This window comes from Equus caballus, chromosome 21 (genome assembly GCF_041296265.1).
Source record: "Equus caballus isolate H_3958 breed thoroughbred chromosome 21, TB-T2T, whole genome shotgun sequence".
Lineage (NCBI taxonomy): Eukaryota > Metazoa > Chordata > Mammalia > Perissodactyla > Equidae > Equus > Equus caballus.
Genome location: NC_091704.1, coordinates 64,645,558 through 64,717,646, shown reverse-complemented (window position 1 = coordinate 64,717,646; position 72,089 = coordinate 64,645,558). Strand labels below are relative to the sequence as shown.

General features: G+C 43.3%; 2 long non-coding RNA genes across 3 annotated transcripts; one reads left to right on the top strand and one right to left on the bottom strand.

Annotated features, from left to right (window-relative positions):
* Positions 1-47,005: 47,005 nt before the first annotated feature.
* On the bottom strand, positions 47,006-55,050 carry LOC106782373 (uncharacterized). Of its 2 annotated transcripts, none has more exons than XR_011430271.1 (6): positions 54,809-55,050; positions 54,201-54,295; positions 50,260-50,512; positions 48,962-49,176; positions 48,666-48,780; positions 47,006-47,211 (listed from the first exon to the last, which is right to left on the bottom strand). It is a non-coding gene; the product is annotated as an uncharacterized lncRNA (long non-coding RNA). The 2 variants fall into 2 exon arrangements; XR_011430270.1 differs by having other exon boundaries at positions 50,326-50,512; positions 54,809-55,033.
* Positions 55,051-55,128: 78 nt separating this feature from the next.
* On the top strand, positions 55,129-60,309 carry LOC106782372 (uncharacterized). The gene is made up of 4 exons (XR_011430269.1): positions 55,129-55,222; positions 55,580-55,654; positions 57,677-57,752; positions 57,836-60,309. It is a non-coding gene; the product is annotated as an uncharacterized lncRNA (long non-coding RNA).
* The last annotated feature ends 11,780 nt before the right edge of the window (positions 60,310-72,089 follow it).

Here is a 72,089-nt window from a genome sequence, read left to right as displayed (position 1 = left end):
CACTATCTGCCGAGGAAGGTCTGACCCCAAAGCCTCCCACCCCGGAGCGTCCCACCTCACCAGCTCTGGCTTCCCCAGGACCCGGAGCGCTGCCTGACCCTCATGGTCCACCCCAGGTTCTGTCCTGGTTGTTATATATTTGGAGCATCACCACCCCATCAGAATCCATGTGGTCCCAACACACATCCCCTTCTCTACCCTCTCTCTCAATCTGTCTCCCCACAATCCTCTGATCGGAAAGGGGCAGATTTCAGGATTTTTCTTCCTCTACTTCATCTCATCTTCCTACTCTAGCGCAGCTAGCCTCTTGGCATAGATTTCAAAGCAGAAGGGCCATCTTACCAGCAGGCCGTGGAAGGCATTCTGATCTGAGGGCACCAGGCTCCGTCTTTGAAATGCTAAATGAGTTACCAATGTGCCGAAGGCTCTAAGGACTCTGCTCCCCACACCACGGCCCAGTAACGTTACCGCTTGTTTCTCAAGCTTTGAAGAACTCTTCCCTGCAACACTTCCCGGGCATCGCCATGTTTTTCCCCCCATTCTGTCCTTTCCATTTACACCATTAATAGGCCAGCAGTTCTTAGTCTTTGCCACATATTAGAGTCATGCGGGGAACTTCAGAAAATCTTGGTGCCTGGGCCGAGCCCCGTACCACACAGGACGACCTCAGGGAGAGAGCTGCCCAGAACAAGCCCCCTACCTCACATGACAACCTCGGGGAGAGACTCAGGCATCAGTAGTGTTTAAAGCTCCCCAGAGATGCCGATATACAGACGAGACTGAGAACCAGTGGTCCAGGCTAGATATTTAGTCCCTGTCTTCTCCGTGATTCCCACACTTGGCAGCCCACCACCCCATGTGTAGAATTGCCTGGGGAAAAGCACCTTCTCTGCCCTTTCTTTCTATAGGAACCTCCCCCCTCGGCTGGCTGGGCTAGCGGAAGCAGGCGTTGGGCCAGGTATGAGGATCTTCCACTAGAAATGACAGCCTTTCTCCAGAATACTAAGGCCAGTTTCTATTTCCTTATCTCTTTGCTGATAAAGAATGGCTAACCAAGGAACTCACTCAAATAACACTCTTCTAAAGACAAGTTTGGGAGAAGAAAACAGGAGCCTTGCATTCATTAGTCACCTGGTAACTCCCAAGAGTGTGCAGGGCAGAACTGACCATTGATTGTACAACCACGTGCCCCACTTCTGAACCACCTGGGCAGCTTTTAGAAACTGCTGACGCCTGCATTTCTGCCAGAGCAAGTCCTTCAGGCTCTCTGGAATAGGGCCCAGGAGAAGGATTTCTTTTTCTTTTCTTTTTTTTTTTTTTTTGAGGAAAATTAGCCCTGAGCTAACATCTGCTGCCAATCCTTCTCTTTTTGCTGAGGAAGATGGGCTCTGAGCTAACATCTGTGCCCTTCTTCCTCTATTTTATATGTGGGATGCCTGCCACGGCATGGCTTGACAAGCAGTGCGTAGGTCAGCACCCTGGATCCAAACTGGCGCACCCTGGGCTATGGAAGTGGAGCGCACAGATTGACTGCTACCCCCCCAGGCCGGCCCCTCAGGAGCAGTATTTTTAATGTTCCCCAGATAATTCCATATGCAGCCAGAGGTAAGAACCACCCAGCCTGGTGGCTCAGGACGTCTTGGCAGGTCCCACCTCCTGCCTTCCTCTACAAACATCTGGGTGATGCTTTGTTTGGCCCAGCTTTCCATTTTGTGTTTCCCCCGCCCATCATCTCACAGGTCACCCAAGGTACCTGTGCTTCTGTCTGTGAGTCTGTCCATCTGTTCTGCCTCACTCTGAAGCTCAGCTGAGACCCCATCCAAGCACCTGAGCTCAGCTGGGTATTAATCTTAAACTATAAGTTCTTAGAGCCCAAGTTCATTCAACTGTGGTTTTCCAATGGGACTGGGCAAAAGAGTCACTTGGAAAAATGTCTTTATTTTAAGTTAACAAATACACTTTTATTTAAAAAGTTATACATGAACATAACAAGAAATCCAAACAGCATAAAAGTAACAATGATACAAGTCTCTCCCCACAGTAGTTCCCGAGCCCCGTTCCCAGACGGAAGGACCTCTAATCAAACGCACATTCGTATTTGTACATCTACCCATGAGAGGTTTTCCTGTTAGGTAAACCGATATAGATTCCTAAGACCTGTCTACCGCATAGGACTCTGAGAGGAGGAGGGGGGGGGGTCCACGAGTCTGCACCTTTAAAAGTTGCTCAGGGGTCAAAGATCAGATGGGTATGAGAACTGCCGCTGACATATAGCACCTGACACCATCTTGAGGTGCTTAGGGAAGTTTGGAGTATGAGAAAAAGTGACAGATGGTTCCTAACAGTTGGAAAGGAGTGGGGATGGTCATCGTTAATATCTGTAGGAAAGTTAAGTGCTATGGGCTGTATTGTGTCCCCCAAAAATTCATATGTTGAAGTCCCAACCCCCAGCACCTCTGAATGTGACTGTATTTGGAGAGAAGGTCTTTAGTGTGGGCCCTAATACAATCTGATTGGTGTCCTTATGAGAAGAGGAAATATGAACACACAAAAAGAAACAAAAGGGATGCACACACCAAAGGCCATATGAGGACACAGCAAGAAGGCAGCCATCTGCAAGCCAAGGAGAGAGGCCTCAGAAGAAACCAACCCTACTGACACCTTGGTCTTGGACTTCCAACCTCCAGAACTGTGAGAAAATAAATGTCTGTTGTTTAAGTCACCCAGTCTGTGATATTTTGTTATGGTGGCCTGAGCAAACCAGTACAAGTAAGTTAATTCTACTCTGGTCACCTAGAGATGTTAAGGCAGGCTAGAAACAGTTACCAGACCCTGGAGATTCCTAAAATGATGTTGTCGCCTCCAGGCCAGAAGGCTCCCTTGTAGGTAAAACCACAGTAGGTTTCTTGTGGGGTTTCAGTTAGTAAATTTTGGGCCAAGACACAAGGCAAAGTTGCCTTATACCGCCTTCCACCCAACAGAGTGAAAATAAGGTTTTCTGGATTGCTGCATGGGGTTTGACATTTTTCTAAAGTTTAAAGCACAAATGTTAGAAAGTGGTCGACATAAACAGCTAATATACACAGATAAGGCCATATGCTGGTAGCGATATTTCTTGATGAGCAGAAGTAAGGCTAAGACTGACGAAGAATGTTCTAAGCAGCCCAGGGCAACAAGTTCAGCTCACTTTGCACCTTTAGACCAAAGCCCTTTGCTTTCTCATGCCTGAGCATGATGGACTGCACCGGGGAGTGAGGAGGTGGATGTAAATGCCCGGTGCCTCATATAGAAGAGCCAGGACTGCAAAACCAGTGCCTTCTGGTGGAAAACTAACCCACAAGGAAGGGGCGCATGGTTTCCTCCCTGCCTCGAAAGCGGACCTGGCTTTGATCAATAAGCTATTATAAATATGAGGCACAGTTGCAAGAGCAAATAACTTCAGTTTCAGAGGAAATGGCACCAATGAAGGCGCCGCCATCGCCTTTGACGTCAATACCCTCTGCAGTGATGAAGCGGCTGCAGCCCTTGCATGCATGATTGCGGGTGAGTGGGGCAGTAGGCAGTCTGGCTTATTACTGGAATAGCGCTGCCTCAAACAGCCTGCGGAAGGCAAAGCTTTCTTTGGAATCAGTGCAATCATTGGTCGACTTAGTTTTTTCTTTTTTGCCAAAACTCTAGGAGGTGAATAATAGCTATTACAGATCTGTTCTCTTGCAAATTCAATATATACAGTCTGCCCTTCCAGGCATTCTATAACAGGTCAGCCCCAGCCCACCAGCCTCTTATAACACTGTCTGGAATGTTCCTAAACATATTTCATCAGAGATAGTGTGTATTGTGAATATGCCAATTTATTTAAATCTCAACTCTAGAGGCGTCACTTGCCCTAATGAAAAACAGAGTCCAGTGGCGGCCTGATGGAGTTCCAGGAGGAAGCCAGCACTCCAGTAGGACTGCTTCCAAGGTGTCTGTTGCCTGGATCTCAATCACCTACCTGGACTGCATATATTAGCCTACTCAGTGTCGAGGATGGATCTTGATTGGTGAAAATGATGGCCTCTAAAACTTCCATGGTAAACGCCAGAAATATGTTCTCTTTGACAAAATTAAAGGTATTCAAGACGTGCACTAGCAAAAATATTTCAGACAACCCCATTCTTACACAGGATATATGAATCCCGAGAGGCTATAGTCATCGCCCTTAGGAACAGCATGAAGGCTGGACCCTCAGCATCCTGGCTTTAGCCACCAGGATAGGAGGTTTCTGGTTGTTAGGGGCGACCGCAGAGATGGAGCCTTCCTCTGAAAGGTTCTTCTCTCTTTATCTAGTAACACCTAAGGCACAGAGAACCAAGACTTCATCGATCTTACAGAACAGGTTGGATCTCTTGTGTCTTTTTGCAAATAGACATTTGTTTAGTAAATATCCACACAAGATCTTTACACATGCACACAGGAGCATCTGGTTTGAGACTTACATTCATTAGAACTTGGCACTGAGGTTATAAGAGAATAGCTAACTTTCAGCCATCATTAACTTTTTGAAGGTTACCTTACCTAACAAAAAGAACCTAATTGGCTTAGGTCAGTTTACAACTTATTCATCATTATTCTCCAAACTGGTTGGACCTCTCCAGGCCCTGTTGATGTTACCAGCCCTCCCTTCTCTAAATACCAGTTCAAATCTAGACTTCCCTTCAGACACCTCCTTCTACAGAAAGTCTTCCACATCTAAGATCTTACTTTGCACCCAGAAAACAAGGACTAAAGACATCATGCTAGACTCTTGTCATCTTGCCGTGAACATTTTGGTAATGTTTTCTAGGTCTAAGTATTTCATGTCAATATTCTAAGTGCTCTGAAGGCAAGGACCTCATTGTCCACACTTGCCAATTATTTTGTATCTGCTTAAGCAATGATCTCAATCCCACGAACACACAAATGCTTGGAAGATGCATCCACTGCCTCGGCGCCTCCTGTGTGCATAACTCAGAGCTAAGAAGGGAGACCACAGCTTGGCACTGATCCCCAAGAAATGATCCAGAAAAAAAGCATGGACTCCAAGGTTCAAAAAGACAGGTCTGTCAGGGAACCTTCGCATTCGTGCATTTTGCAGTGAAAACATTTGCACTATTGAATTTCTGGGATACCAGGAGAGGCGGCTATTTCTCCAAAGGCTGCGGATGATGAGCTTTTCCCTTGGTTAATTCTTTAGAGGGAAGCAGTGTGGTGTTTTCTAAAGAAAACCAGGTTTGCAATTGTTGGGTTCAAGTTAACAATCCACTACTGTGTATGTAATGTTAGGAAAATTATTTAATTTCTTTGAGCCTCCAGACACTCATACATAAAATGGAAATACTGTTTATCCAACAGGGTCATTGTGAGGATCAAATAAGTAAAATGTCCTGTATATTCTAAAACGCTATACAGGTGTAAGTGTTTGTTATTTTCAAGGATTCACTTCTTTTGACACCAAGATAATCTTGAAAATACTCATTTCAGTCAGAAAAGTCCATTGAACTTACCCAAATAACCTATTAGAACTTTTAAATAAGAAGAAAGATACTATGAAAAATTCCTTCTTGAGTTAAAAATGCTGCATTTCCAAAAGACTTCTGTTTTGTTTATTAAAATAGTGAATACAGAATTTCTCACAGACTTGCTATTTTCTTTCTGGCACCTCTTCATTTCTTTTCAAAGGAGCAATAGAGGGAGTAAATTAGAATGAACCAAGGCAGTAACTTCCGTTGGCAGTCCGGGTAATTCTGGGCGAGCTGCGTGAAGTTCTAAAGCGACAGTGTTGACCTCCGCTGGCTTCAAGCAGACCTACCTGTGCCCGTTTTGTCTTGAGGACGCAAACTGCACTTCCACACCCAGATCTCCAAGAGTTCTTGGTTGTTTTCAACTGCACTGGCTTCCTTGGAATGACAAAGTGGGCATGTCTTGTATCTTTGCCTAAAGACAAGTTTTCTAAGATCATATGTTCCCATTCTTAAGAGAGTTCATTTTTTACTGAATTAACATTAAGAAGAAGTCAGTGGGATTTATTAAGCATGTTTCTCCCACTTTAGTAGACTAAGCAGTTCAAAATGTGCCAGGAAGATGATGAAAGCAATGAAAAAATTTATCTGAAGGGAAAGAAAGATAAAATCGCTAACAGCCCACAGATTAAAGAACTCATTTTCTGTTTTAGATTGATATATAAACACAACACTTGGAGACAAGTGACGTATCTTCAATGTGCTCCCTCGAATTTTAACTTTAATTAATTCTCTGGATTTCATAACAATGTGTTTTCTAATTACACAGGGACTTGCTTCAGAATTCGGAGGAAGACTGTTACCATGCACAAGTCATCCTTGGGTTTCTAATGACTAAGTTTTAAACTATTAATACACATCTCATCTTAGGTTAATTAAATAGGCTAATTTTCCTTGCCTAACAATTGTTCATAATTGATTTTTTTAACTCCAAAATAACCATCTATGAAAAATATACATTCTCAACTTAACGTTATCTGTATTAGCATAGTCCAGAGAAACAGAACTAATAGGGTACATATAGACACATATAAGAGGAGATTTATTATAGCAATTGGCTCATGCAGTTATGGAGGCCGAGTAGTCCCTCAATTGGCCGTCTACAACTAGAGGACCAGGAAAGCTGGTGGTATAATTCAGCCCGAGTGCAAAGGCCTGAGAACTCAGGAGCCACTGGTGTAAGTCCTGGAGCCCAAAGGCCTGAGAACTAGGACCCCCAATGTCCAAGGGCGGGTGAAGACGGAGGTCTCAGCTCAAGAAGAGAGAGAATTCGCCTGCCCTCCTCCGCATTTTCATTCTGTTCAGGCTTTCAGCAGATTAAATGATGGCCACCAGCTTTGGAGAGGGTGATTTTCTTTACTCAGTTTACTGCTTCAGATGCTAATCTCTTCTGGAAACAACTTCACAAATATATCCAGAAATAATGTCTTACCAGCTTTCTGGGCATCCTTAGCTCAGTCAAGTTGACACATAAAATTAACCATCACAGTATCTTATTATTGCTGATGGGAAAAATATGAGAGTAAATTACTGAATAAGACATTCAGAATTCTCAGACCCAGAGCGTCCTGGATTTCAAAGTACCTCCCATTTTGTGACACAGTAATCTAATCTTACCCTCAGCCCTTGGCTTTGGGCTAAGAGAGAGCTCTTTAAGTGGGAGGAGCAAGGTAGAAACTGTATGACTGAGTGGTTTTGACAACCCTCCTAAGCTAAGCTTGCTCTTGCCAGTAGATGTTGGTGGCCTCTGGAGATGAGAAAGAGCAAAAGGACCCCTTCCACACAGCCTTGCCACTACCAGGTGGCACGTCTCCATGAAAGCAGACACAATTTTGCCACATACCTTAACATTTCTTGGCAAGCAAGCATGAAAAATTCTGTGCCTGGAAGCTCTGTGGAGTCCCCGCTCTCAACCACTTAGGCCCTCCTCAAATACCTTGCATGATCTGGACACAGAATTCTCAATTAAGAGGCAGGAAGGGAAATGCAGCAGAGCCCTAGGCCAAGGACAATACTCCAAAGGAGCACACACAGCCTGCTGAGCCCTCCAAATTCCTGCACTCCTGTCCATGGAAGGGCAGAGGGGCCTGGGCAGGGTTTAACCTACCCACATATTCCAATTATTACGAGCACCACTCATTTCTGTCAAGAAGAGTTATCTCCAATAACCCTTACAGTAATTAACAATTCTCCCATGCAAACATTTGCAGATGAAGATGGTTGAAGATTTGGGGCAGAGGATGCTGAGCGCTGAACTCTTATGTAGCAACTTTAAAATGTTAACTGTGTCTGCCATTGGAGTGTGCATTCCTCTTTAGGACACTACGAATGTTAACTAACCACCCCTAAGAGAGAGAGTCAAACTAACTAGCCCACATGTAGACATATTTTACACTAAGCTAAAATATTTTAAAGGAAAATTACTGGGTGTTTGACCAATGGCACTCAGGATGTACAATCAACGGAAGTGGTCAGAGGGACAAGCGGGCAAGTGTCCACTCTCTTAACATCTCTATTCCATCCCCTTTCACACAGCCAAACCTTTCTGGACTAGGGCATCAGGAGGGGTATTTTCCCCTTTCAGCTCCAGCACAAGGCAGCAAAATAGCTAGAAGGTGAAAATTTTAAATAAGCAGCCCCCTCACAAAAGTTGAAAACTGGAGTCTAAGTAAATAGTTATGAAAACAATGTGCGTTGTAAGTGCTTTTATCTGATAAATGTTCTAGAAAAGATTCACCTCATTGCCTTACAATCTTATGGGGCTTCTATTTGAGCAACAGTCAAAGTTTAGATGTGCCCAGGGAGCCCAGTGGTCAGGACATCATGGGACAGTGGTCCCCAGCCCAGAGGTCGGTCCCCTGATAGGTCAGGGATTTCACTCTGCTTCAATATCAGATGTAACATCACATCCCAGCTTCTCCCAGGGCAGGGTACAGTTGATGTACACAGATGAAGATATATGTTTCATTCTGTATAAGTTATCACTCTATATTTTAGGATACACTTGCTCAAAGGGATTTAACTTGTGTCGGAAAGAAAATGCTGGCTGCGTTCAGCATCAACAGAACTGTTTATCAGGGACAGACCCTGTTTGAGGAGCATTTCTCTCCTTGAAACTCAGTTTTCCTCCTTGGAGGGCATGATACCTTGACTCAGATTCACTGCTGCTTTGATTTGTACCATTTATTCATTCATAAAATATTTACCCAGAGCCTCCTACATGCAGCACTGGGGCAGACCCTGAGAAGACTACAAAGAAGGATAGGCCATGGTTCCAGCTCTCAAGGATCTTTGATTCTGAACTTGATTTAAAAATCAGAACAAATGGCTGTGAAAGGTGGTGAATGATTCAGTACAAATGAATGCCACAGTCCGGAAACGATATAGGAGCTGAAAAAGGAGACTGTATAAGAAAAACACTCTTGTGTTTCTCCTTCGCTTTCACGCTTTACTTTCCACACTTCGCTTCTGACACCAGATGTGTGGGTTTCCACACATCCAGCAATTCTCTGACACCAGCTGGGTGTCCTACCATTCAATTCAATTCTGACACAAACTGGAGTCAGCGTGGACCACACAGGTTAAGGGCTCAGTCCCGCAAGACTGCCCCCCACTTCAGACACCAATGGCATGTAGTGGGTCCCCAGGTTACCCACAACTTCAGTCCAACTTGGCTACAGATTGGAGGTTCTCACAACCCCCTCCTTGAAATCAGTCATTTACTAGAACAGCTCACAGAACTCAAGGAAACAATTAGGTTTACCAGTTTGTTATATAATAAAAGATGTGGTAAAGGAGATAGATGAACAACCAGATAGAGAGATGCATAGGTCCGGGAGGATCCTGAGTACAGGAGCTTCTGTCCGTGTGGAGCTGGGGTACCTCGCCTACCCAGTAGGCGGATGTGTCCACCAACCTGGAAGTTCCTGAACCCCATACAATTGGGATTTTGTGGAGACTTCATCACATAGGCATGACCAATTATTAACTCTATCTCTAGTCCCTCTACCCTCTTAGAGAATGGAGAGGGAGCCGAAAGTTCCAAGCTGCTAATTGTGACTTGGTCTTTCTGGTGAGCAGCCCCCATCCAGGAGCCCACTAACAGTCACCTCATTAGACTCAAAGACATTCCATCTCCCAGGAAATTCCAAGGGATTTAGGAACTCAGTGTCAGACCCTCCTACCACTCAGGAAATTACAAAGATCTTTGAAGCTCTGTGCCAGGAACCAGCACCAAAGACTAAATATTAGGAAAACAGCATCTCCCAGTATCTCTATTTACGAGGGTTTTAGGAGCACTGTGTCAAGAACAGGGGCAGAGACCAACATGTACGCATATTTCTTATTATTTCACAGAGACACTGGGGATTGAAGTAGTCAAAAAATAAAATAAGCTTCTTACAGAAGGTGATTCTGGCAAGGCATGAAGCCAGCACAGAATTTGATGGGCTGAGAGGAAAGTATCCACCCAAATAAAGAGAGGGCATGGGCAAAGACAGATATAGACATAGAAAAGGGCATTTGCTCTCCTGGAAAAAAATATGGCCAGAAGTGAAGATAGGTGCCGGCAAATAGTTAGGAAAAATTATTGACAAGGTTGCAGTCTAAACACAGAAGATCTAGAATACCGGGTGAAGTTTACACTTTGTCCTGTATGTGATGGGGATCCTTGAAAGCTTTCAAAAAGGAGTGTTTTTTAAAAAGGGAAATAAATGGGTGTTTTAGGAAGTAAATCTTCCTGCAGTAAGAATGAATTAGAAGAGAGAAAGACAGAAAGCATGGCAACCCATGGGAAAACAATTTCGGTGATGCAAGCGTGAAGTGATGAGGGTCGAGAGCAGCATAGGGCAGTGAGACTGGAAATCAAATTGCTCTATTCATTTTCCAGAGGGGAAAAAATGTACAACTACCCTGGAAAAACAGCTTTGGCAGATGCCCCATGTAATAGATTGCCCTTCACTTATTTCACCTGTGTGTTTGGGGTTTTTTTTTGCTTTAACTGACCACCGAATAATTGCTCCTGCACCGGCCTATTTATCATCCACTCAAGTCTAGCCCAGCAGACCTGAACTGAATGAAAGGATTTCAGAACTGGTGGGCTCACTGGACTGCAAGATCTCATTCCTGTTAATCTTCCATTACTCTTTGGTGTTACCTCTGTCTCCCAGATACCACCAGCAAAGTATGCCAAGACATTACAGCTGACACCTGGGGTAAGCCAGGTTTTTACCCCCAACATTGTTGTATAGCTCGTAAACTCAATGTGTCATTGAATACCATGCTCTGCTATTTAGCCTTACCAAGGAACTTTGAGGTTGTGAAATCTTTATTATGTATTTCTTAGTCATAAATATATTATGTAACTGGATGCTACCTAGACGTATATGAACTGAGCATGGCAACTGTTGTCCTGTGGACATGTACTAGACATGTTACTGTGATTTTGAATTCACCCAAAATCCAAAAGCATAGCTTCCAGCTCCCCAGGATCTTAGAAGCCGGAGCCCTAAATAGCACACAACACCCACAAAGTTACCCCAGATATGGCTGCTGCTTCGCTGGCCAGCAACCGGTGAGACTCTCATAAAATTTCAACTTCTAGTTTCCATTCCAGCATGTAAGGAGCTTGGAAGTCACCACTCCATCCCAATAACAAGTGAAAAGTTGAACAAACTGGAAAATCAAGCACATTCAAGGCCATTAAACACACCTTAACAAATTTAAAAGAGTAGAAATTAAACAATGCCCTCTCTCAGATCATCATAGAGTTAAACTAAAAATCACTAATAGAAAAATAGCTGGAAAATCCTAAAACACTTAGAGGTTAAGCAACACACTACTACATAGCATATGAGTGAAAGAAGAAATCTCAACAGAAATTTAAAAATATTTTGAACTAAATGAAAATAAAAATACAGCTTATCAAAATCTGTAGGGTACAGTGAAAACAGTGCTTAGCAGAAAATTTGTAGCATTGAAAATATATGCTAGAAAAGAGGAGAGATCTAAAATCAGCAATCTAAACTTCCACCTTAGGAAACCAGAAAAAGAAAAGCAAAGTAAATCTAATGTAAATAAAAGAAAAGAAATAAGAAAAAATCTAGCAGAAATCAATGAAATTGAAAACAGTAAATCAACAGAGAAAATCAATGAAACCAACTGATTCTTTGAAAAGATTAATAAAATTGATAAGGCTCTAGCCAGGCTGACTAAGAAAAAAATAGAGAAGACACAAATTACTAATAGCAGAAATGAAAGAGAGGATGTAACTACAGATTGCATGGACATTAAAAGGATAGTAAAGGAACACTATGATCAACTCTATGCCCCAAAATTTGAAACTTATGTGAAATGGACCAATTTCTTGAAAGACACAATCTTCCAAAACCCACACAAGAAGAGATAGACAATCTGAATAGGACTTTATCTATTAAAGAAATTGAATCAATAATTAAATAACCTTCCAAATGAAAGCACCAGGCCCAGATTGGTTCACTGGTGAGTTCTACCAAACATTTAAGAAAGAAATTATACCAATTCTCTACAATCTCTTTCAAAAGTTAGAAGCAGAGGAAATACTTCCTAACTCATTCTACAAAGCCAGCATTACCCTAATACTAGAACCAGACAAAGACTTTATAAGAAAACTAAAGGCAATATCTCTCTTGAACACAGATGCAAAAATCCTCCACAAAATATTAGCAAATTAAATCCAATGATTTATAAAAAGAAGTATACGCTATGACAAGGATTTATCCCAGGTTTACCTGGCTGGCTTAACATTCGGAAATCAATTAATGTAATCCATCATATCAAAAGACTAAAGAAAAAAATCACAATTATATCAATACATGCAGAAAAAGCATTGACAAAATCCAACACCCATTCACAATCAAAACTCTCAGCAAACTGGGAATAGAGGCGAGCCAGCCCTGATGGCCTAGTGGTTCAGGTTTGGTGCCCTCACTGCTTCAGTGACCCAGGTTTGTTTCCTGGTCATGGAATCACACCATTTGTCTGTCAGTAGCCGTGCTGTGATGGCAACTCACGTAGAAGAACTAGGAGGACTTACAACTAAGATAAGCAACCATACACTGGGGCTTTGGGAAGGGAAAAAAACTGGGAATGGAGAGGAAATTCCTCTACTGGAAGAAGAACATCTGCAGAAGACCTACAGCTAACATGATGCTGGTGAGAAACTAGCTTTTCCACCAAGATCGTAACCAGGGCGAGGATGTCCCCTCTCACCATTGCTTTTCAACATCAGACTGCAAGTTCTAATTAATGCAATAAGGCAATAAAAGGTATACAGATGGTGAAGGAAGAAATAAAACGGTTTGTTTGCAGATGACATGATTGTCTACGTAGAAAACCAAAAACATCAACAGCAAAACTCCTAGAATTAATAAGTGATTATAGCAAGGTTGTGGGATAAAAGATTAATATAATAAAATCCATCACTTTCCTATATGCCAGCAATGAACAAATGGAATCTGAAATTAAAAACAAAATACCGTTTACATTAGAACCCCCAAAAATGAAATACTTAGGTATAAATCTAACAAAATGTGTAAAAGATCTATATGAGAAAAACTATAAAACTCTCATAAAAGAAATCAAAGAAGAACTAAATAAATGGGGGAATTTTCCAGATTCATGGATAGGAAGACTCAATATTGTTCAGATGTCAATTTTTCCCGACTTGATCTATAGATTCAATATAATCCCCATTAAAACTTATTTCGTGGTTATCAACAAACTTATTCTAAAGTTTCCATGGAGAGTCGAAAAGCCCAGAATAGTCAAAACGACACCCATGGAGAACAAGGTCAGAGGAGTGACAATATCCAACTTCAAGACTTACTATAAAGCTACAGTAATCATGACAGTGTTTTATTGGTGAAAGAATAGACAGATCAATGGAACAGAACAGAGAGACCAGAAATAGACTCACATAAATATAGTCAATTCATCTTTGATAAAGGAGCACAAGCAATATAATAGAGAAAAGATAGTCTTTTTTAATAAAGGGAGCATAGGCAATATTATAGAGAAAAAATAGTCTTTTCAACAAACTGGACATCCACTTGCAAAAAAATGAATCTAGACACAGAACTTACACCCTTCACAAAAATTAACTCAGAGTGGATCATAAATCTAAATAGAAAATGCAAAACCAAAAATTCCTAGAAGATAACAAGACAAAATCTAGGTGACCTTAGGCTTGGTGATGACTTTTTAAATACAACACCAAAGATGTGATCCATGAAAGAAAGAATTGATAAGCCAGACTTAACTAAAATTTAAAACTTCTACTCTATTAAAGCCACAGACAAGAAAATGAGAAGAAAAGCTACAGACCAGGAGAAAATATTTGCAAAAGACATATCTGATAAAGGACTGTTATTCAAAATATGCCAAGAACTTTTAAAACTCAACAATAAGAAAATGAACAACCAGATTTTAAAATGGGCAAAAAACCTGGACACCTCACCAAAGATAAACAGATTGTTTATTTGGGATTTTTCTTGTTTGTTGAGATAGACCTAAATTTCTATGAACTTCCCTCTTAGAACTGCTTTTGCTGTACCCCATAGATTTTGGCATGTCGTATTTCCATTTTCATTTGTCTCCAGGTGTTTTTTGATTTTTCCTTTGATTACTTCATTGACCCAGATATACAGGTTTCAAATAAGCTTATGAAAAGGTCTTCCATACCATATGTCTTTAAGGAATTTAAAATTGCAACAACAATGAGATGACCACTCACCTAATTAAATGGCCAAAATCCAGAACACTGACAACACCAAATGCTGGTGAGGATGTGGAGCAACAGGAACTCTCATTCATTGCTGGTGGGAATGCAAAATGGCACAGCCACTTGGGAAGGCAGTTTGGCAGTTTCTTGAAAAACTAAACATCCTTTTATCATATAATCCAACAATCACACTCCTTGGTATTTACCCAAATGAGTTGAAAACTTGTGTCCACACTTACATGCATATGGGTGTTTACAGCCTCTTTATTCATAACTGCTAAAACTTTGGAGCAACAGCAATCCAGATGCCTTCAGCAGATGAACTGATAAATGGTGGTCCATCCAGACAATAGAGTATTATTCAGCACTTAAAAGAAAATGAGCCATCAAACCATAAAAAGACATAGAGGAACCTTAAATGAACATTACTAAGTGAAAAAAGCCAATCTGAAAAGGCTACATACTACATGATTCCAGCTCTATGACATTCTGGGAAAAGGTAAAACTATGGAGACAGTAAAAAGGTCAGTGTTTTCTTGGGGTTCGGTGGGGAGAGAAGGATGAATAGGAGAAACACGGAGGCTTCTAGGGCCGTGAAAATACTCTGTATGATACTATAATGGTAAATACAGGTCATTATACACCTGTCAAACCCATAGAATGTACAACACCAAGAGTGAACCTTAATGCAAACTATGGACTTTAGATGATAGTGATATATCAACGTAGGTTCATCAATTGTAACAATTGTATCACTCTGCTGTGGGATATTAATGGTAGGGGAGGCTGTGCATTTGAATGGAAAGGGTATATATGGGAACTCTCTGTACTTTCCGCTCAATTTTGCTGTGAACCTAAAACTGCTCTAAAAAATAAAGTCCATTTAAAATGGAAAAAAAAATTGGAACTGAGACAGAATGTAGTTAGAGCCAGCAGTATGTGCCTGAGCTAACAGGTGAGAGTCATCAGTACTGAGCAGCCATATAGATCCAAGTACAAAACATTAGAAGATGCTGAAAACAGAGATTTCAGCACAACAAATCACCACAAATTTAGTGGCTTAAAACAACGCACATTTGTTATCTCACTCAAGGGGAGGGGATTACACAAGGATGTGAACATGAGGAGGCAGGGGTCATAGGGACCACAGTAGACTCAAGCCACCAGAGAAGCCATGATGGAGAGAATCAGAGAAGAAAGAAAATATACAGCCCTGAGAGATGGGGAGTGAATGTACCTTCATTTCTGATTTTCCAGTTCCTCCGTAGACTCAGCTAGCCCCTGTGATATTTCCTTCTTTGGGTTTCATGAGATTTTCCCTGAGACTCTCAGTAAAGCAGAAGAAAACCCAACACCATTCTTTCAGATGAGCCAGGGTGGCCTTCCCTGTCTTAGAACCCAGAGAGCCATAACTAGAACTGATGGAAACTTCTTCCTGTAGGTACAACTTTCCCGGTCTCTTTTGAAGTTAACTAGAAAGTATTCATTTCTCATATAGGATGTATCACAAGGCAAATGATTTGGAATGCATGCAAACTTAGTTTTAGACCTTGATTCCACAACTTCCAAAGGATGTGAACTTGAGCACTTCATGTAGAATAAGTCTCAAGGGGTTTTTTCTGTAAAATTAGACTTAAGTACCTGCCTTGCAGTAGATACTTTTTCATATGACATGTGCTATAAAAGTAGTTTCTTATTTTATTCTGTTCTTTCATTCATTTTTTTCCTACTTTCTTCCTTTCTTTCTTCCTCCCCATAAAATATTGTATTAGTTTTCTAGGGCTGTCACAACAAAGAACCAGACTGGGTGGCTGAACAATAGAAATGTATTGTCTCACAGTTCTGGAGGCTGGAAAGTCCAATATCAACATGTCGGCGGGGCTGGTTCCTTCTGAGATGTGAGGGAAAATTCATTCCAGGCCTCTCTCCTTGGCTCGTCTTCAGGTTCACATGGCCATTCAGATGGCTGACTTCATGTTCATGTGGCCTTCTCCCTGTATGTGTCCCTGTGTCCAAATTTCCCTTTTTATAAGGACACCAGTCATATTGGATTAGGTTCCCCCCAATGACCTCTTCTTAACTTAACAAATTACCTCTACAATGACCTTATTTCCAAATAAAGTCACATTCTGAGGACTTCAACATATGAATTTTTCAATTCGTTGCCAATCATGATACAATTCAATCCATAGCAAACACATAAAACACATAGAATACGTTAGACCATTCTCCTAATTCATCTATTCAATTCTGCACACATAAGTGTCTTACCTGTCTTCTAAGTCTAAACACACAGTTGTATAAAATGGCTTCTCAGGGGTGACAGCAGCTGTTAGCTCATATTCACTGAGACTTACTGTGTCCAGCACTGTTCAATGAATTCACTCATTTAAGCCTCACAGCAACTCTAAAAAGTATTTACTCTTAGCATCTCCATTCTGCAGATGAGAAAACTAAGAATAGAGAGCATGCAAAGATCACCACATGGAAGGAAGCTGATCTGGAAAGCATGTGATATGTATACAGGAGCATCCGGAGTTCTCCTTACCCAGTCACTTTTCCAGAGAATAAGCAGTGAATTCAGGCGTCTCTGACAGCATGTCTTAGGAGTCTTATAGATGCACACAGGAGGATCTATTGTATCAGACATTATTCTTTCAAGCTACTGAGCCCCAGAGGAGAGGACTTGGGGAAGCTAGCTGGGAAGACAAATGGGAAAAAAAGCTTCTATAGTCTCCATATCACAAGGAACTGCTGTAGCATGTTAAGAAGTAGTCTTGTGACTCTAAATCGGCTCAGATTCTGTTGAGTTCAGGAGCTGAGTTGGGTGTTCCCATGGTGTTGTACTTGCCTGTCCATCCCCTGCTCAAAGACCAGGAACACAGCCCAGAATAACAGCCAAGACATAGGGACTTAGAGAATGTGAAAAGGCATGGACGAAGACTCCTGGTGGGGAAGAGTCAGGGTCTTCTGAGACCAAATCACAGGAAACTTAACCCAAATACAAGAGAGGATCATGGCTTCTGTCCATGACTGCTTCAAAACCAAACAGTTTTGAATTTTAGAAATTTATCCTTTAGTTTTGATGACTTGGTCCAGGCTGAGATTGCATTGTGATTTCCGTTCTCTAACATAACTCTGTTTCCTTATCTCAGTTGGAGAAGCAAATAGCATATTAGTATAATACATTACACTAGAATTCACCTAAAGCTGCAATAAAAACTATTTTCCAACCTTTTCAGCCTGAGCTCAAAGTGAATCTAATTTAATATGTCATTAATACAAGTTGGTGTGTGGGCCAAAAGTATTTGGGGATGGGGGTTGGAGAAAAAGTTTGAAGGATAATTTAAAGGTCAGTTTGATTTAAGATGAGTTCAAGTTTAGCAATGCAATTTCACTGCATTTACTATACATCTCTGTCATGAACGCAAGGCAAGAAAACCGATCTTTACATTTTCTATCTATAATTAATGAGTGGCTTCTAGCAGGGTTGGGGAGAGGAGAGAATTGTGATTACAGGAGACCAGCTCACTTGAGCAGTGTCATATCTTCTGGAGGCCAATTTAAACCAGCCCAGCTGTCAGCATTCTCACTTTTGCATTATGGGGTTTTACAGTCTTTTTTCTTCTTTTTCTTTTTTTTTTTTTTTTTTTTTTCGAGTCACGATAGGATGAAACCCGATTAGAAAGGAGACAGAAGAGACTAATGATAAGATGATGGTTTAAATTACTAAAGCCAATTATGGGACATGGATGCCACCAGTCACAGCAGTGTGGGGTTTCTGAGGAATTTTGGGGGTTAGGGGGTGCTCAGATTCTCCCAAAGCCCTTCTCTCCAGAGCAGGATCCCCCCCAGTGGTCTCTGACACAGACCAAGTCCACCCCAATGGGACAGCCAAAGTGGAAAATTCCAAGAAGAAGCTTTAGCCTCCCTGGGCATCCAGAATTCACTCTTGCCTCCATCAGATGAAACCTAAGATCTGAGGGCTGCTGATTCCCAGTTTCCTCTCTCCCTTCTTCTTGATCACTTGAGAGTGGCCTCTAGGAGAACTGAAGGGATCTGCAATTCCATCCATGCCTAGTGAAGAAAGTGCCACATTGCACAAGAAGTGGGAGGTCATTTGTACTGCATGTCCCCTATCCCTACCATGAAGCCCCCTTTCCTGAATCCAGCTCACCAAGAGACGATGCCCAGCCTCCATGCAAAAGGAGTCCTGCTCCTCCACTTCCATCCACTGACAACGACCTTGTTTGGAAAGCACAGACTGCCTGAGACTGCAATCCTCCCTGATTTTGAGCATCACCTACCACATTGACTTTGCTAATTGCCCTGTACTGCCTGCCAGAATGGACGCCATCACTCCCTGACCCACATCCCAGGGCAAAGACGCATCTTCTAGGTTCCCAATCTCTCTTTCTCACTGGACATCACACAATTTACTTAACTTAACCGGTTAATTAAAGAATCCAAACAAAACAGTTTATTTCATTAAGGATATGTTGTTTTCAGTACCTTGGTCAGTGGTTGTCAACTCTGGCTATGCACCTGAAATTGATTTTTTAATGCTGATGCCTAGGCCTCACATCCTGGAGATTATGATTTAATTGGTCTTGGTGCGACCCAAGCATTGGCATCTTTGCTGTGAATTTCAGCCAGGCATAAGAACAAAGGAACAGTGAGTTGATGAGGTCAATTCTCCAAACCTGCCGGGCACGACATAGCTCCCATGTTAGAAGGGCCCCTTTCAGCAACCCTCCAGCCTGTGTCCACTGGGCCTCTTGTTCCTAAATGATGAGCTGAGGTGCGATGGGTGCATCTTGAATGTTCCCCATCCTCCTCCCCAAAGTGAGGCAACATGATTTTGTGGAGGGAAAAATACAAAGAATGTAGTATTGACAGTGCTCCTTATTATAACGTCTGACCAGATCACTGGAGCAATCAGAATGACCAAACTAACATTTCAGGTAGTGCCTTATGCCAGGAAAAACTGCAGTAAGAAATTCATGAAGCTTGAAAAGGGTCTTGTGAGGCCCTTTTGCCCATGGCCATTCTGCACAGATGAAGAGAAGCCTAACTTTGCTGACTTCCAAAGGAAAACTCCACAGAAATTCCGTCTAGCTGGCTCCGGAGTGTAGCATTATCACCATCTAGACATGCCTTTATTTGAGTCCCTCTCTGGTGGCTGCAGTGCTGGTTTCCTGCTGAGAGAGAAAGAGGGGAGCCCAAAAGTCCAGTCACTTCATAGCAAACAATGACACACCTTCAGGACACAAAATTGCATTTTACTTTGGTTTCTTTATATTAACAAAATATGGCCATATTAAAAGGCTTGTCCCACTACAATGCAGAATTTCAAGGCTTTTTGTTAAAAATGACATGAGCCAATACCATATCTGACATTATAAGTAACACCTAAAAACAACCAAAAAACAGCAAAAACAAAGAAATGATAGTTCAATCCAAAGACTCCAGACCCCTAATATACTGATATTTTATTTTCCTCTGGTGACATTCATTTCAAATCACAGATTTGCTCACAGGACGAGAGAATAAAGTGATGAAGACACAGAGAGACGTCACCTATACCCAGCATGTTACAAATTTTGTGAAAATTAATCATATAACTCTCTAATGACCAATAAATTTTGCACCTCTTTCCTGTTTGAATAGTAAATATATATATATATATATATATATATATATACATACATACACATACCATGTATATCTATACATACATACCGTGTATATATACACACCATGGACCATGTATATCTATACATACAGACCGTGTATATATACATACCATGGACCATGTATATCTATACATACAGACCGTGTATATATACATACCATGGACCATGTATATCTATACATACAGACCGTGTATATATATATATATATATATATATATATATACACACATATATATATATATACCATGGCGGAAATGAAAGTTATAAACTTAAAAAAAATGATTCTGCATTGATTAAAATGAAAAGAAATTCCAATGTTGATTTTCTGGTTTAGATATTGTGCTGCACTTGTGTGAGATGTTACCATTAGGGGAAACTGGGTGCACGGGACCTCCCTCTACCACTTCTTGCAAATTCCTGTGAATTAATAATTATTCCAAAATAATGAGTTTAAAAAACAAAAAGGAAAGAAAAGGTACTCTACCTACAAGGAAATGAAGTGAAGTCTTGGAAAGAAAGAAGCCTATGAACTAAAGAAGAACCATGTGGATCATCAGTAGCAATAGTAACAGTAGTAGTGGTAGTAATTGTAGTTGTAGTAGTAGTCATAGTAGTGATATTAGTAGTCGCCATAGGAGTAGTAGTGGTTGTAGCAATAAGTGCAGAAGTAATAGTAGTAATTGTTGTGGTGGTGGTAGTAATTATAGAAGTAGTAGTCATTGTAGTGGTAGTAGTAGGCAGTTGTAGTAGTAGGCAGTTGTAGTAGTAGTCAGTATTAGTAGTAGTAGGTAGAAAACGTTTACATTCTACCACCATTGGATAGTAGTAGTAGTCACGGTACTGGTACTAGTGGTCATCATAGTAATAGTAGTAATAGTAGTAGTAGTAGCAGTAGTAATTGTAGCAGTAATGGTAGTAATTGTAGTAGTAATTGTAGAGGTAGTAGTAGTAACTGTAGAGGTAATGGTGGTAGTCACTGTAGTAATAGTAGTCATCGTAGAGGTAGTAGAAGGCAGTGGTAGTAGTAGACACTGTAGTGATAGTAGTAGGCAGTAGTCTTAGTAGTAGTAGACAGGAATTATTTGCATTCCACCACCACTGGGGCATGGTGAAGAAGGAGCCATGTTAGGGTGTAGGGAAGTATCTCTCTAAATTTAAATCTATGTTGGGTCTGTCTCTTGTTATATTTACTGAGAGGAACCAAAAACTTTCCCCAAATAACTAAATCCCAAACTACGTATTTCTTACTTAGTTTCCCAGGAATGCAATCTTCAATTTGAAAGCATGTGAAGAGCTCAAAGCATGCAAAATGGTACATTTTTCATTAACCCTATTGAATACGTTTATTATAGAATATGGAATTTTTAAATTTAATTTACAAATCAATTCCTCAGCCTTGTATTAATTGCCCCAGACTATATAAGTCATATGGGTTCTTCTAGTATTTGGAAAGCACTAGACCCTCTGGGACTTAGCTTTCTGCTCACAGGCCAGCTTGAAAATAAATAATTACTCTGGCAGATTCAACACCAAACACATGTCAAAGTCTGTTTCTCTGTGAAGAATTTCCCACTGTCAGTCCAATTGAGAGATGGGGTGTTGGCCTGGAGACGGAATGTTGCAAAGATTCTGGAGATGCTCAGGATGGAAGGCACCCACTATGTGCCAGATGCCACTCTAGACACGGAGAACTCAACAGTGAACAAGACAGCCACAGTCCTTCCCATTCTCAAGAAAGAATGACAATAAGCACAAAACTCAGCAAACAAGACAATTTCAGATAGGGTTAACAAACCATGAAAAAAATGAAAACCAGGGCATGTGAGAGAGAACGATGTTTGCAGGGACCTTGGGTCAGGGGAGGTCCCCCTACAGGGTGACATTTGAGCTGAGAACCACACAATAAGCAAGGGCAAGCCAAGATGAAGAATCCCCCAAAAGTAAAAAAGTAGAGGCCCTGGTGAAAATCCATTCTGTCTTTGTGACAAACAGAAGGGATGAAAGGACAATAGCAGATGAAATCGGAGAGGAAGGTGAAGACCAGCTTATTAAATCTGGATTCTTGAATCTGTCTGGGGACGTGGGGAGGGGGCTGCGGTGGGAATTGTTCTAGATTTCTGTTTTGTGGCAGCAGGTGGAGGGGGTACCACCCACTGGGGAAGGAGGCCCTGGGTCCAGCGCAGTTGTGGTGGTGGTGCTACTAATTGTAGAAGTAGTAGTCGTTGTAGTGGTAGTAGTAGGCAGTTGTAGTAGTAGTCAGTATTAGTAGTAGTAGGTAGAAAACATTTACATTCTACCACGATTGGGTAGTAGTAGTAGTCATGGTATTGGTACTAGTGGTTATCATAGTAATAGTAGTAGTAGTAGCAGTAGTAATTGTAGCAGTAATAGTAGTATGAGGTGTTTCTGAGACACCCTCCTGGTCTTGGGTCTCCGACTTGTGGGCCAGCACAGCCCAGGGTTCCAATTGCCCAGACCCCATCCAGCAGCCGCTCCCCTCTAGGGCCGGGCCCCCCCACCAGGGGCACTGGTGGGAGGCAGGCACAGGCTCCTCACCCCTCACGACCCACAGACCTCGCTGCAGCCTCCACTATCCTTCTCCCCTGAGCCCGGGCAGGTCACTATGCCCTGTGTGTGTCTTCAATCCTTCTGTTGGTGTCTGTACTCATTCCTACGGCTGCCGTAACAAATTGTCACAAACCTGGTGGCTTAAAACAACACGCATTTATTGTCTTGTAGTTTTGGCGGTCGAAAGTTCAAAATGTGCCACATCAGGTTAAAATCAAGGCAACCACAGGACTGGTCACTCCTTCTGGAGGCTCCACGGGAGAATCTGTTCCCTTGCATTTTCCATCTCCTAGAGGCTACCTGCATTCCTCTTGAAAGAGGAATGTTGTTGGCTCCCACTCAGTGAAAGACAGGAGCTGGGCACTAAAGCAGCAACACTGTCTACCCTGCCTCCCTGGGGATTGGGCAGAGTCCTCACAGAGAAACCACATCTGGGGAAAGGATGAGAGTCATCACTGAAGAAAAAGAGTAGCCCAAGCGCCTACCTGGACTGCCTTGGCCTGGCAGATCCCAGATGCGGTGGTGGGCACACTCTCCTGGGAATTCTCAGACAAATGGTCACTGCTGCCTCTATCTGGGGAGTCATATGTCTCTTCAACGTCAGCTGTGGTGCCGCTTCTTCCACTTTTCAAGCTCTGTACACCCACCATCTTCCACAGGTGATCTCCACTGGAGAAAAGGTGGATGGCATCAGGTTAAGTTCAGGACTACTGGCCCACACGTGCCTCCAACACCACATGGCAGGCTGACTAGCCCTGCTGTGCCCCTCACTCCCCATGACCACCACTGCTGGTCTTCTATTTTCTTCTCAGTCATTCTGCCCACAACACCCCCACTTTCCACCTCCCTCCAGCAAAAGTCTAAAGAAGGAATTCGCCTCCTACTCAGGTTATGATGAGTAGCATTTTCAATCCTAATGCATTTCAATCCTAAGGAAAAATAGCTTTAGAGAATCCCCAGGGAGAGTGAGTGGGTGAGAGGAAAGCATATTCTTGCAACTTAGGTTATCTATTTTTTTGAAAAGAAGGTTGTCAGTGAGAAAATGGGTCTCCTTTCGAGCCAGTAAGATGTTAACATCTGTGCATACAGTTGAAGGGAGACAGATTCCTAATCCTGCTCTCCTCACATCTGTAAAATGCTTTTGAGTTTAGAGAACATATTCTAAGACTGAGCACCACCACCACCCATAGGGATGGCACCAAGCCTTAACCCAAAGAGATCCCATTTGCAACAGCTGAGTTGGAGAACTCTGGGTACCTGAAGCCTGGTAGGATGGCAGTGCTCTGACACAGGAAAACTGTCACATATGTGTCACTGAGCCTTCCATGCAAGGTGTGCAGGAATCACTTAGAAGGATAGAAAGCTGGGATTGTATGAGGTTTGCGCGATGCACTGTATGAACTATTCTTGACTGCTCTCTGTAGATGGCAAATTGAGTTTCAGACTTGCTTTCACTATAAACTAGTAGAGAGGTTTAGGGGCACAGCTAACTTTCAATCATCCCTAATTGATGACGAGATACCATTACCTAGTAGAGAACATTTCAGAGCTTTGAATGATGAAGCAAGCTCAGGGCAATTCTCCACAGGGAAATTTAGTGAGAGACCACTGTGTGTCAAGCCAGGGGTACTGAGATGAATGGCAGGACCATCCTTGTCTTCCAAAGTAGGTCCCCTCTCCTGTAGTTCAATGGTTACATGGCATTGTTGAGCTGGACAGGACCAGCAGTATGACCTAGACAAGCTACAACGCCACCATTTCCAAGAGGAACCAGTAGAAGGACTCCTCTGACTGTCACACCCCATTGAGGGTCCCAGTAAGGGCCAGGAATGCACTGCCCATGATGACCCTGTAGTCAATCCCTGCTCTCCAGGCCCTGGGCTATCCCACCTGGACGAAAGGCCTGAGGACAGACCATTGTTACAGGCAGTGCACATCCTCCAGCTCCCTGCAGGCCCGGGGTCACCTGCATCACTGTTACAGACCTCCAAGGTTTGCAAGGTGGGAATACGCAGAGGCCTACAGGAAAAAATGCCACAAGCTCTCAAGAAGGGGCTACACGGGGGCTTAAATGGAGAGGGGACACACGAGCATACATGGAAATAATGAATAGTGCACAGGAGATTACAAGAGGAGAATGTACAGAAGCTTACATGGAGAGAGTGAACAGAGGCTAGCAAGAAGACAGTATGTGTAGGCACATGGGGAAAATTGCATTTCTTTCACTTAGAGTGCACACAGACTTATGTGGAGAGATATACATAGAGTATATATATTATATATATATTCATAGAGAGAGATGCACAGGGCTCTTGTGGAGAGATGCACACAGACTCACCGAGAGAGATGCACACAGACTCACATGGAGAGATGCACACAGACTCCCATGGAGAGATGCGCACAGACTCACCAAGAGAGATGCACACAACTCTTAGGAACCTAAAGCCTCTGTCCCCCATTTTCCCATTTACGGAGAAGAAGAATGACTTGAGAAGGCTCAAGACTTGTCCCAGCCCAGCCTCCCAGCTCAGGTCACATCTGGGACTAGGGACTTGGATCCATATGACAGGATGTGATTTTTTTTTTTTTTTGCCTTCTTTAATTTTAAAAGAAACTAAGACAAGGTGTCTCTCGAGACATTTCCTACTTTGTGTACAAGCAGTATGAGGTGCACTAAAGTCAAATTTGAAAATCTGGGGGCATTTCTCTTAAGGTTGCCTGTGAGCTGATGAAGAAGTGGCAGTTCTATTTACTACAGGTTGTGATTTTAGAAGAATAATGAGCTCGGAAGCCAAGCGTGTGCCTACAACCAGGACGGGGGCCATCCTGCCTCAGTACCACACGCTTGCCCCGTGGGGCTCTGGTCCTGCTCACAGCTCTCCCTGTTAGGGAGCTGACCTGGTCCCCACGCACGGAAGGCTCCCCTCACTCTCAGCCCTACTCCTCCTTTAGTTTTCTTCTTCATGTTTTGCTAAAGATTATTTTATTGTTCATGCTTTATTTTTTTACTGTCTCTCTCCTCTCTAGAATGTTAGCTGAGTGAGGGTAGAACCTGACTCTGGCCTGTTTGCAGCTCTGTTCTGACTGCCTGGAACAGTCTTGTGCATAGTAGATGGTCAATCAACGTAGCTCAAATAAAATAACAGTAAACAAACTATAGGCCTAAATGCACACGTTGTTCTGTTTGGTTTCCAAAAGTGCGTGTGATGTTACATTAAAAAATAAATTCTCTGGTGGGTTCCCAGAAAACAGTGATTTTTCTCCCTAGAGTTATAACTCACTATTAAATCGAAACGGTAATCACAGAATGAATGAATGGACGGATGACTACAGAGTGCCCAAGGAAGAGGAGTCATGCACTAATGTCTCTTCATGGTCCCACCACAGGTGAGGCACTGCTCTGAGAGTTGGACTTTCCGAAGTCCATCAGCCCTATCGTGAGGATAGGGGAGCCACACTGCATAAATGCCTCATCCCTGAGGACAAGAGCTCCAGAGGACAATCGCCTGGTGGAAGGTGGGATTGTAATTTTTCATACGGTTCCCAAGACTCCTTCCTAGAGCATATTTGTAAATGCTTCAAAGGTCATGGAAAATGATACTACACTGTAGTCTTTCATTTTCCTGACAACCTGTCATAAAAACAAATGCAATCCGTTACGATGGTCTTTGCGATCACTCCATGCTTGGCTGGTTGTGTCAACACCAGAGCAATCTGGGATATATCAGTAACGCAGGTAATTCCAAGGAGCCTGTTTTTCTTTTAAGCTACAGTAACGTTCCATAGCGGGTCTTCAGTAAAGGTTCACTGGGCTGCAAGCTTCCTCCCAGTGGTGCCCACGCAGGCGATAAACCCCTGAGTGAGAAGTCACCGCCAGCTCACCCTCAGAGGACACCCCTGACAGTTGCTTCATTCAGGTCAGCCTGAGTGAAAGGTATGAAATTGGTTATCCAGGCAGGCCGCGTTACCCACAATGTAAAATATGTGTTTACACAGGCCATTTTGTCAAATTGGCCACTATGGCCACCTGGAGACCACTGCCTTTGAACAGCCAGTAAGCAGTATGCTCATTTCTAGGAGTTTTAAATCATGTTGAAGGATAATAAGCAAATACCCAACATTTATAAAAGCAGAATCCCAATTATTTCTTTGTTAGACCGAGATGCTGAGATAGGAAGTTCCAAATCTAAGTGACTTCATACAGTGGTCAGCCTTTGATCCCAAGCTTGCTGTGTCCTTTGGCACCTCCCCCCTCCCCCCCAACACACACACACACACACACACACACACACACACACACACAGTCTACTCCCTAAAAAGCTTCTACCAACAGCCTCTTTAACAGTGCAGCATGAAGGAGAGGGCTAGAAAATGTTATCTTGTTATTCTGCCCTAGCCTAAGTGACAGGAAAAAATATTTCCCTGCTCTCACATCCTTGAGATGCTAAAACTGAATTTGCAATTAGTTTGGTGCTGAATACAAGTGCCTGATGCAATGGCATCATAGCAAGGCTGATGATGCAATGGTGCAAAATCATAAATAGTGCACTCATTTAAGACGATTTGAATGCAGAACAAAAGGTACCTTGGAAATAACCGTCCAGCTAACCAAACTACATTCCTGAGTGGCTAAGCCTGAATTTAATGAAATGATGTGAAACGTGTGCTTGAAGTATCTTTAGGGTTTGGAATGTACTCTCTTGTTCTCTTTGGAATAGTTTGGGTTTGCATCACTAATTAACACAAGTTCCCGGTGAAGTTGTGTGTGCACGTGTGTGTGTGTACAACAGTAGCAAATACATACACCAAAACACACAATGCCAGAAACTGCATTTCTCTAGAAAGGAATACTATTAAATTTTAGCACCCAGCATGCAGGATTTGCATGTAAGCGCCTGAATTAGGAAGGCGGCTGCCTTAGGGATTAAGATAGTCATGATTCTGTAATGATCACTTCCTCTTCACCACTGCCAACCTCTGCGTGCAGAGTTATCTAATGGAAGTCCACAGAGAATAATCTGGAAGCTGAGAGGCCACAGGGACATTCAGCACTGAAAGCATTGCTCAACAGAAGCATTGAGACATAAAAACAAGCTCAGTAAATGCAAAAAGAAAAATCAAATTACCTTTAAAAGGGTTATGAAGCCAGCGAGGAATGCTAAGAAATTCCTACAAGCCCATTTCTGGCTGTCTTTGCTCGTAGAATCTTAATCCCAAATGGTGTTGATGGGCTTTCTCTCTAAATCCTTCAAGACACACGGACTCCTGACATATAGACGTGAGGGTTCAATGAAGAATCAATATACAGTTCTCACGTGAGCTGGAAGAAAACCTCAGGGAAGACAGTAGTTAAGAAACTAAGAGAAATGACAGCTTAAATCTGAATTTGGAGAGCACCTTGTAAATTGTTTGCACAGATGTGACATTATTTACATGATAATTTCATGCTTCTCAGCACACAGAGGAAAATAAAACTTGTTAGATGACATAATGGGACCATTAATTCTATTAATGGATCAAGGGATGTTTCTAGAACTTTTTTATGTTGCTTCATCATCTTGATATAATTGAAAATATTGTTACATCTGCATTTCATCACTTAACTGGGAAAGGCAAGTCAGAAAGAAAATGAGTTTGCAAGCTTGCCTAGAAAAATAACGTTTACTGCTGTCAAAAATGTTTGAGGCACTTAGGTTCATTTATTTGGACTGTCCCCTTAGCCAAAGTATTCGAAAATGTTTTAGGACTAAAAGGTTTTCCACTCACTGAAAGAACAGAATGAAGAGTTTGTCTATAATGCTTATTTCAGAAAGCAACAAAGAAAAAACTATGTATCAGCCGCAAAACCACTAAGCTTCTTTAACTTGAGGTTGCTACTGTTTCCTCAAACTCAGCTGAATCAGCTCCATTTCAGTGGCAATGTTCTGGAAGCAAAAAATGATAGATTACCCTGCGGCGAGCTCCATCTGAAAGCGCAGGAGGAATTCTCTTCCCTGTGCACTCACATTTCATCACTTACTTGCAATTTCTGTGGAGTGCTCTCCAAACTGGGAAAGATGAGGAGGCCATGGGATAGATTCAGATTCAAGAGACTGGAGACTCACCTTTCACCCTGAAAAATATTCCATGTTGTCAATCTGTAAATAGAATTATAGCTCCAACAACAACAAGCTGTGGTGCCAAAGTGCCTGGGTGAACTAAAATTAAGTGCCTATAAAAAATGGCTCCCGCACATCAACATCTATCTCTTCCGGCCTTCTTTGGCTTTCCCATTTGTCTTTATTTTCATTTAGAGCCATGCAGTATGTTGTCTTTCACTCCAGGCACACTCCCTCACAGTCGTGCGTGAGTGTGTGTTGTCCTTGTCATCCATGGAGCTACACGGGGGAAAGAAATTACTTATTGATTTTCCTGTCTGTGGAATGGTGTCTCTGGAATGGTTTCTTGAATCAGGTCCATAATGTATACAGCTCCAGCAGTGGGAACTCAGACCGTGTGCCTTGCTGGGGCTGTCCTGCTCACCTTCTTGGCAGCTGCCCCTCCCAGGATCACCAGCTCCCAGCTCTTTTGATAAGAAAAGTAAAAAGTATGCACTTCAGAAGTTGAAAGAATGAAGAAAAAATGATATTTTCCCATCTGAGCAGTTGAAACAGAATGTTGTGAGATTTGTCTTACACCTTTATTCTAAAAGAGATTTGGAATGGCTCATCTTGAAAGGAGGATGCAGTTTGAACATATAGAGAAAGCAGAAATGGACAAAGGGATAAAGATGGATCGGGATCAGGCACATGGAGTGGGCATGCCCTGCATGCCGTAGTAGGATACAAACTTGGAGGTGGAATGGAACTGAACAATGAAGAGCCCTTCATGGCAGTCTGAGGCGTTCGTGCTTCATCCAGGAGTTGGCAAACTGTGCCCCATGTGTCAAATCTGGCCTACCACCTATTTTTATAAATAAACTTTTATTGTATCACAATGTTCCACCTGAAACCAAAGTAGCCTAGGTAGTGGCCTAGGTAGACCCGTGTCTGTGGTGATGAAAGCTGTCTATCTAGGGGAAACTGAGTCAGACAACAGCTCACACCCAACCAGCCCCGGGGGCCCCCCTGGGAATTCTGTGTCTTTGCTCGCCTCGGCCTCCATCCCAGTGCTCCTGCCGTGATCCCACTGGCCCTGGCAGCAAAGCCTCATCTTTCTTGTCCTGACAAACCCTCTTCTTGCAGCTGAGACTTTCCTGGAATCCCATCTTCCTGCCCTCAGCTCAGGGCACACTGGAAGTTCAGGGTGGGAGGGTGTGGGGGGAAGGTGGTGATACTGACTTTTTTAAATGATTGTAATAAAAGCCAGTTTAAACCACCTTCTCAAAATCATACTTTAATTTTTGTTCAAAATGATCTGCCCTATGGAAGAGATATAATAATCTTTGAAGAAAACAGTTTTTAAAAATAACCTTTCTGACTACCCTACGCCTCTGTATTAGGTTCTCCTGCAGCTTATTGAAGAAGTAAACAAGCATTCAATGCAAATCAGGTTATGCTTAGCTCTAGTTAAAGAAGAGAAATAGCTGAGGGGACACTAGAAGCTGGAATGAGTCATGAGCTCTTCTGAAAACAAAATACAATAAAGAGGTAAACTCAAAACTTCTCCTTAGGAAATTCTCTAAGAACTTTACACGCGTACAGGCAAAGGGCATTACAGGTTTCTTTTACTTTTTCTCCTGGGCTTTGTTACTCGGAAAACCCAAACTTTTTGATGAGGATGAGCAGATGTGTCCTCAGCAACAACTTGTACACCAGCGTCACCAGCCTCGGGACATCAACGGTCTGAAATGTGGGTCTGCTAAGAGCTCTCATTGGGCATTTACTGAGATATTCATGGCAAATTACAGAAGAGCATTTTAATCACAATCTCTGTACAACACATTGGTAAGAAAGACAAGGCTCTAAATTGTATCTTCAACTTCCATTTATTTTACAAAGCCACTATAAAGTCACTATATACTATGCGCTGTTAAATTTCAATTTAGAAAATAAGATCAGCCTTTATAGTATGATGACCTGCTGATCTCTTGTCCTGCTCATCACGGGATGATTCATATGGTGTGAGGGTCAGCAGATGAATCCAGTGCCTCCTGGTGGTGATGTGTCTTAACTACAGGACCAGTTTTTTGTAAAATGGTTATACTTTGAAAGATGAAACACGAGGTGATGACAAAGACCATGACATTCAGCAATACCAACCTGACATCTGTGGTGGGAGAGCTGTGATCAAACACCCACAGCTGCCCTTCGAGAGAGCCTACCTCTGTGAGCTCTGTGCTGAACCAAGTAACAAAATGACCACCTGGGAAATTTGGCTTTGTTAACACACAAGTTCGGATGACTCAGACTAAGTTACAAAATGCCACTGGAAAAAGAAGTATGTGGTAGAATCAGGTTCTGCAGATTCAACATCCATGTCTTTTCCTCTTTCTAGAACGACAATAACAGACTCCTCAGACAGCTCAGCATCCAGAGTGGACCAGAAACCACACCCACCTGAGTTCTCTGCAGGTGGTTTAAGGAATCGACTGGTCCACCCTTCCCCAATCACACCTGGATTTTTCCTTCCTGACTATTTTGGTCATGCAAAACCTCCAGAATGCTTCATGCCAAAGTTCTCACCTGACTCTGTTTTGTGTACTTCATGATCCACTTCAAACCCCGTCTTCTTCATAATATCTTCCTTTCCATCTCAAAACTAAAGGGATTTCTCCTTCTATCTATTAAGTTGGCAAAAATGAAAAAGACAGTCCTGTCTACATTAGTCACCTTCACTCCCTTGTGCTTTTATAATATTACACCATCTACTTCCTTCACCCCACCCATCACAAGTTGTGGTTACCTTGTTGAGCAATGTGTTTATTACCACGTATCTCTCTCAGTAGAATGGATGCCTCCTGAGGGCCTGCTCTGCTCTCTACTGCGTACCTAGCTCCTAACAGTGTCTGACACATGGTAGATGCTGAACAAATATTTGCTCAATGAATGAACATCCAGCATTGGTGAAGGTATTACAGTCAGACTCTCCTACACTTGCTGGTGAGATTGTACAAATTACCTAGAGGACAATTTAGTAATACAAATCAAACTTCATCACACAAATATAATAGTGAGATATAAAAAATAATCCAAGTGTTTGTCAAGACAATGGAGATAATTTATGTGTATTATACAATAATATGCTATGCAACCACCAAAAATGACGATGTTGGTCTAACGATGTTGGTTACTGATACAAAAAAATGTCCGTGACATGCATTATGTGCATTATACCACAAGACGCTATGCAGCCATCAGAAAATACAATGTTCCTCTACATTCACTGACACAAAAAAAAATGTCTATGACATGTTTAAACTAAAAAAACAGGATTCACAGTAGCATAAGTGGTGGTTAACTTTATGTGTCAACTTGACTGGGCCATGGGGTGCCCAGATACTTGGTCAGATATTGTTCTGGGTGATTCCGTGAGGGTGTTCTTTTTTTATGAGATTAACATTTAAATCAATAGACTGAGAGAAACAGATTACGCTTCTAATGTGAGTCGGCCTCCACCCATCAGTCGAAGACCTGAATAGACTGGCCGTCCGCTAGGAAGAGAATTCTTTCTGCCTGACTGCCTTCAAACTGAGACATCGACTTTTCTCCAGCCTTCAGACTCAAACTGAAACATCGGCTCTTCTTGAGTCTTGAGCCTGCCAGCCCTCAGACCGGAGCTACACGACTGGCCCTCCTGATTCCCACGCCTTCGGACTGACACTGGAACTAAACCATCAGCTCTCCTGGGGCTCCAGCTTGCCAGCTCACCCTGCAGATCTTAGGACTTGCCAAACTCCATAGTCATATAAGCCGATTCCTTATATTAAATCTATATGTGTACATATACAGATATATATACATCCTATTGGTTCTGTTTCTCTAGAGAACCCTGACTAATACAGCATGTCTAGAAGGATCTCATCTGTTAAAATATTACAACTATGTAGATTTCATTGTGGTGGATTGATTGCAGTATGTCCTCAGTTTGCTCATGCCTCCCTGTATCCACACACTCCTATGGTCCCTTTCACACTCACTCTGGGCTTAGCCATTGAACTTGATTTTTACCAGTGAGACAATAGCAAATGTGATATAAGCAAAGACTTGAAAAGTGTTTGTGTATTGGAAGTTGCCTTTCTGCTGCTCTTGAAACCTGAGGCCACCGTGTGAACCAAACCAAGACAGGCTGCTGGAGCAAGGAGAAGCCACTGAAGAAAGGCCCTAGGTGTCCCCCCTGTGCTCATCAAAGACAATCCACTAGCTGACTGCAGGCAAACAACAAGCCCCGGGGAGGTCACCTGAGACTTGCCTGTGCCAGCACTGCCCAGGTGAACCCAGCCCACGTTGCCAACCTGAAGAATAATGAGCTAAATAAATGGTTGGTATTTCAAGCTATTAAGTTTGGGATGGTTTCTTATGAATAAATGATAACCAATACATTATAATAGAACAAAAAAGCCTAGCAGTCTATATCTTAAATTGTCAATAGCAGTAATCTCTACATAGAAATTAAGACTTTCGGTTCATTCTTCTTAGTACCTTTACACACGGTTTATAATAAACATGTATTATGTCTGTGAGTCTAAAAAATAAAAACATTTTTACTTTGAATAACTAATTTTTTTAAAGTAATCTCTCCTTTCTTAGATCTCTTGCAGTCATTACTATTTGTGCAACTAATTCTCTGACTAACCATGAAGTGCTTTCATACCTTGAACTGATATTTAAGGTTCTCGTTGCTGCTTGACTTTGAGAGTAGAACACGCAGTGCTCCGTATTTGCCTGTGTGTGTATCTCCCATAGTTATTAAACCTCTAACTGGCGTATAGCGTGGAGTCATGAATGATTTGCTCTACTATGATTTGAAATCACTATTTTATGTCAACGAGTAAGGCAGAGTAAGGAGTAGAACATCTGCAAGAAAAGGAGAGTCCCTGGCTATGACAATGTCCAAAATTAGTGAATTGCCTGAAAACCCAATACCAATGCGTTTGGTACCATTTGCATCTGCCCATGCCCTGTGTTAACAGCAGAGTTCCTTTGGTTACACCGCGAGTCCCTGCTTCAATTTCCAATTTCAGCTTGACTTGGATTGATTTAAGCAATACATATACATATATACCAGCAAATTCAACAAATCATGGAAATTTAGAATATAAATTTACAATTCTGTTAGAGAGCTAACCTAGGAAGAGAGTAGTTATTAAAGACTAGCAAAACAACATGGAAAAAATTACATAAGACAAAAGAGCTCAAATGTGAAAGAGATCATCCTCAATTAATACTCCGGGATTTGATTTTTAGACAATATGGCCAAGAAGCCAGAAACTAGCCACCTTCAACCAAGTTAAGAAAGAAACAGAAAGAAAGAGGGAGTTGTGCACCTTCCTTCAATTTTCCAAAAAGACTTCATGTAAAGTTTTAAGAGAGATGATACAGAACAAAATAGCAGACGATAAAAATGAGGCAAATACTAGAATGGAAACTGAAGCGAGAGTGCCACTGCCTTAACTTCAAGAGGGTCACCGGGCAGCTTTGAGGCGTGCTGTTCCGCTCCACAAAGCTAAGCAGCTCTGACAAGGATTTGAACACTGGGGTTCTAAAATCTCCCGACAGCACTAAAATGGGAGCAGGAGAGAAGAATGAGGAGCTATGTGACCAGAAGAATCTGAATCATTTAGGTAATTGGGCCAGCAGATGGCAAATACAGTTCATTCTGGAAGACTGTGAAATAATTAGTCTAGGAGAGAGAAGCTAATCTAGTAATAATGACCTTCCATTTACGTAGCATTATTTTTTACAAAGCACCTTTCGCCAAGAGGCTCCCATAATGCCTCTGTGAGGATCGTGTGCCGTGTGCTAAGATGTTAGCAGCAATGGAAGAAGCTCTCTTAGGGGAGAAGTGTCCTCTGAAGAACTGTGGCCCAGAAGAGAAGAAAGAATGCCCGAGGGAGAAGAAGGGCAGCCCCAAGGGGGCTCACCTAATAAAAATATCTTTTGGACACGCATTTGAGAGAATTCAACCAACAGAATGTCTGCTGGATTCTGAATCATGACTCATGAGGGATTAGAGTGTTATTTCCTTGGGGGAAGATTAAAATATATATATATGTACACTATATATATGCATATCCCCTTTGAAGATTTTTCTCTAAATAAAAGTTTCAAGAGTTTAGCTTTATCTTGCTAAAATGATAAAAATACACACAAAAATACCTTTCAATTGGCCAAATGAAACATTTCAAAGTTTTGTAAATAACTCCCAGGACTGAACAGGAGATTCGGTGAGCAGTGGTCCCAGGGAGAGTGGAGAGGATGCAGTTCTTTAACTGGCTGCACCCCCTTCCCTCTTTCAGAAGTGAACTTTTCTCCTCTCTTCACCTCCTCTCCTCTCCCCTCCTCCTAAGCTCTTAGTCAAGCAGGGGGTGAGGGATGCAATTGTGATGGGACAGGATTAGACTTTCGTGCAGTGAAGAGCCAGCTATCCAGTCCTACTCCTAACCCCTCCACCCAGCCTCCTCCAGCAAACAAACCTGAGCCTCTGGGACATTTCGAGAGCTTGACTTTTCCATCCACCTAAAACACATTGATATCACCCACAGATCAAGTATGGCTTAGCATGAGTCAGGAGTGGATAGCCTGCCTGTGTGGGATGGTTGAGCAATCAGAAGCCCAGAGAACAGAGAAGATGGAACAGGCTTTGCACAGCTTTGAAGGCACATGAATTCCAAGTTCCAAAAGCTCAGCTGTTAAAAATGTAGTACATCTTGGGGCCAGCCCGGTGGCGTGGTGGTTGAGTTCACACGCTCCACTGTGGTGGCCCAGGGTTGGCAGGTTTGAATCCCAGGCGCAGACCTACACACACAACTCATTAAGCCATGATGTGGCAGTGTCCCACGTACAAAAGATAGAGGAAGACTGTCACAGATGTTAGCTCAGAGCCAATCTTCCTCACACAAAAAAAAAAAACCCAAAAAACAAAGTACAGCATCTCTTGTTTATATAATCAGGGCAATTATTTACGCTAACCATCTCTCCCAAGGGGAGTAGGTGGGAGAGAGTCGAGCTGAGTCTACACGTCAGATTGCTGTAAGAATGAGGGAACATCTAGGTCTCCCAAGACCTGGAGGGAGACAGGAGTAACAGAGGTTTGGAGGAACTGGGACTCTTGCTTCCATCAGCTTGAGGGCCTTCCTGTTCTTAGAGGGTCAGATTCAAGTCAGATCTTGGCCCACCTCACAGTGAAGTTCCTGTGAAGAGATCATGAATCAGCGTTAGACTGATGACAATCTCAGTCTGCGTCATGTAGATTCCAGGGCCTTGTACTACTCACTCGTGTAAGTCTTTTCTCAGTTACAGTCAGGCGTTACAGCATTCAACTCCAGGCATCATATTTCAAGGGAGACATTGAGAAATAGATGTTTGATCAATGGAGTGACATGCCTGGTGAGCCCTCTGGAACCGGGTCATTTAAAGAGTAATTCACAGAATTGGAGATATTTGTTTTTTAAATTGGGGAACTTAAAATGTTTTAAAGAGCGGTCATGCATAAGAGAGATTCAACTTCATCTGTTTATGTATCTCTGGATTAGTGCGGTCTAGTAGAAATATAATGTGAAGCATGTATAACTTTAAGTTTTGTAGTACCCACATTTTTAAAAGTAAAAAGAAACTGGGGCCGGCAGCGTCCCACATCCCACAACTAGAAGGACCCGCAACTAAAATATACAACTGTGTACAGGGGGGTTTGGAGAGATAAAGCAGAAAAAAGAAAAAAACAAAGATTGGCAACAGTTGTTAGCTCAGGTGCCAATCCTTAAAAAAAAAAAAAAAAAGGTAAAAAGAAACTAGTGAAATTAATTTTTATTGAGATATAATTGACATATAACCTTATATTAGTTTTGGGGCATAATATAATGATTCAAATTTGTATTTATTGTGAAATGATCACCACAGTAAGCTTAGTTAATATCCATCACTACAGATGCTTACAGGATTTTTTTCTTGTGATGAGAAGTTTTAAGATCTACTCTCTTAGCAACTTGCAGATATGCAACACTGTGTTATTAACTATAGTCGCCATGCTATATATTATACCCCATGACTTATTTATTTTATAACTAGAAATTTGTAGCGAAATGAATTTTAATAATGTACTTTATTAACTCAATACATCCAAAATATTATCATTAAAACATTTAATCAATATTTTTTAAAATTATTGAGATATTTGTTTTTTTCTTATTAAGTCTTTGAAATCCACTGTGTATTTGACACAATTTACACCAGCCACATTTCAAGAGCTCACTGGCCACATGGTGGCTTCCATATTGATCAGAGCAGCTTCAAACCTAAATTATGCCATGATGCCCTAGGAAGAAATAACAGGGGGCCTGTCTTCAACGTCCTGTGTGACCTAAGGCCCTTCCTTCTTTAAGTCATTATATTTCCTCCTGAAGGTAATTTCTCAATTGGAAAAAATATTCCTTCACAGCTCTTATCTCTTTTCAACTAACGCTAACAAAGAACCACCTTTTCCCAGGTCCCTTTCTTCCTGGCATAGAGCACACCTTCCCTCTTGTGGTGAACGGCCTCCATCTCCTTCTCTGCCCTGCCAGCTTCCACATCCCTCTCAGATTCTGAACAAACACGCCACCTCCGGGGCACATCTCACACCTAGCTCTCACTACAGAGAGCCCAGTACTGAATCGTGGTGGCATAATACCACAAACCACAGGCAGTGCCACAACACCCCTCAAGAGCTGCAAGCAAGCCAATCCAAGCAGGGGCGTTCCCACAGTGACGGTGCTGCAATAATACATTAGTGCCCTTTGAGTTTCTCACTTGTCTTGCATTTGTTCTTGCTGTTGATTTAACAAACACAGCTACAAAAACTATTATGAAAAGTATACCCCCCAAGACCTGTCTATCTTTATCTATTTCCAGGGGCCTAAAAAGTTTTTGTAGTGTAAATTTCTTCCAGAGAAGCCTCAGAATGTGTTCCCCAAGGAGTGCTCCAGCAGGAGAAATCCTAAGCTGCTGGTATCTGGAAAAAATCAACATCCATGGTTGTTACACGTATTTGGAGTATCCTGGGAATTGCAGGCATGTGGCTCGTGGCCCCTCCGTACCTCCCCTTACAGATGGCAGTTATACAATACTTGATGCTGTAACAAGAAGCTCATAAATGGGGGCTCTCACCCCTCTCCTTCTCATCTGCCCCAAAAGAAAATAGCCTCTGCCTCTCGCCAGGAGTATCCTCTCATGTTCTTAGTACCAGATGATGCCAGCAAGTAAAAGTTGCTAAATCTTGCTTTTAGAAAGAAAATAAGATGCACACATTAGGTCTCAGCGTGACTTCAGCAAAGTGCCAAGTTCAGTATTTTTTAAATATTCTCACCATAGGATCGGGAGAGGAAAAAAAAAGCGTCAGAATAATCTGTGAATCCAAATACTTTTTAATTGTGATGTTGACTGTAGTTTTCATCTGCTGGCTTTGCTAAACCTCCACACACTAAGAAGGAATATGCATGCTAACAGGCATGACCCCTGAGAGCTGTCTCCATGGGCACTGGGAGTGGGGGACTTAGGAGTGCAGACACTTTTAAGACATTATTTAAGGTTCTCCTCAACTGTCCACACCACACATTGATTTCCTGTCACAGCTCCGCGTCTGGAGGGCTGGTACTCTCCATTGATCCACAGAGAGCATTCTCAGTGCATCAAAGAGGTACAGAAGGTGAGACTCCAAGGGAAAGATGGAACCACGCTTTTAGGGCTGGACCCGGTTCAACAGTGTAAAAGTCACATCAAATATTAAGCTGAACTCGAGATTTTTTTTTTAGTGCCCTGAAATCTGACATATGAGATTCAATGGATAACAAAAAAAGGAAAGAATTATTCCCTCTTCTAATGGAAAATTTTCCCCCGAAGGAATGGAAGAAGCTGTAGGACCTGATAAACTGAATTCTGCATTTATCTTTACATGGAGGACTTTAGCCTGTAAACCACAAGTGTCTAGGCTGCAAAGTTCAATCAGTCAAGATAAGATGTTAATAGGTCAAGGTCATGAGTCAATCCAAGGATAAGCTGGTTAGCTTTGTTCCATCGTCAAAAGCTGTCCTAGGAACCCTGCTAATGGAATCCATGCTGTTCTCAGAAGCAGGGAGTAGCTGACTTCATGGAGTCTATTACAGCAAAGGACACAACTGCTCCGGAGACAGAGCTCTCAATGACCCCTCCCAGGTCAGAATGCCAGCTGTCCACAGAAACCCTATGTGCGCCAGAAGGTCAAACTCAGGCTCACTGTATTAGTCAGTTTGAGCCACCATGACAACATACCACAGACCGGGTGGCTGAAACGGAAGAAATTTATTTCTCACAGTTCTGGAGGCTGAAAGTCTGAGATCAGGATGCCAGCATGCTCAGGTTCTGGTGACGGCTCTCTTCCTGGCTTGGAGATGGCTGCCTTCTCACGTGTATTGACTTGGCCTTTCCTTGGTATGTGCACGTGGAGAGAGAGAGAGAGATCTCTGGTGTCTCTTCCTCTTCTTATAAAACTATCAATGTTATCAGATTAGGATCCCCCCTTTCACCTGATTTAACTTTACCTCCTAAAAGTCCTATCTCCATACATAGACACAAGGGGGTTAGGGCTTCAATACATGAAATGGAGGTGGGGGCTACAATTCAGTTCATAGCACTTACCTTCCCTGCACAGCCTTCTTTCATCTCCCTAAGCATAGTCTTCACTAAAAAAAAAGGATGAAAGAGGATATCTTTCCTCTTTCGAATGAGACAGTTTAGACACCCCTGACCCAAACATTTTTATGGATATTAATAGTGTTGAACACGTAAATGAGTAATGAAAAGATAATCCACTCACACTCAAATGGATAACTAAGTCAACTTATGAAGGCTATGAAGACAGAAAGAAAGGTCAAAGAAAGACAATTAGAATCTGCAAATTTGAGTTTCCAATGTCACAACTTGCATAGTTCCTGGTACTAAATAGACCCTCAATGTTGAATGAAAAAATAGTTTCCAATAATGGAAGGAGATTAATATGAATTAAAATCAAAGCCAGAAATAGCTTCATTCATTAATGTTTATTCAAAGTTAAAGTTGACCCAAAATGACTTCCCTTTCAAAATCAGGTTTTCAAAATATAAAACTGTAGCATTTCAAACACAGATAATTACATTTCTTATCAAATGCACTGATTCTTATAAAATAATTCAGTTTAATATATATCCAGTTTAATTAAAATTTATAAGTGGTTGTGGACCAAACCAAGTGTATCTTAATTAAATCTGAACATGGCTCACAGATGTTCAGGTCGACCCCAATTTTAATAAAGGAGAAGCAAATATAATCATTAAAGACTTGGCTGAGTAATTTTGGTCAGGTAGAAAGCAAGACGAATGGGAGGCCAAGACGGTCCCTTCTACTCAAGGCTGGAAAGTAAATGATTCACTAGCTGGAACATACAGAAAGACGGGGTGACCTGTCCAGCAAGCCACTGAAATGGAACTAGGGATCTAATGGATGAAAACTCAAGTCAACCATCAAGTAACAAACTTACGCCCAATAAGGAGGGAGAGGGCAGCTACTCTGACAGCTCGCACATCTTGGAAGGTCCCAGTCACTTCTGCCACTGATCAAACTAATTGTAAACGGAGACGGAACTGTCTCGGCAAGGCCGATACTGGAGACTGAGGGCCCACCTGAATAAGGTTACCAGATAAAATACAGAGCGCCCAGTTAAATTAGAACTTCAGATAAACAATGAATAATTCTTGGCTGTAAGTATGTCTGATGCCATACAAGTCCTGTATTTTTTTTCCTTAAATTTGGAGCCCTCTGCATGAACTGTCCAGGCCTGTAACAAAAGGTTTGTCAAGGAGTTTCCTGTAATTCGAATATAAACCACAACATTTGTGACGCAATCATCATTAAGGACCGCCAAAAGCCTGAAATGGTAACTGCGCCCCTGAATTACAGTGTTGCCAGCCCTTGGAGCAGGAGGGGAGACAACCTGCATTTTAACATTCGGGTCATTCCTATCCACCCGGCTGGGAGTCCTTCTTTTTAATGTGTCTCCCTCGGCACAGACCAGACTCGGAGAAATGCGTCAGTCAGAGGGAACTATGCCAGTCAGAAAATCGATCTAGAAACATTTATTTCAGGTCTCTTCTGTAAACAGAGCTGTGCTGTCGATCGCATAGGAAATGAAGCCCCACTGCACCTCCACACTCTGGGAGACACCCCTGGAGGGAGATGCGGCTTTTCCAAGATTTATCTGGGTCTTACTGGCAGAGTTAAGATTAATGCTCTACTGTTATAAATTATCCTTCCACGACTTTTTCAGTACATCATAAAGTTTGTAAGTGCTACTGACGCTCAGAAAAAATATTAATCTCTTCCAATTTGGATGTTCAGCAAAGATTTAGATAGGTTAAGACATCGTTCATTCATTGCTTCATTTAACAATATTTATTCATTATCAACTCTGTGCCCAGCACTGTTGTAGATTCTGGGCCCGCAGACCAACGCCTGCTGGTAAGGAGACTGACAGATTCTCACCACATCTTTTCCTGCCTCTGCCGAGCATAGCCAGACTGCATTTCCCAGCCTGCCTTGCAGCTATGTGGCCACGTGACTGAGCACTAGCCAGTGGAATGTGGGCAGGAGTGATGTCGGGTGTTCCAAGGCCAGGTCCTTGATAACCTTCAGTGTGAAAGTCTCCACTATCCCTCGCCCCTGTGTGCCAGCTGGAGGCAAAGGATCCAGCAGAGAAGTCCCAGCAGAGGAAGGAGGAGCCACAAAATGTACCTGGAAGGCTTGTGCACTAAAGGCTCACATGGAAACTGCCATTTGAAGAAAGAAAATAATCCTCTACTGTGTGAAGTCATTGACGTGTAGAAGTTGTTGCAGTAGTTAGAACACCATGATGTATGCCGTGGTGAGATTTATAAGGGAAGTCAGGTAATGGGCAAATACACAAACAAAGATGGCTATAATTACAAATTAATTACAACCTGAGAGTGGTCTTCAGCAACAGCCAGAGTGCAACAATCAAGAATAACTGAGATGCAGGGGGCTGCTTTGATATGTTTGGACTTGGCTAATAACAAGCCAATTATAACAAGGATGACATGGGGAATAGCAAATGTGTACAGAGCATTCCCTCTGTGGCAGCCCTGGGATAAGCACTTTATGCACCTAATCTCATTTCCTCTCACAACAACCCTATGAGTTGGGGATTATTATTATCTTCACTTTACAGGCGAAGATAAGGATGCTTGGGGCCAGCACAGATTCTGATTGGCCAAAGCCTATGCTATACCAGTTGTTAAGCCTTTTTCATGTTGCCCTGGGTTGGGGATGAGTGATGGGGAGTATTTCAGGTAAAGCAGCGGCTCTCATTCAGGGCTGATTTGCCACCCAGAGACGTTTAACATGTCTGGAGATATTTTTAGTCGTCACAGCTTGGCGTGAGTGGATGTTACTAACATCTACTTGGCAGAAGCCAAGGACACTGACAAATGTTCTATAATGCACATGACAGACCCCCACAGCAAAGAATTATCCAACCCCAAATGTCAATAGTGCTAAGGTTGAGAAGTTCTGGAGGAGAGAAAAAAGTGTGTGCAATGCCCCTAAGGCGGGAGAACCCCAGTGCAGCTGGCGTTGAATGTACATTAGATGGAGTAGAGCAAGTTAGCAAGGTAGGTGGGGTGCCCAAGAGCCCCCTTGTAAGCTATGGTGAGATCTGGGATTTCTCTTCAAATGTAAAGGGGAGCAAAATGGGCTACTGATGACTGCTATAGAAAATAGAACGGAAGAGAGATCAGGAGTTAGAAAGTTGCTACTGTGGGCCAGGTAAGTCATTAAGGAGCTTGGAACGGGAGTGATGGCAGAGGTAGAGAAAAGCAAATGGATTGGAACTATACCTCAGAGATGGACATGGCAGGATTTCTCGATGGTTTGCAGGGGTTAGACGGATGAGGAAGAGGGGGGAGGCAAGGACGATGCTCAAGACTCTGGCCTTGATGGGTGTCATTTACTGGTTGTGGAAAAGGGAGAGGAAAGTGGGAGGAGGACATGGTGATTCTGAGATGCCTGTGAACCAACAAACCGGATATATGAAGCCGATAGTGGGATGTGCAAGTCTCAGGTGCGTGTGAAATATTTGGCCTGGAGATTTACACGTGGGAGTCATAAAGACAAATCAAACCTTTCAAGGGTAGAGAGAGAAGGAAGATGAACATTGAGCCCTCAGGCCCTCAAATAGTTAGCAGACAGGGAGAAGCATGGGATAAGCAATGGAAAAGAGAGAGGAGAGGCCAGATGAGGAGAAAACCTGGAGTGTGATGTTCTGGACAGGAGAATGTCTTCCAAGGGACGAGTCATCACCTGTCCCGTTAGAGGGAGAAGCTGGATGAAATGGAGTGTGGAGGCCATTGGTGACCTTGAAGAGAGGCAGTTCAAAATAAAGGCAAGTGAAAGCCAGATTTGAAGGGGCTGAGAAAGGAAACAAATGGAGAAGTATGCGTAGACAATTCTTATGAGAATCAGGAATTTTTACCGTGAAATGGAGCAGAATAAGAGGGCAGTAAGTGGAGCAGGCAGGGTCAAGGAAGATTTAAGAGGGTCAGAAAAACCACTGCTTGTTTGTATGTGATGAAAAATGATCCAGCAGAGAGAAATTGGCCATGCTGGAGGAAGGGGAAGGAACGCGAAGGAGTTAAATCCTTGAGAAGACAGGAAAGGTGGTGGCCTCCAGAGAGCGTGGGACCAGCCTGAGGAGCGAGACTGGAGAAGGGCTTCTTGGGTAGGTAGGTCTCTAGACTTGATGGTGCTAGTTTAGATGTTTCCATCTAATTTCTCCTGTTTTCACTGCTAACTAACACCTAGCTGATGACCTGGGGGTAGAACAGTTAGGAAGGAACTGGGGCTTGGAGATTCAAGAAGAAAAATTGAGACGTGAAATAGGTCTCCCAGAGAATGGAGAGGAAATATGCCAGGGGAAAAAATGCATTTGGCGGGCAGTGCTGAGAACTCACTGGAAGTCTGAGACCAGGAATTTGAAGTGAATTGAATCAGCCAAGTTGCCTGAAATTCTACAGCTACAACAACAGCTCAGATACAGGCCTACACAAAGCAAGGGGTGCGTGTTTCCCAGCCCGGAGTGTGATGGAGTTTTTCCTGGAGTGGAGGATTCTCCAGTGCACACCCAGATCCTCCTTCAGGAAGAGGGAGTCGGTGCCCCAGCTGGCCGGAGCACTGCTCGCTGACGGCTCACGGCCCAGTACCCCCGTGGGACCTGCCCACGGCTGAAGGGAGCTGCTCCACACCCAGTCACCAACGGTCAGCACAGGGGGCAAAGGCCTCTTTACCTGGATGAAGAGACGCATAAGGAAAAGACATAGGTCATTCTTTACCATCAATGGGAAGAGTCATGTCTTTTCAGAGAAGAGAAGGAGGCAAGTTAGCCATTTTTTTTAATAGCCTTTATTTTTTAGAGCAGTTTGAGGCTTACAGTAAAATTGAACAGAAAGTACAGAGAGTTCTCATTTACCCCCGTGCCCTCCTCGACACACAGCCTCTTCCGTTATCAACATTCCCCGCTAGAGGGGTACATTTGCTACAATCGGTGAATCTACGTTGATGCATCATTATCACCCAAAGTCTAAGGTCTGCTTAGGGTTCACTCTTGATGTTGCACATTCTTTGGCTTTTGACAAACGTATAATGATTTGTATCCACCATTACAATATCATGCAGAATAATTTCACTGCCCTAAAAATCCTCTGTGAAGTCACCATTTTGAAAGGGTTCTTAAATTCATTTTCTAGGCTGCCATAACAAATTACCACAAACTTCATGGCTTAAAACAATAGAAATCTATTCCCTCACAGTTCTGGAGCCCCAAAGTCCAAAATCAAGGTGTTGGGAGGGCCGTGCTCCCTGGGGAAGAATCTATTTCTGCTTCAAGTGTCTGGTGGCTGCTGGCATTCCTCAGTGTTCCTCGGCCTGTGCGCAAACACATTCTCCTCCGTGTCTCTTATAAGCATATTTGTCATTGGATATAGGACCGATCCAGATAACCGGATAAATCATCTCAAGAGTCTTAACTTAGTTACATCTGCAAAGACCCCTTTTCCAAATAAGGGCACATTCAGCGGATTCCAGAGATTCGGGCATGGACATAACACTTGCGAGGCCACCTTTCAACCCACTGCAGTTTCTTAGCCGTTACTCCCTCTGAATAGGGTGTCGTGGGGACAGAAATATCTCTGACATTCTCTGCCAAGTAGAGAAGAGGTGAGGATCCTGGACTCTGGGCATGAGAGAGATCGGAGGCCATGCTGGGCTCCACTAAGGATGGAGCTGGGAGGGGAGGGCAGAGGTGGCTCAGAGGTGTCTGACTCTGACACCTTCAATACTCGAGAATTAGATAACTCCCTCATAGTCATCCTTGTATGCCATTCTCAATGACTTGTGCTAAACCTAATTGTCCAAAAATAAGTGATCGACAAGCAAACCCAGAGCAGATGCAGCTGTTTTAGTAATTATGTGCCCAGCAATGTACCTGCACCAGAGCTGAGACAATGAAAGGAAAGGAAGGAATTTCTGGCTTTCATTGGGGCATGTCGACTGTCAGCGGGACAGACCCCTGCTATGCAGCAAAATGTCAGAATATTTTAAAACAGTATATGTCGATATCTACTCCCACTCCGGGGATACTCAGGTATATTTTCCTTGAGTTAATAAAATGGTGGATTAATTTTCTCTTGAAAATTCTTCTTGAAAGGTTATTGCTTGTAAAAGCATGGAATTACAATCGGCTCCCAACCAGTTTTCAATCAGATTCTTTCCCAAAGCACCACTGGGCACCAATTGTCTGGATCTGGGGTGCATTACGCCAGAGCAGCACCACAACAGGGCAGAATCTCCAGGTCAGCCCTCTTGGAGTCTAATTGGAAACGTTTTGAGATACGGCAACTTTGCAATGAAAAAAACAGTAAAGAATATAGTTCCAGTAGTAATACTAAAACATCAAAACAGTAACATACAAAAAGGCTGTGTTGTTAGGTCTCCTGAATTTTCATTGAAGAGAGCCTGCTTTGAGGAGGGGGAGGGGAGAGAAGGAGGTAGAGATTCTGCAGGAGTTGCTCGGGCACCCCCAAGACCCCATCAGTGGGTGCTACCTGTTCATTTCACCTCCAGTTCCACCTCGGGAAAAGCTCAGGTCACCCCAACACAGGGTGACAACTGGCCTGCTGGACACCCTTCTTAGCGAAGGGTGACAATGGGTTTGCTTGTCTTGTCCATGTTGGTTTTTTGATTTTGCTTTCGATTTTGGCTCACCAATAGAGTTAAGAAAGAGAGAGAACAGGAAATGTTCTTGATGTTTCTGAGCAAAATTATAGAAAAAAGAGTGGGAGGAGGGTAAGGTAGGCAGGCCTGAGGATCTGAAGATGTTGTGAAAGGCAGAGACCGATGAGTGGGGCAACGCGAAATGGTTGGGAGGTGTGAGGGGAAGCCCGGAAGGCACTCTGCAGATTATAGAGCCCTTCACCTGCGTTCCAGGTCCCCACGCCCCAACTCCCACCACCCCGCCTTGGAAAGGTGTTCACTCTGATAGCCACTGGGGAAGAGGAGGGACTGGGCAAAGTGGCTCTGGTATATACAGGGAGTGAGTACCTCTGGAATTACTGGGAAGGACCACATGACAGGGAGGTGGCTGGTGAGAGGCTGGCTCCATGTGAGGATGAGGCAAGGGGCTCTGCCGTCCCTAGAGCCACCATCCGCTGGCCTCCACCTTGCATTTGGGGGATGGAGGTGCTTGTGAGCATCCTGGGCCATCAAAAAGGGAGGCTGAACATGCAAGGCAATGCAGATGGGCTAAGCAAATCACAGGGTTCAGACTGACCTCTTCCTACACCTTCAGGTGACTTCAAAGGATGACCAATAGAAGGGCAAGGATCATGACTCCCAGCAGTGCCTATATGTGGGGTCACTCAAACGTTGACAGGAGAGTCTGTGTGGACTGGTTCATCCAACACCTGGCTCCCAGGGACCTGGACAGAACTCGCTGGACTGGACTGACTGATCTGTTCTCCCCATGTTCCCCTGACCCAGCCCATTGTTCCCTGAACCACAGACCTCTCTTTCTGCTCCTTTCCTCTCCAGTCCCCCAGCCTGCACCTCCACACAGCACTGACTTTGTGACAGCAGGGTGACAGGATGGTCTGGCCCTTTCTCCATTTCCCCCAAATCTGTTTTTTTATAGTATAAACAGTATAAATCTATACATTGGAACTTATTTAGCTTTTGATAGTCAACGACAAGTCATTGAATTTCGAACACCTTTTTCTCTTTCAGAAGGGCTAATTCTTGCAAATCAATGGCCTTGAATCTCAAGAGTATTGTCTTTTCATAAATTCTGGAAGCCACCTAAGAAACTGAAGTAGAAAGATGTGATGTCTCCATCATCTGCACTGTTCACTGTGCATGACCTTGACAGGAGAAGAATGTGGAAGGCCCCTCTCCATGGAAGCCTGAGAGCAAGGAAAAGTAGGTGTGAAAAGCACCGAAATGTGTATGTTTGGTGGTATATTATACTGGCTAATAAATCAAAATATTTTCCCACAATAGCAGTTGGATAACTACTGCAAAAAGTATCTTATTTGCTTCTCAAACAGTGGGTGCCAGTGCATGTACATGTACATGTGTATTTGCCTAAAATACAGGGGGACACTGCTTTTGAATAGGAGATGGCTGGGCAGCGGGATTCTGATTAATTTATGGATTTCTGAATTATTCAAATGTTCTGCCCTGAACGTATACTGTGATTACTGTTAGAAATAAATAATAAATGTACTTTTTTAAAAGAATGAACAATAAAAGTAAAATAAAATCGTTAAAATAAAGCCTTTGATTGTGTTGAGTGTTTTTAAATGACACTGTGTCACAACTGAGGAAATTGGTGCAAAGGGACATGCCTGTAAGTGTAGAGGGTCGGAGACAAGCCAAGTCTTCACCCCTCTTATCCTGTTGTCTCCAGGGATCAGGGCACATGGCAAAGAGCACCTGGCTCTTCTAGATCTCTCTGGCTCTTTCCAGTCAAAGAGTTGATTCTTGCGGACATTCGCCAGGCCAGGGCCTTTGCACCCTCCGCTTCTCTAAGCTCCAGTTCCAGAGGATGGGAGGTTTCCAGAATCAAGACACTTTGAGAATCTTACTCTATTGTCAGAGGCCCAGAGTGTCCTCCTACATGTAAGTGTGAACATACGATTCCAGAAAATGTGCTCACCTCAACTCACCCTACAGAGGAGATGGGGCCACTTCGCCTTGGCGGAGTCTCAGAGCTGGATTCATTCTGAACCCCACCCCAGTCTGAGAACTGCCTGGTGTGGTAGCTGAAGAGGGGCCCCCCGAGATGTCCATGTACCAGTCCCCAGGCCATGTGAATGTGTCCCTCGATATGTCAAAAGAACACTGCTGATGTGATCAAGGATCACATCAAGGGGATCAAGGGGAGATTACCCTGGACCATCCAGATGGGCGCAAATTTGCAAGCAGATGAGAATGTTGCAGTCAAGCAATGAGCAGCCTTAGAAGCTGGAAGAGCCAAGGAATAGATTCTCCCCTGGAGCCCCCAGGCGTAACCAGTCCTGTCAACACCTTGATTTCAGCCCGGGGAGACCCATTTCGGATTTCTGTAACCCCCAGAACTGTAACAGAATAAGTGTGTGTTGTTTTAAACCACTAAGTTTGTGGTCACTTGCTACAGAAGCCAAAGGGAAAAAATTAAAGCCAGAGGGAGGTCCCTCCTTTCCATGGCCCCTGTCCTAATGGGATGATGGCGAGTCTTCAAGGAGTCTTGCCTGTTACAAGGCTGCCGGGTTGCCTGGGGTTCACTCATGCTGCACAGTCAGCACAGGAGCCTGCAGGGACAGGATCAACACAGCAGGCTGACAAAGAGCCCCAACCCCGTCTGCCTTTGACTCACTTGCTTCCGGGGCCGGGATCTTAACGCTTCATCATTATAAAGAAGTCAGTGTAAGTTCTGTTGGTGACAAGAATCAGCAATTCATGCTGCTATCTTCTTGATCAGAGGCAGCAGACTGAAATTCAAAAGGCAGCTGAGTAAGAAGGCAGCACAGAAGCCTGGCAGGTCCAGCGTAGATATCACAGGCGCCAGTTCCAGCCCCGGCTGTCTTAACGACCCGTCCAGTGTCCTGAAGAGCATCCTTTAAATCGTTTGCATTTCCAGCTCTTTATCTATAAGATCGGGATTAATCATACCTTCTCTCCAAGGATGCTGTGAAATCCGTTAAATTAAGTCGGTGTTAATTTTCACACTGCTATTAGCCAATGACTTGAGCACAGCCTCATAGACGAGGATTTTAAACACCTTTGAGCCAGGTGAGAGAGCTGTACCGTTGTTGCATATTTCCTGAAACAGGCGTATTTGACGCATAGCCTGGCAATGGAACAGAAGATGGGAAAGCAAGACTGTTCTGGAAAAGAGAGAATCTATCATCACTGGTTAGTCACGTATCTCCCAGGAATACTCTGCTACAATGTTTCCAAGATGTTCAGCTCCAAGAACATTTCTTCAAAGTGAAATGCAGGTAGAGGCCCAATGTGTAAAACTGGCCAATGTGGCGTTATTCGGATCCACATGGGGAACAGATCTCAAGGCCAGGCCAGCTCCCCTGTGGCTGCCCCAGACTCTCCGGAAAACCTTCACACAGAAAACCTCAGGGGAGCTCAATTCCAAAACCAATGCCCCATTCTGTCCTCATGTGAGCCAGTGGTCCCATCCGCTCTAGAATATTTTCAATGAAAACCAGGACCTTTGACACGAAGAAAAGAGGCCCAAAATTATTGTCTCTTCGGGCAAATATCAGATTAGTACCAGAGCGTGAATTATGGGGCAGACGGGAACTACAAGGATCCTATAAATCAGCCCCTTGTTTCACATGGCCCCCGTCACCTGACTTGCAGCCCGTGCTATTTATATGAAACCACATGGCCTCTCACACCTCCTCATACTGTGTCAGGTTTCCTCTCTCCACATCTCTGATTTGCCGCTCTAGGAGTTAACCCCTTCTGGCCTCCTCTCCATTCTTCTTTCATAACCAGCTTCATATAGCTATATATGCCTAAGAAATCTCTCTCCTAGATGGGCCTTCCTTTCAGCTTCCAATAATTACAGGCTAGTAGAAAATAAATGTTCATATATGCCAAATGCAATCCCATTAGTTAATAAAGGAAAGGCCAGAGAAAGAGAAAAGGAAATCTGAAAAATAGCACAACTCACAACACAATAAATGCCGGGGGTGCATACACAAATAGCTTTCAATCAGTGCAGATGTTAAGAGTGGGGTTTTGAGTGCTTTCTGGGGTCCTGACATCTCATCATAGGTCCTGTTGTTTTCATGCCCTGGACGCCCTGATGCCAGGTAACCCTTTGCCCATTACAACTCCCAGGCCTGCCCCTCACTGCCACCCAGTTCTACCACCGTGACATGGCTCCTGCTTGGCAGCAGACAGACACTAAGGTGTGGAAAGGGATGTTAAAGGCAGAAAGCCCCTACCTGGGAAGGTAAAGGCACAGGCTATTTACTCAGAGCTGGCTATAGTGAGGAGTCGGCCACTGTCACCTGTGTTTTGGCAGAGACTCAAAGGCAGGTGGAGGAGTAGGGGAGCTTCATCATGGAAAAAGGGGAGGTTCAGACATGCCCTGATGGAGGGTGTGGTCCTGGAGAGGCTGGAGGCGGGCTGGCTAGAAGCAGGATGTCCTGTGTGATTCGTCAGCGTGCACATTTGGCTTCCTCTAGTTGGTCTTACCTTGGAAGTGGGGACAAAAATTAGGGAAGCTGTCAGTTATTAACGTGGGGCCAATCATTACATGGGTTGTTGCTTAGCTTCCAGGATTGTTACTAGAGACAGTGGTCTGACTTCCTACAAGTCTGACCTACAGCAGGCAGGCTGGCTTCCTGAGCTGGCTACGGCAATAATGGGTTGGTGTCCTGGGCTGGTTGCTACAGGCCGTGGGTCAGAGTTGTATTTTTATATATGGTCTGGCCATTTCCACTTGTATATTCAGTCTCCCAGGCAAGTAAACCAAGCAGCCGTCGTTCACTCTATCCTCATCAACCTCCAGTGGACAGGGGAGTGCAGTGGGCTGAATGGTGGTCCCCAAACAGGTATGCCCACGACCTCAACCCCATTACCTGTGATGTGACCTCTTTTAGAAAAAGAATCTTTGCAGGTATGATTAAGCTAAGGATCTGGAGATAAGATCGTCCTGGATTACCCCTTGAGCCTTTAACTTAACGACAGTGTCCTTAAAGGAGACAGAAGCGGAGTTGACCAGGAGAGGAGGAAAAGGCCCTGTGAAGATGGAGGCAGAGATGGAGGTGATGCAGCCACAAGCCAGGGAATACCTGGAGCCCCCAGAAGCTGGAAGAGGCAGGAGGATCCTCCCTTCAGAGGGCATGGCCTTGCTGACTCCTTGACTTTGGACGTCTGGCCTCCAGAACTGCGAAAGAATAAATTTGTTGTTTCAGGCGGCCAGGTTTGTGGTAGTTTGTTAAGGCAGCCTAACACAGGGGCTCTTGTATGCATGGGCATCAACCCTCTTCCTCCAGCCCTGCTTTTCTGAGGGGGAGAGACATAGGAAAAAGGACATTTCCTATACCCAGTTCAAATAAATAAAATATTCAAAAGAAAATCGAAAATTTCAAAATTTTGGTATTTCAGAGTAGCTTTGTATTTCATAACATGGATATAAATATTCAGACTTATTTTTGTTTCCTTCCAGATGTTTGGCCTTTTATAGATACAGATGTCCTTTGGTATGTGATCACCATTCCCTTGAGAGTGTATCTGTGGCTATTTACTTAAATGGACACAGCAGCTAATATCAGTTATATGTAGGTGATTAAGAATAAACATAGCAGAAGAGCTTGTTTATAGCACTGGGATAACATGCATGACGGGGCCACACACAAGCTTGTAACCTGAGAAACTGTAACTGATTTTGGCATGTTTAGGATTTGGCAAATTACCATCTCCACGCTTCTCTGTCCCCTCTTTCTCATCTCTTGGCCTCTTTTACCTGTGTGTTCTGGTCACTTCTGAGTTAACTTTAGTATTTTAGAAGCAAAGAAATGTGTCTATAGCAAAATGAATATTACGTTTCTTTCCAAATTAAAACCCCAAATTGTTCAAATTCTGGATTTATTACCACTTTTCCCAACGCAACATCCTTGTCATATTGTCCCTGATTAACTCTAGTAGTGTCTTCATTTCCAAATCATAGTCTAGAGATGTGATTAACGTGCAGAACAAACGCTCTTGGGAATTCGCAGCAGAGCCTTCCCAACCTCGGCATTCGGCAGTCATCACGGCGTGCCCACGGGGGATCACGCAGCGTCCCAAAACGTATCCCCAACCCCAGGTGGGCAAATTCAGGTCCACATAGAGGCAAACATTTGGAGGATAAATTCGTATGTTTAAGTGCGGGTGACTCGTGGGTTCAACTTCTTTCACCCCAACTTTGTTGCTAGATACCAGCTTCTGAAGCCTAGGAAGCATTCCCCAGTCATGACCCTGCCCACCAGCTGTCAGGAAGTCAGGCCCCTCCCTGCCCTGTCTCAGTATCTCCCTTTTCTCCTCTTTGTTGATGGAGAGGAGAAGGAAGAAGAAAGGATTGGGTCCAAACACGAAGGGATGTTCTCTTTCAGCAGACCTGGTTTCACAAATGAAAGAGGACTGATGAAGTCACCTGGTCACCAATAAATTTACATGGCAAGTCCCCATATCTCAAAACCAGATGTCAACATGTGTCACAAACCTTTAAAATGTGCATTTCCTTGAACGGCACGTCTAGAAATCGATCCTAAGGAAATACCAGAAAAGTGAAGAAGGACATATGTCAAGGATATTAATTGCAGCAGTGTTTACTATAGCAAAAAGAAAAAAAATCTGAAAGCAAGCTAAACGTCCAGCCATAGGAAATCAGTAAATAAATTATATACAGCTTTATAATGGGAAACCATTGCAGTCATTAAAAATGAGGCTAAAGGAAGGTACTATGGACATAGAAAATGTTTATTACACAACTTAAGTAAAAGTTTATTTTAGTTTCCTATTCCTACTGTGACAAATTACTGCAAACCCAGTGGTTTAAAACAACACGAATGTATTATCTTGCAGTTCTGGAGGCCGGAAGTTAAAATGGGTCTCACTGAGTAAAATCAAGGTGCTAGCAGGGCTGCGTTCCTACCAGAGGCTCTCGGAGAGAGTCTTTTTTTTTTTTTTTTGCCTTATCCAGCTTCTAGAGGCCGCCTGCTTTCCTTGGCTTGTGGTCCCATCCTCCATCTTCAAAGCCAGGTGCGTAGCATCTTCAAATCTCTCGCTTTGACCCCTGCTTCTGTCATCCCATCCTCTCTGCCTCTGACCCTCCTGCTTTCCTCTTATAAGAACGCTTGCGATTATGTTGGGCCCACCTGGATAATCCAGGATAATCTCCCACCTCAGCCTCCTTAACTAAATCACATCTGCAAAGTTCCTTTCGTTGTATAAGGTGACATATTCACAAATTCCGGGGACTGGGATGTGGACATCTTTGGGGGACCATTATTCCACCTGGACCACCTTCCACAAAGGATCAAACTGCAAAGTAATAATATACATAGGTAACTGTGATTCCATTTTTCTGGTTTTTGATGAAAATTATATTAAACATTAGCCAGTGAGGGATTTTCACAAGAGAATGACAGGAGATTTAGGGTTTACATAGGTACACACATGCACACAATCAAATACAGGAGCATACCTCTTGGTTGTTAAAATGGACATTCTGTGGAGCTCACAGAGTTCCAATGCCCCAAAGCTCCTTCTGGTCTGATTGCCACCTCACTTGCACGCCGGTCCTTTTTCTGCTACTTCTGTGCCCCTTCAGCAGCTCCAGGCGCAGACAGCTGCCGCTGCCTACACTAAACCCTGAGCAATTCCACCGGGGTCCACGGGACAGCTGTTCCTCTCTAGAGTCTTGCTATCAAAGGGCACAGGACCACTCTTCTCTCATATCACACAAAGCCATCTGAAGTTTTGGCCTTCAGTGGCACCTGCCTGGGGAAAGCAGGGCCCTGGGGCTCCCTTTTCAGGGGTCCACTGTGCCCCACTGCTTCCCCAAGGCAGTTGTTCTGGTCTGAGAGAAAGGGAACTCTACTGGGACTGATGGCCTGAGTCTTCTCCCTGGTTGTCCTGACACCAATTCTCTGACACCAACTGGGTGCCCTGTGATTCAATTAAATTCTGACACTGACTCCCCAGAGTTGGGGCAGGCCACACGGATCAAGGGCAAAGTCCTCCACAAGACCACTCCCACTTCAGACACCAGCCACAGGTTTCGGGGGCTGCCTGTGCTTCTGACCGATCTGCTATGAGTTCAGGGGTTCCCGTGAGCCCCTCAGGTTTGATAATTCACTAAAACAAGTCAAGGAACTCACTAAGACACTGCACTTACCGTGGCAGTTTTATTATTAAGGACGTCACTGAGGCTCAGCAAGATGGCAGAGATGCATAGGAGGGTCCTGGACGTGGGGCTCTCACACCTTCTCCCTGTGGAGTCAGAGCACGTCACCTCCCAGCACATCAATGAGTTCACCAAACAGAAGGCTCTTCCAACTTTGGATGTCCCGATTTTACTGGGGTCTTTTTATGTCATTGGCCTCGTGACTTAGCTATCTCTAGCCTCTCTCCCCTCCCGGACACCTGGTCTTTCTGGCATGGCCAGCCCCTCTCTTATGTTCAAGGACCACCTGGAGTCACCTCATTAGCATAAACTCAGGTGTGGTTGAAAAGAGCTCATTAGGAATAACAAAAGACACTCCTATCGCTCAGGAAACTCCGAGAGTTTGAAGTCCTGTGCTAACAACTGGGGACAAAGACCAGCTATATTCTTTATTATGCCACACTCAGTTTTCACAACTCACAGGCCAGAAACAGAGCTGCCTGCTTTTCTCTACTTTCTGCTCTCAATACCCATTTCTTAGAGAATGATTGCAGAATGCCATAGATGTACCAAAAGGGAGAATGGAAGAGAAGAAACACATTTAGCTAACATTTACTCACCTTATGCTGCCACCCAAGCATAAACAACATACATATTCTCGGTTCCTGACCTTTCAAGTTCATATGAGAGCTCCCCCCGCACAGTGATCACTCATCTCAGATTTTCATTTATTTCTCTATTCAACAAATATATCGTGAGTTTCTGCAATATGGTGGGCACCAAGCCAGGCTCTGATATAGAGAAAACATAGCAGACACAGTGCCTGGTGTGGCGAGCTTATAGCTGAGGTGAGAGAGACGCCAAACTACTAGCTAAACAGTTCGTTATTTCATCACAATGGTGCAAGAAGGGAAAAGTACTGGGTGCTGTGTGAGCAGGTGGCAGGGAGACTCAACTCAGACTGCAGGGTCTGGAAAGTCTGGCCTGGGCAGCCAGTCATTATGGGAGCTGAAGCACGAGTAGGGGTCACCAAGGTAAAAGTTTAAGAGGTGGAAGAGGGAAGAGGACTATCCTAGCAGAGGCAAGGTGCATGCAAGCTCTGAGTTGGGAAGCCTCAGTTCAAGACACTGAAGGAGGGGTAGTATGGAGCACAGAGAATGGGAGAGAAGGAGGATGCAGCTACAGGAGTAACCTGGGACAGTAATGGGAACCCTGTGTGTCAGGATTTTGGATTTTATCTTAAGAGCAATGGGGAGCAATTGAGGGGGTTAAGCAGGGGACAACATGATCAAATTTATGTTTTAAAAACATAACTCTGCTGCAGGGTTGAGAATGGACTGAAGGGAGCTAAGAGGAATTTGAGGAGGTAAATTTGATTGCTCTTTCTATAGTCGACGTAAGATGTGATTGTGGCTTCACCCAAGATGGCAGTGTGGAAGCAGACAGAAGTGGATGGCCATTAGGAGGTATAATCAATAAGAGTTAGTGGTTGATTGGATAGAGGAACTCTGCAAGAGGGAGGTGTCAGGGATGGGGCCTAATTTTCTGGCATGAGCTACCTGGTGGTGCTTTGAACCAGTAAATAAAGGTGAAGGATCCAATCAGGGGACAAGGTGGTGGGAAGGATCCGAGTTTCACTAATATAGTCCCAATTTCAAATACTCTGTCTTCATAAACTTTCAACATCTCTCAGAATATCTGTACTTTTGGTAACCAAACCGTATTTCCAGATTTCCTTTGATACAGAGGATCCCCAAGTTTTTTTTTTCAATCAGTCCGAGAGCCTTTGGATGCAAAAAATTTGGTTACCAAGTCTGTAAGGTATCCCCTCATGCTTGAGAAGTGGTGTTAATTAACCACTCTCCTAAAGCTTATATCCATTGTAAATTTTAGCACAATGACTGTAATAAACACAAGTAAGCTGTTTTCTTTTAGGCCAAAAAAAAAAAAAAAAGGAAATCTCAACCTGAAGACTTAATTCTATCCTGGCAAAGACTAGATCCGTCCAAGATGATTGTTACCACCACCACCTCACTCTGTAGTCTGTATTCAACCTTGATTAAATAATGGGAAACACTTGGCCATAATGAGTTGCCGGCAATTGTCAACAGCCAAAGAACTTTACCCCAAGGTCCCTCCTGCACCATGGCAAGCTGCCTACTATGCAGTGATTAACTCAGGGATGTGGAGCTAATCTGTAACCAAGTTCCAACAGAAACATTTTAGTACTGCTTGTCATAAGCAGAAAGGGATGGAGCATACTGAAATGGTTACTAACCAATTTTCATAATCAAAAAGCATTGTACCGCATTGGCCAAAATGTTAGTCATGAGATTAGAATCCACCCTCCCTTCAATAGTCTAATCCTCTTAAAAATAGCTCAGAGTAATCAGGTTAGCTTCACTGTAAATTTTAGTAAACCCATCACTCTTACAAAGGAGTTTCAGAAAAGGAGAGATCAAACAGTGTTTAAAATCCTTGATGCTGATGAAACACTGGGCAAAACAAATGTCTTACAAAGCCCTTATATAATTGATTTAAGTTAAAATATCCTAATAGAGATACATTTGCCATCACAAATGGGTTTGTACTCTGAAGACTCCCACTGTGGAAACAAATTCTGAGTGCTGGTTTTCTAAATAATGTGACAGTAACAAGAAAGAGCGTAGGGAACCAAGCACCCCACCTTCTAGCAGTTTTTAAATGGAAGCCCCTTGTAGCAATGCTATTTACGTCTGTGATGACCAAACAGAGTTGGGGATTGCTCTGTGACTTTCTGGAGAGCATCGTACCCTCTCCCAGCAGGCAATGCTGACTTGACAAGCAAACTCAGCTCAAGCTTTTCAATGCATCCATTTCCAAGCAGTTTGCTTTGGCAAATTTATCAAATCCACTCTCACCTCAAGACTCTCAAGCCTTTTTTCCACATACCATATTACAAGCCACAACACGCCCCCTTCCTACAGTTTGCAGAAGCACTTGAGAAGCTAAGAATAGGATCACAAATGGCTCCTATAAGTTCCCACTTAGATTCAGTTCTTTATTTAAATCTCTCCGCATCATCCTGGACCCTTAATTTATGATCTCATTGTCCACTGTCCAATCCAGATTCACAACACCAAAAAATTGTAATAATCACACCTGTCTATCTTTATTCAAGTTACTGATAAAAATGTTGATGGTTACAGAATCTAGAACAGTGTCCTTTTTCAAGTTCAAATTGCAATACGATGGCATCACCCAACTGGTCATTCTTCCCATAACTGTCCTTGTATCCAACCGAAAGTTTTCTAAAGGCTCACCTGAAGCTGAACTCACACACAAACACAGCAATATAGGACTCATGGAACTTACACTGAATGCACGTGTTCAGATAGGTTCTAAGATGCAGACTCCTCCATTGACTAACTACAAGGGAACAATTCCCCCCAGTTCCACTCCAGCTAACATAGGCTTCTGTGACTGCCCCTTCTTTGCCATTTATCCAGGAGAAGTCAACCATTCTGTCAAAAGTGAAACATCTACGACCAACACAATTGCAATCAAAATGCTTTTATAGTTTTGGTGAGTATTAGTATGATGGTTAATTTTATGTGTCAACTTGTGTGAGCCATGGTGCCCAGTTAAGTGATCATATATCATTCCAGATGTTTCTGTGAAGATGTTTTTTGGACAAGATTTACATTTAAATTGGTAGACTTTGAATAAAGCAGAGTGTTCTCCATAACGTGGTGGGTCTCATCCAATCAGTTGAAGACATTAACAGAACAAAAGATTGACCTTCTCAGAGCAAGAGAGAATTCTGCCAGCAGAGAGCTTTCAGACTTGAACTGCAACGTTGACTCTTTCCTGGGTCTCCAGTCTGATGGTCTTCAGATTTGAACTGCAGATTTTGGACTTGTCAGTATACAAATGCACGCACACGCGCGCGCACACACACACATCCTGGAGAACTCTAATACAATTGGAAAGTATTTTAATATGAAAAATGCAAAACTTTACTAATACATTACACAAAAACAATCTTATACCCGTAGTGCTTCAAATTAATCATTAATGATATCCTAATGGCCTCTTTAGTCTCTTTAAGTGGCTCACATCCATTGTTCTTCGGGCTTCTCCTTTTAGGATGTATTCACCTTCTTATTCGTCCTTGAAATCTTGGGTGAAGCAAAGTCTATAAATATTTCACCTCTGCAATTCCACTTTTCCACTCTTCTGAAGATATCTACTGAATCATAGGTCAAAGACACAGCCACTCTCGGGTGCAGAAGTCATAAGAACATTAATAACTCCTAGTGGATTTATGAGTCAGGCCTATTGAACAAAAAAATTACATTCAGGGCGCAAGAGCCCCTCAAGGCAAATGAGAAAGGGAAGCTTGATTGAGAGTGCTAGAAAGTGGAGCCGCTCAGGCCAAGAGTCCTGCACTGGACGCTTCCGGGGAGGAGCAGAATGGCCTTGCTGGATGGAGCATTCCCGGCTACAGTCCCTCCTCACACACACACTGTGGCTATAAAGATGATTATTTTTAAACGACAAGCGCTTTCTTAGGAGAGGTCTTGGTCTAATGAGATGCCACCATAAAGTAAGAAAACCACAAAAGACCATAGAAATACAGAATGATAGATAACACTAGGTAACACTGCCAAGTTATCTTCGCACTTCAATTACTTGTGGCAATAGGAGACAGACAGAATACAGGTAATAAAAGCCAACAATAATCGAAAAATCTAATTTTAGCAAATAGTTCAAAGTCTTCCCACAAGATCCTTTACCAAAAGCGTTGATAAGTGTTGCATTTGCAGTGAGGAGAGCCGCAGAAGCTGCCGGAGAAGACCGATTCGAACCCAGTCTCACACGGAATAGCACGGGGAAGTGACTTGGTCCTCACCTCTGCCAGGTATCCAGAGATCTCCCAGGGACTGGCTCCTGCTGTCCTCCAGAGGCATAAAAATGTGACATAAAAATGAGAAGGATGGTTTCTTAACTCACAACGAAAGAGTTCTTTACTCACCATGAGACTTACCTCTTCTGATCAGCACATTCTCTCCTCTTTGAAATCTCCAACCTGGAGAGTCAAATTATAAACAAAAGGTTGTTTGCTGAGTATGTGCTGAGGACAAGGGAAGGTTGTGGAATGATATTGTGGATAGTGACCTCACGTTGTAGGGATACAGACAAGCCTTCCAAAGAGACCAAAACATGTGTCAACTACTCAGGGCGTCTTGTCCCATGGACGGTGACGTTCCTGCCCCAGAAATGTCCTGCTCTCCAACTCTCACTCTTCGGGCTCCTTATTAATTATCGGCCCTCTGTTAACAGGCCTTTCTTCAGACAAGATGGTGTAGGATTGACTAGGTAACACTTTGGACGTGCTTATGCAGCCGTAATTTCCCGAGAGTAGACATTGACATTGCAATGAGATTCAAAGTGCTTCTAAAACTCATTTGCAGATTATTGCATAGGGTTGGGGTTATGTACTGAATTATCTCCCCCCAAAATTCATATGTTGAAGTCCTAACCCTCAGTACCTGAGAATGTGCCTCTACTTGGAGATGGGGCCTTTAAAGAGGCGTTTAATTTAGAGTGAGGCCATTTTAAGTGAGGTCTTAATCCAATATGACTGGCATCCCTGTAAAAAAGGGGAAATTTGGACACAGACATGAACAAATAGAGGAAGACCATGCAAAGACACAAGGAGAAGACAACCATCCCCCAGGAGCAGATTCTCTGTCACAGCCCTCAGAAGGAACCAACCCTGCCGACACCTTCCTGACAGGCAGCCCTGCCAACAAGAATTTTAGATCATCTCTTCAATTTAGCTTTGTGAATCTTCACTTATCTGACAAGATTTCTGTGAAGATCCACAGTCTGTGAAACACAGCTCTTTATATGTGGAAGAAGATGCCCTATTTGAAATTGGACATTAAGATTTCTGGAGCTGCTGAACTGTCTCAAGATGTGGAAGCTTGGAGATGTCTCGTTTGTTTGGGGGAAAGTCTCCGAATGCGTCCTTTTGGTTTCTCAGATGTAAGTGAGTGCCTGACCGTTGTTATAAAGGGAAACTACGAGGTGACTTGGGGCAAAACCAGATTATACATAATTGAGTTTGAACTGTGTCCTTTTTGACTTTTCCTTGGAGCATGGGGAGAGGGAGAGAGCAAAGAAATGATTCTTGGCTTGGTATGAATTTTATAAAGAGCTATTGCTTATTGAGGATATATGTCAATCTTTTGCAATAACTCACTAGACCCCCAACTTGAGACCTGAACTTCAGGAAAGATATGAAGACATGAATCTTTCCCTAATGCTAGAGTCTGTGCTATGAAAAGAAAGAAATTTGGCATGGCAAGATGGAAGCTGCACTGGACTGTTAACATGTACACTGGTAATATTTGCATGGACTACCCTGGATATGGGAGGATATCCAGTTGTTGAACTGTCCTCTTCTGAAATGATCGTTCTGAGAGGCTGAGGGGTGAGAGATGAGCAGTTTCCCCTGGAATGAGTGTATATTCCCAGACTCCATCCCCCTAGGAAGAGGTGGGAATGGGAACATGGAGTGCAGACTTTGGCGATGGACCTTAGACTGGGGTTAGGGGGAATACATCTTCTCTTTGACCTTGTCGTGGTTGGACTTTGGATGTGTGCATATAATGTGTGGGAGAGTGACTCTTTCTGAAAATTTCATCTGATAACAGTTGTAAACTATTCTTGGCATTGTGGTTCCCATCCATTACCCATGGACCTGCCACAGAACTTTGCCAATGTGGCCTGATTTCAGCTGTGCTATGGACTCTAAATAGAAAGACTTGATTTACGTTGGAGACAGAGACGCAAAGGGGGTCAGTGATGCCTCTTCCTATGGCCAAAGTAGTCGCCCTTTAGGCTTCACCAAAATGGTGGGGGGGGGGGGGTGTCGGTCCATCAGAGGGGACTCCCCATGAGGGCCATTGGCAGTAGGGGCTATTTGGGTAGTGACAAGAAGACCAGGCTGGAGATGGAGGTCATGAGGGAGCTGAGCACATAGAGCTCAAATCCACAGAAATCTCCAAAATACCCAAGGAATAATTTAAGGAGGGACAGGCTCTTGCAGGGGGAAGTTTGAAGGGATGTCACTTTAAGAGTTAAAGAAAATGTGACTTCAATTTGTACCTGAGAGCTGATAAGGGCTGGACACCCAGTTGCCATTTTGGTGCAGTTCTTTTCTATGAAGATGCTTCCTTGTACTTTTCCTCTCATGAAGGTGAGCTCCAACTACCAGCTTGTAGAAAAGCATACTCATCACTTCCTAGTTCCAAGTTCTCCTGGGTGTGAAATAAATTCTTCTCAGGAGGGGAATCTGGGGATGTGGTACAGACAAGGGCCAACTGTAGAGAATAGAACTCTCCTGTTTCTTTCCCTAATCTCGCCCATTTATGAATTAAAAGTAAGAAGTATGTGTGTGTTTACAGTTTATCTGGAAAGGTATGGTAGGATAAAATGCACTATGTAAGAGAACTGTAGGAGAAAGCAGAGTATGTAAGAAGAAAGTACGTAAGACAAACTATTTGGGCAGTTTTTTATAACCAAAGAAAAGTTACTTCTTTAAAATTTTTAAAGCCTTAAATTTAATTGACAAAAATTAAACAAACTAGTGTAAAAGCAACATAAACATTTGAAATTCTTACCCAGAACTTCTCATACTTATCAGTTTGTGCAGAAAGACCAGCTCGCTCAGAACAACTCATTAAAGTTGAGAAGAGGACTTTTGACCCATAATTATTTCTGGAAGACAAATCCTAGATGTCACTGACTAATTGGGCTAATTGGACGAGAAAAATTGCACAAAATGTTCCCTCAACATGTACATTAATTTGCTTTTATTTTCAGCTAAGCTTTTTGTATCTAACTGTATTGATTTGTAGTTCCAAACAAATGAAAAATCCTAAAGGAAAAACATTGATAAAAGGCAATTCTTAAAGAAAATAAGGATAAGAAGAAGGAGGTCAAAAGTGCTATAAAAACTAAAATATTACTCTTTTGACAATCTGTTTTAAGATACCACAATCACTTAAAACTCACTAAAAATATCATCTCAAACACTCTCAGGAACTGAGAACCGCGTGTCCCAAATAATTGTCAACATGACATAGAGCTTTTGCTTTGCTGTGAGGTAGTTCCCAACTGACAAATGGGTAGTGCTCAAAAAGTCCTTTTGAAGTTAATTGTTCAGAACTCAGGCCAGCTCACAGAAGAAAATTAACCCTAAATGCTCCTTGTTCTAGTTTCCTCAGGCGACCAGATGAAGTGCCACAGGCTGGGTGTCTTAAAGACAGAAATTGATCGTCTCACAGTTCTGGAGGCCAGAAGTCAAGATGAAGGTGCTGGCAGGACTTGCTCCCATTGAGGGCTGTGAGGGAGCCTCTCTTCCATGCCTCTCTCCTCGGTTCTGGGAGTTCGCCGGCCATCTTTGGCATTCCTGCTCTGCCTTCATCTTCACATGGTGTTCTCCCTGGGCATATGTCTGTCTCTGTATCCAAATTTCCTTTTTTATAGGACAATAGTCATACTACGTGAGTGGCCACTCTGCTCCAGTGGGACCTGCTTTTAACCAATTACGAACAACTTTATCTCCAAATAAGGTCACATGCTGAGGTAATGTTTCAACAGATAAATTTGGAGGGGGCACAGGTCAACCCATAACACTCCCAAAGTGCCCTGTGAGCAGCGTCACTGAGAGCATCGCTTGTCTCAGAGGAGCCATTCCGAGCAGATGCTTCTCAGGGCTCAGAGCTCTTCTGCTCCTGGAATTGGGGAGGGGGAGGCAGGGCTGAACTCTGGGGCACCAGCAACTGTGAGCTCTCCAAGTCTGCCTAGGGAGGCAGGGTACCGGAACACAGCCCTGGAGAAGAGTGCCAATGCCCTCCGAAGGCAACTGTCTCCTGCAGCAGAGGTTCTCCAAATTGAGAAGCCCAAGGATCCCCTGTCCGGCCTGTTGAAACAGAGCCTGCAGGGCCACAGCGCCACTTTCTGATTCCGTAGGTCTGGCGTGGGGCCCAGGAAATTGCCCTTCCAAAAAGTTCCCAGGTGAGGCCGATGTTGCCAGTCCCGGACCACACTTTGAGAACCACTGCCCTGAAGAACACGTTACTGAAAAGATTTGCTTTTCAAGTAAAAGAAAATACTTATAAAGGAGATAAAACTTGTCTCCTTGGGAAATACCTTTGTAGGAAGAGGGGCTGCAGTGGGTTAATGGCAGTCTCCCCAAAAGACAAGGCGCCAGCAATCTGGGAATGTGACCTTACTTGGAAAGAGGAATTTTGCAGATGTGGATATCTGAGATGAGATCATCCTGAATTCGCCAGGTGGGCCCTAAATCCAATGACACGTGTTCTTACAAAGACAGAATAGGCGATGTTAAGATGGATGCAGAGATTGGAATGATGCTGCCACCAGCCTACGAGTGACAGGAGCCACCAGAAGCTGAAGGAGGTGAGCAAGGACCCTCTCCTGGAGCCTTAGGAGGAGCGTAGCCCCGCAGACACCTAGATTTCCGACTTCCGGCCTCCAGAATTGTGAGACAATAAATTTCTGCTGTTTGAAGTCACCAAGTTTGTGGTAATTTGTTATGGCAGCCCCAGGACACTACCACAGAGAGATTCCGTGACTGAAGTTGAAATACGCTGAAATTAATCTAAAGACAAGGCCGTCCTCCTAATTTCTCCCAGAGATGGATAAATCCCAAATTAATATTAGCCATCCTTGTGTATTCTCACTCCCAAATTCACATGCTTCCAATGAAATAATATTACATTATGTAGAAAATTTGTGGAACATTTTTTAAATCATTAATAAAAATGTACTCGACAGAGGAATGACTTTACCCGTTGAATAAGCTGTGTTCTTGACATTTTATATACAAGCAAGACACTGTAAAACAAGACAAGACGTAGATGGAGACGCTGTAGCTGGCAGACCCACAGTGGAGGCCCCACTGCCCCCAAAGCTCAAGGAGACCCTGCATACAACCTGCCTCTCTTTGAGAGTGAAACAGGGGTTCAGTGAAGCCAAAAGCCAGAGAAATTCCAGCCACCAATGGAACTGAACCGGAGAGAGAATGTTGTAGCAGCCGAGGTGAATAGGAGGTGGGCCCAGGGAGTCCTTAGAGATGGCCATGCTGGTCCCCAGCCCCTGGCACTCTGCTCTGCATGGTGGGGACCCCAGGAGCCAACAGGCCAGAAGGCAGGAACAGAGGGAAACCTCCCTCCTGCACCAAAGCTGCCTCACCATTGTACAGCGGTCTGGAGACAGTCCTTACCCAAACCCTTCAGCACTGCCCACGTTTACAAGTCAGGGTGCGTGGATCTCAACATCCACCAAAGAAAGAGGCACACAGCACAGGGCTGGTCCTATGTTAAACAAGAGACTCGTTCTGGAAAATGTGAACTTCTCTGCAGGGAACATTCTAGGGTAGCTCCAAATTCAACACAGTAAAACGATGCAGACCTGAGTTTAGATAGCTGTGTGCGAAGGGAAGAACCAGCATCTCCGAGTTGGGGTCCCAGCATCCTTTGGGCTGGTACCATCCCTTCTAGACACTTTGCACGCACAGGGAAAGGAAGTAGAGTTTCTAGAAAAATCCATCACTAAAGACTATTCCTGAATGCGAGTCATTTAAGCAGAGACTGTAATATTTCTCAGTTAGTCATTAGGACCTTAAAAACAGAGGGACTGAATTACAGCCCAGAAGGCATGGAGCTCAGAGGAGGGTCAGCAGAACTGGGGAAAGCCGCCCGGTCCAGACTGACCCAGAAGAGGACCTCCTCTCAAAATACAGGAGCAGGAGTTCACTGCCTGAGAGGGGACGAGACTGGACAGCACAACCTACTACATCGTGTGTGAGTCTCTATAAATAAATACAGGTGCAATCCCACATATCATATATAATATAGTATAGAGGATATACATGTGTTATTAATATTACAGTGTATTACATATTGTGCATATTAACGATGTATAATGTATTACATATTACATATATACACGTATTGCATATACGTTAAAATGCTACATATATTGCATGTTATATTATATTATATTATATTATGCTACCTCATAAATTATTTATAAATTTATATCTATATATCTCACTGCAGAACGCAGACCTAGTTGTTCTCAACACATCCCTTCGTCCACTGCTGTAAAGTTCTGTATATGAGATCCCGAGCGTGCCCAGCAGACAGCACACTGCGAGGCTGACTTCAGCCTGGCTATGTGATGTGACTCACTGCTCTGTACTTGAAAACAGGGGAGAGGTCCTTTTGGCTTCAGTGTCTGTTTCTGAGTTCGAAGCCCCTATGTCCCCTTCAGTGGGTCTCCAGAGCAATCAGTTGGTGGTCAGGAGAGTCCTGCCCGCTCTGCCCACTTTCCAGATGGGTTTCTCCAGCCCTTCATCACACCTGACTTTTCTATCTTGCTCCAGTTCAGACAAACCCTGAGCAGTAAGATGAAAGTGATGCCCTCTCACTGCCCGGGTAGGACTTCATCTTCCAGACCCATTCCCTCCAGGCAGCATAGTATGGCCATGGAACACAAAATAAAGGGATGCCACAGTGGGGCTAGTCAGAGCGAAAATACTGCTGCTTGCCCTCACCCCAGGAACATCCGCCCCCTTCTGCTGCCCTCCAGCCGCAGAACCAGACTTGGTAAGCCCCCGCTGCAGCTACGTCCATCTCCAGTGAAAGGGGGAGAAGAGGATCAAAGACCCCTGTGCCAGTCCAAACTACTTCACGGGTAGGTCCACACTCCAAGTGAAAAATTACAAATGTACAAATTCCAAGAGTGATTGTTTTTCTCTCTATCTCTACAACTGAGTTCTAATAATTGCTTTTCTTGCACGTAATTTTTCCAAGTAATTAAAAATGATAGCACAGTCTGTAAATGGCCTGAAATCTCAGTGATAGAGAGGGTGTTTGTGTCTTTTGTTTAGTAAATGTTACCAGAGTTTCCTGGCACGGAAGAAACTCAATTTACTAAAGCCAGCAGAAAGCGCTCACATGATAAACCCACTGTCCTGTTTTCCCCTGGAAACATTTGTAATCTACCACATCAGGGATGGAGAGTTTCTATTAAAAATATATCAACACCCTCATAAAGGCCATTTTCCCCTTGCAATTTATTCTGAGTAATAACATCCAAGCCACAAATTTGTTGACAATCAATTTTTGCTTCTCCCTGCAATTCGGTTGAAGAGTTTCTGTTTTGTAATAACGGCTCAAACACAAAACACCATTCAATTACCAGGTGATGACACTGCGAACCCCGCAAGGCTTCCACTTTTGTGGTGACGTATTTGCATATCAGCCATGTGCTCTATGGGCTTGCTCTTGTACTTGCATTTTTCCCGAATGGGTTTAATTGACTCCAAACATCATGAGTAACGTAAATATTGAACCTCAGCTACATCATGAAAAACGTCTCCTGGGTAGAGATGGGTAAAAGAATCACTCAGATGCTGATGAGGGGCACCCTCTTAATCACATTTTTCATCAGAGAAATATTGAAAGGCTTGAAACAAGTAAGGCATTCGGTTTGAGTAAACACATTCAAGGATTTGGTTACCTAAGGCTGTCTCCTGCTTCGTTCTCTAAGGTGGCTGGGGTGGATTGTTTTAATTATGGTTTTCATCCTCCCACTTTCCCTTCCCCCGAGTTTCTCCCAGTAACAGAACCCCCTGGAGGGAACTCCTTCCAATAGATCTACTTGAGGCTGATGTCTTCCCCTGCCCTGGGGGAGGGAACCTGACTTAGGTTTGGTCCATCTGAGAACCACAAGCCCCCGGCCACAGTGATTACTTCCAGGACAGACACCCACTTGAGCTGGGGCAGGCAGTCCCCCATCCCCCACAAGGACTTCGCCAGAATCATCAGAAAGGAGACACTCTCCATGGATTGCCAGCTTCATCACTAGGAAGCCGTAAGCCCAGATGTACCAGCAGCCATCTCTGCCAGCCATGGAGAACCTGCCTGAGAAGGAGGCAACTCAGGCAGAAGCAGATTCAAAAGGTGCAGAGGCAGCATTCTGATGTCACTGCACGTGCCACTCGAACCAAGACCCCCCTGGACTTCCCTGATATGTGAAACATATATTCTATTAATTTGAGTTTCCATCACTTGTAGCTAAAAATCTCCTTGTACGGACACGGAAGGGAGAAAAAAGCATAAACTGTAACTAGGCTAAAAGAAGACTCTTGTCTTTTCTCCTCACAACACTTCTGACACCAAATGTGTTGATTTGCCACTCAAAGCAATTCTAACACTAACTACCTGGCGTCAGTACAGACCCCACAGGTTAAGGGCTCAGTCCCACAAGACCACCCCCACTTCAGAGGCCAATCACAAGTCTGGGCCTCTGGTACTTCTGACTGACTGACCAGCTCTAGATGAAGGGCTCCCAGGACCCCCTTCTGGAGTTCCATAATTTGCTATAACATCTCACAGAACTCAAGGAAGCACTTTACTTACCATTACCAGTTTATTATACAGGATGCAACTCAAGAACAGCCAAATAGAAGAGATGCATAGGGCAAGCTAAGGGGATGCCCTCCCTGGGTACACCACCCTCCTGGCACCTTGATATGTTCACCAACCCAGAAGCTCTCTGAACCCTGCTGTTTAGGGTTTTTGTGGAGGTTCCATTATGTAGGCATGATTGATTAAGTCATTACCCATTGGCAGTTAGCTCAATCTTCAGCCCCTCTCCACTCCCTGGAAATTGGAGGGTGGGGCTGAAATTTACAACCCTCTAATCACATGATTAGTTCCTCCACAAGCAGCTTCTATCCTCCAAGAATGCCCTTATTAGCATAAATTCAAGTATGGTTGAAAGGGCTTTATTACAAATAACAGAAGATGTTCTTGTCACCCCATAAGGAAATTCCAGTTTCTTAATAGCCCTGTGCCAAGAACCAGAGACAAAGAGCAAATATATATTTCTTATTATGTCACTATTTCCCATGCATAAATCTTGCTTTTATTTTTAAAGCCCATGCCCTTTAGAGCTTGGACTGTCAGCAAAACTTTAATACATGTAGTACGTAAAATAAAGATTTTACTTTTTTCAATTTTTGGTTTTTGTTTTGTTTGTTTTGTGTTCTAGGAATGTTAAGATACACCAGGACAAGGAACAATTGGACATCAATTGTCATAAAAGGCATTTCTTTAACCTAATGTTAAGGAGGCAAGAGTTTGCAGTGATGGTGTGGTTAACAGGACTGTGAGCTTTGTGTTTGGATGTTTCCGTCTGTGCCCACACAAGGGTCCTCTCTGCCGTTATCACCTGAGAGCCTGAAACCCATGGAGAATCAAGAAGGTGTTGGCTCATGATCAAAATCTACCTGCTCAGGGTAGGAAAGATGGTCTCCATGGCAGAATAGCAATTCCTAACATGTGAACCCTGACTCATGGGTCATCTGGCAGCTGGTTTCTCACAACATTGCTATTAATAAGAGAATTTCTACATGTTCCTCCCTGACGTGAATAATTTATTTGTGGCAACTCTCCCTGAAATCTTATGGGAAAGTAGAACAACTCTTTCCCTTTTGTTTTAAGAAAGTTGGTTTCTGTTTTTTAGCAGCAGCAAAAATTAAAGGAAGAGGAATCAAACGTAGTGGGGTATGTCAATTCATGGATTCTGTGCCCCTTTTAAGAAAAACTTTATGCTGGGTGAAGGTAGAGGGAGGAAGAGGGATAGAAAAGTGAGCCCATCCCTGACCTCACTGAGTTTGCAGTCTGGCTGGAGGAGAGAGATTAGGCAAGATGGAAGACACATCTAAAAAACAAAGATAGCAAAATTATGCCATAAGAAAGACAAAAAGACAGCCAAAATTCTGATAGGTAATAATTAACAGAAGGAAGAGAAGGATTTTTTTTCTTGAAGATTGGCCCTAAGCTAACATCTGCTGCCAATCTTTCTCTTTTTTTTTTCCTCCCCAAAGCCCCAGTATATAGTTGTCTATCCTTGTTGTAAGTCACTCCTGCTCCTCCATGTGGGACGTCTGCCACAGCACAGCTTGATGCGTGGTGTGTAGGTCCACACCCAGGATCTAAACTGGTGAACCTTGGGCCACCAAAGCAGAGTGTGCAAAGTTAACCACTCTGCCATGGGGCTGGCCCCTGGATTTTTTTTTAAAGGCTGGTCTACATTAATAAAGTAGCTGCTCAAGATGAATTTAGATAAGCGCTTCCTGAAGTTTGCCCTATGGAACACTATTCCTATAAGATGCACCTTGAAAAAAGGGTCCTACGGTCCAATACATTTGAGAAATGATGATTTCTATTATGCCACTATTATCGCACCTTAGAAATTCATAATGTGCCTTGGCTTATTAAAGGCTCTGAGTAGTCTTGCTGTAAAGAAACATATTTAACTTTGACCCGGTATTTCCCAAAGTTCTCTGATTGCAGACCCCAGGAGAAGTTTCCATGGAACACACTTTTAAACATGCTAATACATATCACCTAAGGAAAGAATTGTGATTTCATTTTGCAAACAGACATCCTAGAAGATTGGATTTCTTTGAAATCTCGCAGCTTGTCGCCTCAATTGTTGGCTTCAAATTATTTGGTAGAGTAAACCTGCTTTGTTCCACCAGAAAAAAAATAAGAACGACAAAAAGTATCATGAACTTTCTGAAGAGAGGTTACACATTCTACGAAAATTTCATGTGTATTTAAAATTTGACACGGGCTATAGATAATGGAGGGTGATATCTTCAAATTTCTGTTTAAAAAAAGAATAATACATACATATATAGCATGTATGTGTGTGTGTATAAATATAGACACACATGTATGTATATATTGCTTTTATACGCTCACACTGATCGTTAATGGCACTTTCAAATTTATGCGGTTTTAAAAAACTTATCATCAAGATATGCCTTAATACATTGTTCCCATTGTGAATGGCCAAGATCTCATTAAAAAAGTAGAGAAAGGCATATGGAAAGGGGAGGAGAGACAGGGAGGGATCAAATGAAAGATCGGGATCCTTAGGAAGCTGGCCTGGGTCAATTTGGACAACCAGAAGAAAGCCAAACACTGACATGATCCAAAAGGATATGAGTGTCGATCATCATTTGACAGTCACTGTGCATCTGCCTGATGATGCCATTCTCATCTCTGAGCCTTCTCTTGTTCTGTGACCCTCCTCGGAAACCCCCTTGATGTCAGCACTCCTTTAAGCTTTCCCTGCTATACTGTCTTCAATAACGATCTCTTGCCCATGTTATTATCTAGAAATGAGCTTATTTGGAATAACCAAGTGCAAATGCAGAAGCTGGGATCCCCAGCCAATAAACTGATATTTTGGAAGCTGGGATGAGGTGAGGGTCCTAAGACTCCCTCCTTCTCACCTGTAGGTTATAAGCAGAGGGAAAAATTGGCACAAATGGCCAGAAAGAGAATCAAAGAATCAGCTCCTCACTTGGGCCAGCGTTTCCGCAGAAAACAGGATGGGAGAATACAGCCTGGGCTGAGGCTGCAGTAGAGCTTTCCCCTCTCCTATTCTAGACCTTGAGACTTACTCAGAGAGCTGAGGGACCACAGGCTTACCCCAGATTCCCATCACTGAACAGAGAGAGTGCAAGAACCAGAGAGAAAGTGCATCCTCCTAGGGAGGCCCTGAGCAGCAGGTTTACAGATTGGAAACAAGAAGTAGGAGAGTTGGTACAGCCACTGCACCAGAGTCAGAGAACTTTCCAGATACAAGCAGAGCCCTTGAACCTTGGCCCCACCCAATGGCACAGGATGGATGGGGCTATCCAGTTCTTATCCTGGGTGTCCGCCCCCTCCCTTGGCTCAATGCCCATCAACAGGGAGAAAGAATTTGGATTACTCCCTCAAACACCTACCCTGTGTGGGATAGGGAACAGACATCTCTCTAGAAACCCAAACAAGGAAAAAAGGCTCCCCTTACATATGCCATCAGTGCAAACACACATATCCTGTACTCTGCGGGATTTAACATTAAAAAGGACCATTACAGGGGCCTGCCCAGTGGTGTAGTGGTTAAGTTTGCATGCTCCAGTTTGGCGACCCAAGGTTCACTGGTTTGGATCCTTGGCACGGACCTACACATAGCTCATTATGTCATGCTGTGATGGCATCCCACATAGAAGAACTAGAAGGAAATACAACTAGAATATACAACTATATTCTGTGGCTTTGGGGAGAAAGAAAAAAAGAGGAAGATTGGCAACTGATGTTAGCTCAGGGCCAATCTTCCTCAACAAAAAAAGCATACCTTAAAAAAAAAAAAGGACCATTCTAAGAGCTACGAGCAGACTCTACCATTGAAGACAGATCTTAATCTTGATTTAAGAACAGTAGGCCCTGCTCTTTGTGAGGTTTCCAGTGGGGTGACAGGTAGCATCTCTGATGGGTGTAAATATTCCCAAACCCTTCCTCTCTGTGCCCTTGGGCCACTCCGAGTCTCAGATGGATCCACAGGGAGCCACCATTTGACGTAGTTCTATAATTGCCAAGAATAGGGTTCTTTTGATATCTTGCATCTGAAGATGATCATCTCCAGATGGATGGATTGAAGTTTACTTCTCAGGAATTATGTTTCCCTAGTCTTTGCACTTAATTCCAGCTAAAGTAAGTATTAAGAAGATGGATTTTTACTGTAAGCACCCATAGGGCAGGATCTCTACTCAGCTTTGTAGAACACAGCAGTAATTGCATACTACATTTGGTTAAATGTTATTGTAAGTCAAGAAATTTTGATAGCGCCTCTATAATTAAACAATCTGATGTGTGACTTACTGCATACTCCTTACATTTATCCCTTTTAAAGTTAGCAGGTGCTTCTTTTTTTTGTCCTCAAATAATCTTTCTCTCTGTGTGGCTTCAG